The sequence below is a fragment of the Carcharhinus amblyrhynchos genome, chromosome 32 (genome assembly GCF_965287045.1).
Source record: "Carcharhinus amblyrhynchos chromosome 32, sCarAmb.v2.hapA, whole genome shotgun sequence".
Classification (NCBI taxonomy): domain Eukaryota; kingdom Metazoa; phylum Chordata; class Chondrichthyes; order Carcharhiniformes; family Carcharhinidae; genus Carcharhinus; species Carcharhinus amblyrhynchos.
Window position 1 is genome coordinate 15,512,805 of NC_137355.1, and position 72,089 is coordinate 15,584,893.

Sequence of the window (72,089 nt, forward strand, 5' to 3'; positions counted from 1 at the left end):
CTGGCACTGGAGAGGGTGCAGAGGAGATTCTCTAGGTCGATTCCTGAGTTGAGAGGGTTGGCTTATGAGGATAGACTGAGTAGACTATTCTCATTGGAATTCAGAAGAATGAGGGGAGATCTTATAGAAATATATAAGATTATGAAGGGAATAGGTAAGATGGAAGCAGGGAGGTTGTTTCCACTGGTGGGTGAAACTATTTTATAGGGGGCATAGCCTCAAAATAAGGGGGAGCAGATTTAGGACTGAGTTGAAGAGGAACTTCTTCACACAAAGGGTTGTGAATCTGTGGAATTCCCTGCCCAGTGAAACAGTTGAGGCTACCTCATTGAATGTTTTTAAGGCAAGGATAGATAAATTTTTGAATAGTAAAGGAATTAAGGTGATCAGGCAGGTAAGTGGAGCTGAGTGCGCAAAAAGATCAGCCATAATCTTATTGCATGGCGAAGCAGACTCGAGGAGCCAGATGGCCTGCACCAACAACAATCCCACATGGGCCCTATCCCCGTAACCCACATAGTTACCCTGCTAATCTAATACTATGGGGCAAATATTTTAAGCAATGCCAATCCACCTAACTCACACACCTTTGGAGTGCAGGAGGAAACCGGAACATTTACAGATGCTCCATAGAAAGCATTCTTTCTGGTTATATCACAGCTTGGTACGGCTCCTGCTGTGCCCAAGAATGCAAGGAACGTAGCCCAATCCATCACACAAACCAGCCTCCCATCCAGTGACTCTGTCTACACTTCCCACTGCCTCGGCAAAGCAGCCAGCATAATTAAGGACTCCACACACCCCGGACATTCTCTCTTCCACTTCTTCCAGCAGGAAAAAGATACAAAAGTTGAAGGTCACGTACTAACCAACTCAAGAACAGCTTATTCCCGGCTGCTGTCAGATTTTTGAATGGACCTACCTTGCATTAAGTTGGTCTTTCTCTACACCCTAGCTATGACTGTAACACTACATTCTGCACTCTCTCGTTTCCTTCTCTCTGAACGGTGTGCTTCGCCTGTATACTGCACAAGAAACAATACTTTTCACTGTATACTAATACACGTGACAATAATAAATCAAATACACCTGGAGGAAACCCAAACAGATATGGGGAGAATCTGCAAACTCTACATGGAGTGACGTGGAATTGAACTCGGGTCCCTAGCGCTGAGCCAGCAGTGCTAACCATTGTGCCACCCATTCAACGTTGTGATCAAAAGCAACAGGGCAGATCGTAAAGAGACTTAGAATCATTGACGTTTGCAGCATGGAAATAAGCACTTCAGCCCAACTTGTCCATGCCACCATTTTTAAACCCCTAAGTTACTCCCAATTGCCTGCATTTGGCCCATATCGCCCGATACCCATGTAACTATCGAAATGCTTTTTGAAGGACAAAATTGTACCCGCCTCTACTACCACCTCTGGCAGCTTGTTCCAGACACTCACCATCCTCTGTGTGAAAAGAATTGCCCCTCTGAACCCTTATGTATCTCTCCCCTCTCACCTTAAACGCTATGTCCGCTAGTTTCAGACTCCCCTATCTTCGGGAAAAGATATTGACTATCTAGCTGATCTATGCCCCTCATTATTTTATAGACCTCTATAAGATCACCCCTCAGCTTTCTACGCTCCAGAAAAAAAAGTCCCAGTCTATCCAGCTTCTCCTTATAACTCAAACCATCAATTTCTGGTAGCATCCTAGTAAATCTTGTTAAACAGAAATGCAAAGCTTATGAACCAAAATTCAACTGCGGGACACAAGCTCAGAAAAATCAGATGCTGGGACCGAGAGACATATTGACATCTTTCCAACACAAAATGATGAACTCCTCTCCTCCAGTGTTGTGAATGCAACAGTTAGAAAAATAAAAGTTGTCAAAAAAAAGTCAACTACATTTGGAGTCGAATTGCAAAATGTGGTTTCCTGCTCTGAAGCAAGTTTCCACTGCAGCAATCATTTTAACTTCACAGTTTTTGGGTACAAGTGTTTGTGTGTGTGTGTGTTTGGGGGACACATTTTGGTTATCCACATTACATGTAAGGTAATAACTAGGAATGCAATAGGGAGTAACATCACAACGTTGTCATTACATTCAAAACTCAACTGCAAGGTCCCATGACAATATTTAATGTCCCTTCACGTTCTGCGAACATGTAATCATAGAATCCCCCCCAAGTTTAAGAGGCCGCTATTTGGCCCATTAAGTATGCACCAACCCAGGCCCTATCCCCATAACTCCATGTGTTAACCCTAGATAGTCCACCTGTCACTAATTGACAATTCAGCATGGCCAATCCACTAGCCCGCACATCTTCGGATATAAAGGGGCTATTTAGCCTGGCCAATCCACCTAACTTCGACATCTTTGGACACCAGAAGACAATTTAACCTGGCCAATCCACCTAACCTAGACATCGTTGGACACTAAGGGGCAAGTTAGCCTGGCCAATCCACCTAACCTGCATGTCTTTGGACATTAAGGAGCTATTTAGCCTGACCAATCCACCTAACCTAGACACTGTTGTACACTAAGTGGCAATTTAGCACGGCCCATTCACCCAACCTCCATTTTTGGAGCGTGGGAGGAAACCTGAGTACCTACAGTAAATCCAACAGAGACGGGAAGAACATGCAGGCTCCGCACAGTCACCCGAAGCTGGAATTGAACGTCAGTCCCTGGCGCTGAGGCAGCGGTGCTACCATAAATGAAAGTAATTCATGCACAAAATTAAGCTTCAAAGGCTAATTGAGACTAGAAACAATATAAATCAAAGCTTACTTGCAATTACATGATTGAATACAAGAAACATGGCACATGGCTCTTCATTCCAGAGTTTCAAAAGAAATCCAAATGAAGGACCAAGCTGACAAAGCAGCAACTTTAAAGCCAAATTCAATCACAGCTGGAATAGTGCGTCCTTGGCACCAGGTTATAAGTTTTTAAAAAAGTTTTATTTGTTAGTGTCACAAGTAGGCTTATATTAATACTGCAATGAAGTTACAGTGAAAATCCCCCAGTCGCCATACTCTGGCACCTGTTCAGATACACGGAGGGAGAACTTAGCATGGCCGACGCACCTAGCCAGCACATCTTTCAGATTGTGAGGGGAAACCCACATAGACACGGGAGAATGTGCAGACTCCGCACAGTGACCCAAGCCAGGAATCAAACCCGGGTCCCTGGGTCGTGAAGTATCAATGCTAACCACCGCACCAGCCTGTCAAGGCCTTCAGAGAAGAAGGGATTCACCAGGATAGTAGCATAGATGAATGGCTACAATTATCTGGACAGATGAGACTCGCTGTCAGAGCAGAAAAAGCTGAGAGAAGATTTGATGGAATAGAGCCTTAGAGATATACATCAAGGAAGCAGGCCCTTCGGCCCAACTCAATCATGCCGACCAGGTTTCCTAAACTGAACCTTTCCCATTCCCTGTACCTGTCCAAATTTTTGATTTGATTTATTGTCACATGTATTAGTATACAGTGAAAAGTATTGTTTCTTGCACAAAGAATCCCATTCACAAAGGAAAGGAGAGAGCACAGTATGTAGTTGCAGTCATAGCCAGGGTGTAGAGAAAGATCAACTTAATGCGAGGTGGGTCCATTCAAAAATCTGATGGCATAAAGGTGTTCAAGACTTTTGGTGCTGCTTGGAAGAAAGCTTTATTTAACGCACTGACACCAAGGCTCATGTCCAGAGAATAGATTTAGATAGTTGGCGAAAGAGTCGTGGTGATATCAGGAAAAATATTTTTAATTCATCTAGGTTTAATTTGGAATGACTGCTGAGTGATGGAAGATGATTCAATGCCAACATGCAATAAAAAGGGGAACGGGTAATATTTTTAAGAGGAACACTTTGCAGGGCATGCATGGGAGAGGAACTAATTTGAAAGTTCTTCTAAAAAGGTAGACCATAGGCTTGATGGGCCGAATAGCCTATGCTTATGTGGCAACATTCCACGTCAAGACCACTTTGAGCTTCACCAACTTTACCAACCCAACCCAAAAGTCTCCACGCTCCAAATTCATAGAATCTCTACAGCAGAGAGGAAGCTATTCGGCCCATCAAACCTGTATCAACAACAGTTCCACTTGAACCCTATCCCCGTAACCTCATGTATTTACCTCCTGACCCCAAGGGGCAATTTAGCATGGCCAATCCTCCAAACCTGCACACCTTTGGAATGTGGGAGGAAACCAGAGCACCCGGACGAAACCCTCAGACATGGGGAGAACGTGCAAACTCCACACGAGGCCAGAACCGAACCCGGATCCCTGGTGCTGAGGCAGCAGTGCCAACCACTATACTACCCCTGCAAAATATTCCTCTTGGGGTGGCAGGTTGGGGTTCTAGTCTTCGGAAGCTTTCATCAGTTGAAGAAAATAAAAACATCTTTCTTGCTCACCGTCATGCAGCCTCACCAATAATTGAAAAATTAGCCTCACCAGTAATTGAAAAGCTTGGCTCATGCTTTCTCAAGTGTTCAAAGGCAATGTTTAGTTTTGTCCCCTAGCTTTATAAAGTAGCCAATGTTTCTAATAGCTCAGAATAGCTGCAAGCACAATAGCTTGTCTATCCAGCTGGTTAATTGCGCTTAGAGGGGACGACAAATTAAATGGTATTTAAATTTTATTGAAAGCCAATTTAATGATTACCCACAGACTTGGCTCCAATTCCAAATACACCAATCAGCACAATATACTGAAGACTTTCATCTGACTGCATGGAAAGTGCCACTGTCCACGGAGGCCTCGAGCTGCACGTGTGGTGTGGCCCATCTCAGCTTCAAGATTGAAGAGACTGTAGTGACTTAGCCCACTACTGACTCAGTCAAACCTTTACAGAGGAAAATGTGCTACTGGTTAGGAGTTACAGTTGGGAAAATTATTCCAGTTTCATTTTAAAATAAGTCTGAGCGATTTAGGGCTATCACTGTGATAAGCACCTGTGTTGGCATTACTGAGATAGAAATCAGGATCCCTATAGTGCAGAAGAGGCCATTCGACCCGTCTGCATTGACTCTCTGACGGAGCATCTTATCCCGGCCCTTTCCCCTACCCTATCCCTGTAACCCCACACATTTCACATGGCTAATTCTTCTAACCTGCACATCTTTGGACATGAAGTGCTATTTAACATGGCTAATCCATCTAATCTGCACTTCTTTGGACACTAAGGGGCAATTTTGCATGGCCAATCCACCTCACATCAAACACTGAGGTAGAATCCTTACAGTGCAGGAGGCCATTCAATCTAGCAAGTCTGCACCAAAGCTCTGATAAGAGTATCTTACCCTGTCCTACATCCCCATAACCCCACATATTCAGCATAGCCAATCAACCTAACTTGCACACCTTGATTCTGTGGGAGGAAACTGGAGTGGGGCCCACACACAGAGTGACTCAAGGCCTGAATGGAACCCAGGTCCCTAGTATTGAGAGGCAGCAGTGTTAACCACTGTGCTGCCCTGGTGTGAACACAACTGCAAAAAAGCTGGTACTTTAGAGGTCAGAATTACCTGGTACTATAGTCCAAAGGTTAATTCGGAATGATTACACATACACACAATCTGTTCAATAACTGCTGGCACTGAGTGTTTCATCCCATTCTTTATTGGATTTAGTTCACAGGTAGGCATAATACATTAGACAGAACAGACTCCAAAATGTTCAATAAAGTAATATTTTAGGCTGCATCTCACATCATGTACAATCATAATGGACGACGGTCAGAAGACTGCCTGAAAGAAAAAATATTGCACAATGTTAAATTCAGTCCACTGATTTCCTCGCCCCCCCTTTATATACTGAATGCAGCTCAACTCCAAACAAGAACAAGAAAGTCACCATCAACTTACTGGGTGGAGAATGAAGTTGAATCAGATTTTGCATTGATTCGGTGCATATCTTGCATTCATATAGTGCCCCTGGACATGACGAAATGTTCCAAGGTGCATCAGAGGATATTAGGACAAGCTTGGTCAGAGGTAGATCTTAAAGGAAATCTCAAAAGCAGAGAGGTTCAGGACTTTGGGCTTAGAATCCCCACAGTGCAGGAAGCGACCATTCGGCCCAACAAAACAGGATTACCTAATACATAGTTATTGCTTCAACTTTCAAGGGGGAATTGACCATAGAATCCCTACAGTGCGGAAGGAGGCCATTCGGACCATCAGGTCTGCACCAACCACACTGCCACCCAGGCCCTATCCCATGCATTTACCTCTGTTAATCCTTCTGATACCAAGAGGCAATTTTAGCATGGCCTATCTACCAACCTGCACATCTTTGGACTCGGGGTAAACCGGAGCACCTGGAGGAAACCCACGAAGACACGGGGAGAACGTGACCACACGGTGACCCAAGCAGGGAATCGTGTCCCTGGTGCTGAGGGGCAGCAGTGCTAACCACTGTCACCCCTTTTAGGAGGCTGCCGTTTGGCCCATCAAGTCTATAACAACCACAATCCCACCCCGGCCCTTTCCCTGTAACCTCATATTTACCCTACTAATCCCCTGACAGTAGGGTTAATTCAGCAAGGCCAATTAACCTAACTCCACACATCTTTGGACTGTGGGAGGAAACTGGAACATCCGGAGGAAATGCACACCAACATGGGGCTTATGACAGCTAATGGTGCAGAATGAAGAACATGCCCATAACTGATTCTTTCCTTATTCACTAACCTTCAACATAGGGTTGAAGGGAGTGCAGAATGCGGAGGTAGACTTGGGAGGATGTAAAACTGAGATGGGCTTTAGGCCCCACTTGCCAGTCAAAAGAAACTAGCAGCTCATTCATTGTACAGGTGAAGAAATATGGCTCATTCACCCAAACAACTCCAAAAGGATCAGATACCCATGAGTAAAAGATTACCTCATGGCTGTGTAAGAGTATATTGAACACAACTCACTTTCCTTTGATGCAGCTCCACTGAAGCTAGGCCCTTTCCACTACACATTTCTCAAACCTTTGCTTGGGAAACTATTTTTCTTTTTAAAAAAGGGTCATCCAGACTCAAGATGTTAACTCTACTTTCTCTTCACAGATGCGGTCAGACTTTGTTGTTTCAGATTCCAGCATCCGCAGTATTTTCCTCCATTTTCTCTCCACAGGTGAAATCATTGAAGCCCATAGAATGGCTGCAGTGCAGGAGGCCATTCAGTCCATCGAGTCTGCACCGACAACAATCCCACCCAGGCCCTATCCCAGTAACTCCACATATTTACCCCACTACCTACGCATCATGGGACACTAAGGGTCAATTTAGCATGGCCAATCCCCCTAACCTGCACATCTTAGGACTGTGGGAGGAAACCTGAGGGCCTGGAGGAAACCTACGCAGACACAGGGAGAACATGCAGACAGTGATCCACGCCAGGAATTAAACCCAGGTCGCTGGCGCTGTGAGGCAGCAGTGATAACCACTGCGCCATCCAGATGCTGTCAGACCTGCTGAGTTTTTCCAGCATCTCCTGTTTTTATTTCCGATTGCAGCATCTGCAGTAATTTGCCTTGAGCTGCTTCAGTGCTCAGTATCCTGACGTGCAAAAATAAATGCTTCAAGAACAGTGGTGGTTTTAAATTTTAAGCTCAGTAGTTGAGAATTGTAATCAAAATTGAGCCAGGAATTGGCTGACGAGCAAACAGCTGTTTTCTGAACAGCTTTCACAAACCAAGACACCACAGCTTGCCATTCTAAGCGATGGATGAGCAAACAAGATGGTGAACCCAAGGGACTGGGTGCAAAAGAGATGAAGCACCACCTATAAATAGGACAGGCCTGCTGGACGCTGGACACCTTGGGACAATGATGGCAACACCAATGGAAAAGGAGCTGCCGGTAAGATAGCTCCCATCTCAACTACCCAGATTCTAAGAATGGTTGCAGCTACAAGATATAGAGTATGGAATAGTGCGCATGCAGCTAGATCCAATGTATCTAGTTTCCAGCCAAAGTGACATTCCCCACTGGCAGAAGAGATGAGTTACTAGATTCTGTTGCAGTTTCTTGCAATTTTCCCGAGAAAGTGGCCTCCAATTAGTTTACTTTTCGGATCTAATTGAAAAGCAGCCAATGTTTTCATTACAGACGTCACAAAATTTACAAAACAGGACATTTGAGTGATGTTATCGCTACATTATTAATCCAGAAAGTCAGCTAATGTTCTGGGGACCCGGGTTCAAATCCTGCCAAGACAGATGGTGAAATCTGAATTAGAAATAAAAAATATCTGGAATTAAGAATCTACTGATGATCGCGCATTGTTGATTGTTGGAAAAACCCACTTGGTTCCTTTAGGGAAGGAAATCTGCTGTTCTTACCCGGTCTGGCCTACATGTGACTCCAGAGCCACAGCAATGTGGTTGACTCTCAACTCGCCCTCCAAGGGCAACTAGGGATGGACAATAAATACTGGACCCAGCCAGCGACGCTCATGTCCCATGAATTAATTTTAAAAAATTTTAAAACTGAATCAAGCTCAATGACACAAGACAAAAGTGAGGCCCAGAAGTAGTTTGGTAACTATTACTGAACTTATTTTTAAAAACATGATGAGAACTGGCCAGAGCAACAGTGATACACACTCCTTTCAAAAAAAATGAGGTAGGTCAGCTTTGTTCTCTGCCCTTTTTAAAATGACAGAGCTTTCTATGATGGGCCATGCTAAATTGCCCCTTAGTGTTCCAGGATGTGTAGATTAGAGGGATTAGTGAGGCAAATATGTGGGGGTTAGAGGAAATAGAGCCTCGGTGGGATTGTTCTCAGCGCAGACTCGATGGACTGAATCGCCTCCTTCTGCACTGTAGGGTTTTTAAGATTTCTATGAACACAAGTGGAAAAAATGGCCAAGACTAACTCACGTTACAACAATCTTTATCAGTAGTAACAGACAGCAGCTAAACAAGACTAGCTCTGAGGAAGCGTGATCCAGGCTTGGTTAGCTCTATTCTCTCTCCACAGATGATGTTGACGTGCTGAAATTTGTTTCAGATTCCAGCATCCACAGTGATTTGCTTTCATTTAAGCAACTAATCAAGTTGTGCAGTGAAGTCTGACTTTAACACAATTTTAAAAAATTAATTTATGGGATGAGCGCATCACTGGCTGAGCTAGCTTTTATTGCCCACCCCTAACCTCTCTCCATTTCAAAAGATATTTCAGACACACAGACATTGCTGTGGCCCTGGAATCACGTAGGCCAGACCAGGTAAAGGCAGCAGATTTCTTTTTCTAAAAGACATTAGGTTTGCAGCCTGTAACCACAGCAAGGATTCCAGGTCATAAAGTGGCAACACACGTGGAGAAGGTAGTCAAGAAGACATACAGCATGCTTTCCTTCATCAACCAGAGCACCGAGTTTAAAAATTAACAAGTCACGTTGCAGCTTTATAGAACCTTAGTTAGGCCACACTTGGAATATAGTGCTCAATTCTGGTTGCCACACTACCAGAAGGATGTGAAGGTTTTGAAGAGGGTACAGAGAAGATTTACCGGTATGTTGCCTGGTATGGAGGGCATTAGCTATGAGGAGAGATTGGAGAAACTTGGTTTGTTCTCACTGGAACAATGGAGGTGAGGGGACGACCTGATAGAAGTCTACAAGCTTATGAGGGGCATGGACAGAGTGGATAGTCAGAAGTATTTTTTCCAGGGTGGAAGGGTCAATTACTAGGGGGCATAGGTTTAATGTGCGAGGGCAGGGTTTCAAGGAGATGCGCGAGGCCCGTTTTGTTTTTTTTTACAGAGGATGGTGGATGCCTGGAACTCACTACCAGAGGAGGTTGTGGAAGCAGATACGATAGTGACTTTTAAGGGGTATCTTGACAAATACATAAATAGGATGGGAATAGAAAGATATGGTACCCGGAAGGATAAGGGGTTTGGGCAGCATGGTCATGGCTTGGAGGGCCGAAAGGCCTGTTCATGCACTGTAATTTTCTTTGTTCTTTGATGTGTTCCATTTGCTGAAACCAGCCTCTTTTTTTCACTTGAGCAAGAATGAAGAGCACAGTCTGCCTTCCACTATTTTTGCTCGTTTGAAAATGCACTAGGAACACTTAAAACACTTTTTTGCAGGAGCTGCAAACAGCCAATATGCAGTAATTGGATTAGATGATGTTTAGAGATGATTCACTCAGCTGATTTCTACAATGAAGGGGTTATCCTCTGAAGAAAGGTTGAACAGCTTAGGTTAAAAAAAGCAAAAAACTGCAGATGTTGGAATTCTCCAAAATAAATCAGAAAATGCTGGATAAACTCAGCAGATCTGACAGCATCTGTGGACAGAAACAGCCAACATTTGTAAATCTGTAGAAGGGTCACATAGACCTGAAACATTAACTGTTTGTCTCTAGAGTTACAGCCAGATTGTTTTTTTAATGTTCATTCTGGGACCTGGGTGTCACTGGCTGGCCAGCATTTATTGCCCATCCCTAGTTGCCCTTGAGAAGGCGGTGATGAGCTGCCTTCTTGAATTGCTGCAGACCACAATGCCATTAGGGAGGGAATTCTAGGATTTTGACCAAGCGACACTGAAGGAGTAGCTGATATATTTCCAAATCAGGATGGTGGGTGGCTTGGAGGAGAACCTGCAGATAGATGGTGGCGTTCCCACGTATCTGCTGCCTTTGTCCTTCGAGATGGAAGCGATCGTGGGTTTGGAAGGTGCTGTCTAAGGATCTTTGGTGAATTGCTGCACTACATCTTGTAGATACACATTGCTGCTGCTGAGTGTTGGGGTGGAGGGAGTGGATTTTGTGGATGTGTGGCAATCAAGCAGGGTTACTTTGTCTTGGGTGCTGTCAAACTTCTTGGGTGTTGCTGAGTTTATCCAGCATTTTTTGTTTTTATTTTGGACAGGTTGAGCCTGGAACCATTGGAATTTAAAACAATGAAAGGTGATCTTATTGAAATATAACATCCTGAGGGGGCTGGACAGAGTGGATGCTGAAGGGATGCTTGTGCAAGAGACTGGAACTAGCAGACAGCTTAAAAATAAGGGGTTTCCCATTTGAAATGGTGATGAGGTCTTCTTTCTCTCTCTCTACCCCCACCCCAGTCATCAAATCATTTTAAGAATGAACTGAGGTTCTTGATTAACAAGGGTGTCAAAGGAAACGGGAGAAAAATGGAATTGGGGTCACAAGCAGGTCAGCTATGATCTTGTCGAATGGGAGAGTAGGCTCGAGGCGCGAAACGGCCAACTGTTCGTATGTATGCACCCATTCTGACAGTCGTCCCTTTTTCTCGGTAAGTATCATATTATTTTAAAGTTTATTATTTTCACCAGTAGGCTTACATTAACACTGCAATGGAGTTACGGTGAAAATCACACTACGGCACCTTTTTGGGTACAGTGAGGGAGAATTTAGCATGCCCAATGCACCTAACCAGCACGTCTTTCAGACTGTGGGAGGAAACCAGAGCACCCGGAAGAAATCCACACATAGAATCCCTACAGTGTAGAAGGAGGCCATTCAGCCCATCGAGCCTGCACTTACAACAATCCCACCCAGGCCCTATCCCTGCAAACCTATATTTACCTTGCTAATCCCCCTAACACTAAGACACAATTTAGCACGGCCAGTTAAGCAAACCCGCACATCTTTGAACTGTGGGAGGAAAGCAGACCACCTGGAGGAAACCCATGCAGACACGAGAACATGCAGACTCCACACAGACAATGACCCAAGCCCCTAGCGCTGTGAGGCAGAAGCGCGAACTGCTATACTGCCCTGTGCCATGAACTGAAACGCAGATGAAATAGATCAGAAAGACAAAGCCTTGTACTACAGAGCACGTTCCAATAGGTAAAACATCACAAGTGTGAACTTTAACAAAGCCATTAAATGTTTTACCCACTACAAAGGAACAGAATATTCAAAACTGCAGCTTCTTGAAGCAAATCTGTTCCTTCAAAATGCAACTAATCAACAATTCCGCAAACAACATGTATTTACATTTCTGGTTTCAGTCCATCTTACATAACTTACAAGCTTTGGTTCAGTCAGTATCCAATGCGCTAGATTATATTGTTAAGGCTAAATGCAAATACAGAATTTATACTTCACAACACTCCATGAGCCATCTTCCAATTTGTTAACAAGTCAACCTGATCAGATAAATGAAGAAATAAAAGGCCGCACTAAACTCACCAGGTATAATGTTATAATTTGTCTAGACCGATCTCCTCTGGGGTTGGAATACCCAGTTCAGTCAATGTGGGCCTGAGTTCCTGAATAACGTACGGGTAGATTTCTTTGTGAGGGCCAGCTTTCTCCTGAAAAAAGTGCAAAGGAGTTCAAGTTTATTCATTTGCTAGTGTCTTAACTCGGCTTACATTAATACTGCAATGAAGTTACTGTGAAAATTCTCCAGTCACCACACTCTGGCACATTTATATGCAGCTATGTGAAGCATTTGGTTTGATGATGACTGATAAATGCAGGATGGCACTCAACTACTGTTAAAATCAGTACCCTAGAGCCCAGCAGGCTTGAAAAATAACGAGTGAGCTTGCATCAATCTAATCAAACTGGCAACTTCACTGGTTTACATACAGAAGGCACAGCTCATTCTAAATTCCCCCTTACTTGAAAGCCACTCCCCACCACCCAAAAAAGTGAAAGATAAAATCAAAAAGTTTGAAATTATTTTAGTTGAATTAACTTTTCTCCTTCTGGGAAGACTGCATTTACATGGGGCATCATTAACTGTCTGCCGATAGTACAAGGTATCCGCCGGATACACGAGGTGCAAGGATCGACCATATCGTGTGAGGAAGACGACAAATGTAGGTCTGGTCAGGTAAGAGTAGGGCAATTACTCTTCCGAACAAGCGGCACAGTGGTTAGCACCGCTGCCTCTCATCATCAGGGACACGGGTTCAATTCCAGCCTTGGGTGATTATGTGGAGTGTGCATGGTTTTTCTTAATGTTTGTTGGAGATTTTCATATATTTTACAAAGCAAACAGATTTTGTAGCTTTCACTACATTCCTGGCAAGATGAGTGTGCATGTTCTTCCCATGTCAGCGTGGGTTTCATGATGTGGGTATGCCGGCGTTGGACTGGCGTAAACACAGTAAAAAGTCTGACAACACCAGGTTTTAGTCCAACCTATTTATTTGATAATATACTCACAAGCTTTCGAGGGACACCCTCTTCGTCAGGTGATTCACCTGACGAAGAGGGTGTCCCTCGAAAGCTTGTGAGTATATTATCAAATAAATAGGTTGGACTAAAACCTGGTGTTGTCAGACTTTTTAGCGTGGGTTTCCTCAGGGTGCTCCAGTTTTCTCCCCGAACAGTGGTGGATTAGCCGTGGTAAATTCTCCCCCACCCCGATGTCAGGGGATTAGCAGGGTAAATACGTGGGGTTATGGGGATATGTAGTGCTTGGGTGGGATTGTTGTCAGTGCAGACATGATGGGCTGAATGGCCTCATCCTACACTGCAGGAATTCTATGTTCAATGGTGAGCAATATGGTGGGAACACTAAGTGAAAAGATTTTTTTGGGGGATGTTGAATATCATTCTCTGCAGGCAAAGCATATATTGCTGCACCCCATATAATAGACAACAATTCAGGGCCACTAGAACTATAGCTATTGAAGTTAAACTGCATTTTGTCACACAGTACTGATAGCATTTGAGTGGAATCTTAAAGGTCAAATCCTACACTGTTTGTTTGAAAAGAACAAATTAACATCAATTTAAATATGAAAATCATCAGGTTTCTTTCCATTTCAAATGCTCAGGAGACCGAGGAAGATATTCCAGAATACAACTATGATCATAGAATCCTACAGTGCAGGAGGCCATTCAGATCATCAAGTCCGTACCAACCACAATCCCTTACAAACAGCAGGCTAGGGCTAATTATTAGTCTCAGACCTACTTGACATTAAGAAATAGCACTGCTAAATAGCAACTCATTTGAGGAATTCCATATTTCCAGTGCTGGCTTGGGGCTACAAGTTTTCACCCCCATTTTGTCAAAGGAGGAATTCCTCTTGGGTGTTCTCCTGATTGAAGGAATTCTAATAATTTCTGCAGCATGGGTAAAAATTGGCCTGGTTTTGGAGGTGACAACTGGTGTTAACAAAAGAACAATACAGCAGAGGAACAGACCCATTTGGCCCTCCAAGCCTGCACCAATCATATGTTCCTAACTAGACCATCCATTTGTATCCCTCTATTCCCAGTCTGTTTATGTAGCTATCTAGATAAGTCTAGAATGATCCTAGCATGTCTGTCTCAACCACCTTGCTTGATAGTGCATTCCAGGACCCCCTCACTGTGTAAAATACATCCCCCGCATATCTGTAGCGAACATTCCCCTCCCCACCACCTCCCCCCCCGCCCTTGAACTTGTGATCACTTGTGTTTGTCATTTCCGACCTGGGAAAAAGCTTCACCATATCTATGCCCTTCATAGTTTTATAAACTTCTATTAGGTTGCCTCCCAATCTCCATCTTTCCAAGGAGAACGACCATAGTTTACTCAATCTCACCTCATAGCCAAGACCCTCCATACCAGGCAACATTCTGGTAAATCTTTTCTGCACTTTCTCCAAAGCCTCCATGTCCTTCTGGTAGTGTGGTATCCAGAACTGGATGCAGTATTCCAAATGTGGCCTAACCAACATTCTACATAACTGCAACGTCATATGCCAACTTTTATACTCTATGTCCGTCCAATAAAGGCAAGCATGCCATATACCACCTTTTCCACCTGTGTTACCACCTTTAAGGATCTGTGGACTTGCACATCCAGATCCCTCTGTGTGTCTCTAATCCTGATGGTTATGCCATTTATTGTATAGCTCTCCCTGCATTAGATCTATCAAAATGCATCACTTCGCATTTGTCTGGATTAAATTCCATCTGCCATTTCTCCGCCCAATTTTCCAGCCTATATTCTGCTGTATTGCTTAACAATGTTCATCACTATCCGCAACTCCAGCGATCTTTGTGTTGTCCACAAACTTACTAATCAGACCAGCAATCTGGGAGAGGCAAGTGCATTGGGGTTAGGTGCATTGACCCGAATAGGCGCTGAAGTGTCACCACAATTCGGCGCCTGTTCGGGTACACTGAGGGAGAATTTAGCGCAGCCAACCAGTACGTCTTTCGGACTGAGAGGAGAAATTCTGGCACACTGCAGAAACCCACGCAGACACGGAGAGAACGTGCAGACATTGCACACCAGTGACACAAGCTGGGAATCAAACCCGGGTCCCTGGCACTGCGAGGCAGCAGTGCTAACCACTGTACCGCCCATCTGTAGGAGTAACTATCCTTCATGATCAAGTTTACAAAATAGACAAGAATGGTGGATAGCAACATCTCAGTTCCACTGACCTTCACTGCTTCTAGAATGCGGATTGCACTCGCTAGATCGTTTAACCTACGGCATGCTCTCAGGGCAGCATCAAGAATTTTGGGTTCAGGTACAAGATCGTATCCGATGAGGGTGTTCATACCTGTCAAACAAGAGAGACGTGTTAGAGCAGGCTGCTTGGAAAATCAGCCATTTTGTACAACATCAAACCTCAAGTGCAGAATGAATGCAGAAACATTTTACAACCTTTACAAACAAACTCTAGAGTTTAAAAAAGCACATTAGCGACTAAGAGGAGGAAAGCCCACAGTGCAGAAGTGTCAAGATTAGAAAGTGCCCAGATCACAAAGCAGTTGCCAGACGATTCCAAGCTTACCTGAAAAGCCGATAGTCTAAAACGGCAGTGAAAAATTGCTATGCCAAGTTTAAATTTATTTATTAGTGTCACAAGTAGGCTTACACTGCAATGAAGTTATGGTGAAAGTCCCCTAGAGGCCACACTCCGGTGCGTATTTAGGAACACCGAAGAAGTTTAGCATGGCCAAGGCACCTAACCAGCATATCTTTTGGACTGTGGGAGGAAACCTGGGCACCCGGAGGAAACAGGAAGAATGTGCAGACTCCACGCAGACCATGACCCGAGCCGGGAATTGAACCCGGGTCCTTGGTGCTGTGAGGCAGTAGTGCTAACCATTGCTGAAGTACTGAAACAATAATTTTGGCCTGATGATTCCAAGTGACCTATAGACCCTTGCAGAAAAATTACAAGTTCACAACGTGTGAGAAAAATTAAACAGCAATTTGCTGCAAAGGTTGCAAATTGCCACTGGCCCTGCAAAAAAAAGTCAGCTCCTTAAAATTTACATTAGACTTGAACCATCACATTCAAACATTCTTATTTTACAGTCACTAATTCAACAGTGCATTCTTCACACTGATTTACTTTTTACCTTTTCTGAGCTCCCATGCATCAATGTCAGGCTTGTTGAAGTACGTCACCCAGCGAGCATCAAACTCCTCATCAGTTTCCTGTTTGCCATGTGAATACCAACGAGAAGCAAGGGCAGCTGTCAAAGAGATGACAAGTTAAAGCCCGAACACACCACGTCGAACTTCTTACAACTTCACTTCCAGCTTCCAAAACCATCAACCCCAATCATAAACACATTTGAAATTAAGTGGCTTTTTTAAAAAAAAGTTTATTTATCAGTGTCACAAGTCTGCTACATCAACACTGCAATGAAGTTACTCTGAGAATCCCCTAGTTGCCACACTCCAGTGCCTGTTCGGGTACACTGAGGGAGAATTTAGCACGGCCAATGCACCCTAACCAGCACATTTTTCAGACCACGGGAGGAAACCAGAGCACCCGGAGGAAACCCACACAGACATAGGGGGGAAACGTGCAGACTCCAGACAGTGACCTAAGCCGAGAATCGAATCTGGATCCCTGGCGCTGTGAGACAGCAATGCTAACCCACCGTGCTAAGTAAAGTTCCTGGCAGCAAGATGACATGTTTCCTTCCATTCCCTCACTTCAAGTTAATTCATCCTGAGAAGTAAACTGGCCACAATTTGTCCCCCGCCACCCCCCCTCCCAAAGATAGTTCTCAGAATGATGAAGCAATGGCAATACACAGATGTAAAGAGTTACTACAGAATTAAAGTAAAATTAAATTAAGTTAAAAGCAAACTGGTTGATTGCAAATACCGTTGATCAAATCAGGAGTACACACAGTTACTGCGAAACAGGGATAAGCGACAAGTGAGAATTGAGGACAGGTCAAATTATTAAGCGGTGGAACATTTACACTTGCCACACTGGAAGCCTAACTTGTGCTGGCCAGTCACATTAGAGCCAGCATCTGTTGTAAAACAGTCACAAGCACACGAGTTCACAACCTCAACTGAAGACTTCCTCAAGGAAAGCAGAAGTTAACCATGTATGCTATAGTAATGCTGAAAGGCAATATATAATTGAAGTTTACAAACTTAGAGCTGTCAGAACAGCTACAGTACAGAAGGAGGCCATTCAGCCCATTGAGACTGCACTGACCACAATCCCTATTCCCATAACCCCCCAGGTTTCCCTACTAATCCCCCTGACACTAGGGTCAATTTAGCACAGCCAATCAACCTAACCCGCACATCTTTGAAAGTCCAAACTCCACACAGACTTGCGTGCTAAAGAAAAGTTGGGATCTTTCCTTGACTTTTGAATCGAACTTCTATCAATTACAAGGTCAAGATGGTCAATTTTGATCAATAATCTTATGTCAGCACCAAGCTGTGGCAGGAACAACCTTTCTAAAAGGCTAACGAACATTAGCAATAGAAACTGGTTTCTAATCCCTGGTTTTAATCTTCGAAAATAGAACGGGGCAAGTTGTTTTCATGGCAGGGCAAATTCTATTCTCGTGATCAGAAGCACCTGCACATCTGACTAAGAGAATTCGAGATAGGTTTAAAAAAATTCTGGATACAAATGAATATAAGCACAAAGAATGCAACATTTGGAAATTAAGGTGAGCCTATCTAATCCTGCTACACGAAGAAGAAAAATAACTCGACTGCCAAAACACCACCACTCCCCACCCCACATTTCAGCCTTGATGAACTGTTTTACATGAACCATGACCACAAACTGGTTTTCTCCACTTTTCCAACCACAGTAAATACAGTGTGCTAAGTGCGTCTGCAGGGTTAGACAATCATGTCATAACATCAACAAGTAAGTAGTCTCACAACACCAGGTTAAAGTCCAACGGGTTTATTTAGTAGCAAAAGCCACTAGCTTTCAGAGCGCTGCCCCACCTGACGAAGGAGTGGCGCTCTGAAAGCTAGTGGGCTTTTGCTATCAAACAAACTGTTGGACTTTAACCTGGTGTTATGAGACTTCTTACTGTGTTTACACCAGTCCAACGCCAGCATCATAGTATCAACAAGGCCAGAGAATGTAAAAGAAACAAACTGCATATACACAGCACCTTTTACAGTCATAGACGTTTACAACATGGAAACAGGCCTTTCTGCCCAACTTGTCCATTCTGCCCATTTTTTTTTTAAAAACAGCTAAGCTAGTCCCAGTTCACGTTTGGCCCATATCCCTCTATACCCATTTTATTCATGGAACTGTCTAAATGCTTTTTAAAAAACAAAATTGTACCCACCTCTATTACTACCTCTGGCAGCTTGTTCCAGACACTCACCACCCTCTGAAAAAAATCGCCCCTCTGGACCTTATTGTATCTCTTCCCTCTCACCTTAAACCTATGCCTTCTAGTTTTAGACTCCTTCACCTTTGGGAAAAAAGATATTGACAACTAGCTGATCTAAGCCTCTGAATTTTATAGGCCTCAATAAGATCACCCCAAATCCTCCTACGCTCCAGAAAAAAAAAGTTCCAGTCTATCCAGCCTAACTCAAACCCATCAAGTCCTGGTAGCATTCAAGTAAATCTTTTCTGCACTCTTTCTAGTTTAACAATATCCTTTCTATAATAGAGTGACCAGAATTGTATCCAGTATTCCAAGTGTGGCCTTACCAATGTCTTGTACAACTTCAACAGGACACCCCAACTCCTGTATTCAATGGTCTGACCAATGAAATCAACTATGTCGAATTTAACAAAGCTAAACCTCTGAAGTAAAAATGGTCAAGAGCTTTAGGCTTTCAGGTGTCCAGATCACCAACCACCTGTCCTGGTTCCCCCTATGCCAACACTATAATTAAGCAAGCTCACCAATGCCTCTATTTTCGCAGAAGATTAAGGAAATTCGGCATGTCCACTACGACTCTCACCAACTTTTACAGATGCATCATAGAAAGCATACTGATTGTATCATAGCTCAGTATGGCTCCTGCTCTGACCAAGACTGCAAGAAATTAGAGTCATGAATGAAACCCAGTCCATCACTGAGACCAGCCTCCCATCCACTGACAATGTCTATACTTAGCACTGCCTTGGAAAAGCAGCCAGTATAATCAAGAACCCCACACACCCTGCACATACTCTCTCCCATCTTTTTTCTTTGGGAAAAAGATACAAAAGTCTGGAATCCTGTATCAACTGACTCAAGAACAGCTTCTTCCCTGCTGCCAGACTTTTGAATGGACTTACCTCACATTAAGTTGATTTTTCTCTATCTGCACCCTAGCAATGACTGTAACACTACATTCTGCACACTCTCCCTTCCTTCCCTCTGTATAGCACACAAGAAACAATACTTTTCACTGCATACTAATACATGTGACAATAAATCAAATCATAATCAAATCAAATGGACGATAGAAAGCATCTTTCTGGTTGTATCACAGCTTGGTCCGGTTCCTGACATGTCCAAGATTGCAAAAAACTACAAAGAGTCATGAAGAAAGCCCAGTTGATCACTCAAACCAACCTCCCATCTATTGACACTGACTACACTTCCCACCCCCTCAGAAAAGCAGCCATCATAATCAAGGACCCTACACACCGTGGATATACTCTCTTCAACCTTCTCCCATCAGGAAAAAGATACATAACTGAAGACACGATAACTGACTCAAGAACAGCTTCTTCCCTGCTGCCATCAGGCTTTTGGACCTACCTCATGAAAGTCATCTTTCTCTGCACCTTAGCCACGATTGTAACACTACATTCTGCACTGTCCCATTTCCTTCTCTATATACGGTATGCTTTGTCAGTATAGCGCGCAAGAAACAATACTTTTCACTGTATCCTATGACTTGTGACAATAATAAATCAAATCAGCTCCCGTGATGCATCACAGAAACATCAGACAAAATTTGACATCCAATCACACAGATGCTGAGTGTGCAAAGAGACTGATTTGAAGGAAGCTCATATAGGAGGTAAGATAACATATTGGGGCCAATGGGGAAGCGATTAAACGAGGGATGTGCAACAGGCCACCATTGGAGGGGGGCGGGGACCTCCGAAGGCCACAAACTAGAAGAGATCACAGAGATTGGGAGGAGTTTTAAAAACAAGCATGAGTATTTGAAAATCAGCTTCCAGAAGTCAGAAGCCAACAACCTGGGCAATGGAGGGTCAGTCACTTAGCTGAGGGTCAAAAAAAAAGTGTCTCGGCTGCCAAGAATTTCATGGGACACTACAGAGCATCCAACCTTAACAGCACTGTAGGGAAGGGAAAAAATGAGAATGCAATAACATTTTAAAGTTTATTTATTCATTCGTCACAAGTAAAGCTGACATTAACACTGCAATGAAGTTACAGTGAAAATCCCCTAGTCGTCACGCTTCGGCGCCTGCTCGGATATACTGAGGGAGAATTTAGCATGGCCAATGCACCTAACCAGCACATCTTTGGAGTGTGGGAGGAAACCAGAGCACCTAGAGGAAACCCACACAGGCAAGGGGAGAATGTGCAAACACCACACAGACAACGACACAAGCAGGGAATCAAACCTGGGTCCCAGGCGCTGTGAGGCAGCAGTGCTAACCACTGTGCTGCTAGTCATGTGTGTAGTACTGCTTAAAAGGCTTTGCCTATTCCAACATTCATATAGCAAGGGAATAAACAATAGTGTTCTGTTAAAAAGATGAACCAGGAACATCAAAATGTAAATACAGTCAAAACATGGACAAGTAGCAGCAGACTTGGAGGAAATGTGGGCAGAAATCAGTGGCAGGAGGGGAGGGGCGGAGACAAGTATGAGACGGTATATCAAAAACAGGAAGCCATTTGTGCTTTTCATTCTCTGTACTCCCAAGTTCATCAGCTTCAACATCCCATACAGGAGGGTAAAGAGGAACCGCCATATTCTGGTTACCAATGCAGCCTTTATCTAATCGAGGGGCCAGTGATTTATCTTGGAATGACTGAAAAGAAACCAAAGCAAATTGCTAAAGGTGTGCCATTTTAGAAGTAAGAGTGAGGCTCCCAGTCCATACAGTGGACGGTATCAACCAGCGGACTGTCCAAACACAGCCCACCCAAAATGTTGCTTGGAGATGCAGCTACTGGAGTTGTCTCCTTAGCAGCAGGGATTTAGTTTCATTTTGAATGCTATATTACAGGAAACTGTGCAACATTAAACTAACTGTGACCTGCTTTCACAAGATGCCTATTAATCATTGATGGAATCGAGCCCATAAACCGATTCCTAGAATTGAACACCTCACTTCTTCAAAGCAGAACTGAACACAAAAGACAAACAGCCAAAAGGCTCCAACCCTATCGAGTACAGTTTGTCTAAGACTTCAATACCCTGGCCAATTCAGAAGACCATGCAAAAGTAAATTCCCTGTCAAACCATGGTTAGCAGCAAGTTGTGATGCCGATGGACTGTCAGGTACAAAAGTGTACACAATTCTGGTCATAGTGTCAGATGTTTACAGCACTGAAACAGGCCCTTCGGCCCAACTTGTCCATTCCGCCTTTTTTTAAACCCCCTAACCTAGTCCCAGTTGCCCACATTTGGCCCACATCCCTATATACCCATCTTACCCATGTAACTGTCTAAACACTTCTTAAAAGACAAAATTGTACCCACCTCTATTATTACCTCTGGCAGCTTGTTCCAGACATTCACCACCTTCTGTGTGAAATAATTGTCCCTCTGGACACTTGTAGCTCTCCCCCTTTCACCTTAAACCTATGCCCTCTAGTTTTAGACTCCCCTACCTTTGGGAAAAGATATTGACTTTCTAGCTGATCTATGCCCCTTATTATTTTATAGACCTCTATAAGATCACCCCTCAGCCTCCTACGCTCCAGAGGAAAAACAGTCCAGTCTATCAAGCCTCTCCTTATAACTCAATCAACTCACCACACTATCAGAAGGATGTGGATGCTTTGGAGAAGGTACAGAAGAGGTTTACCAGGATGTTGCCTGGTCTGGGGGGTACTGGCTATAAGGAGAAGGGGATAACCTCAGTTGGCTCTCACTGGAATAATGGAGGTTGAGGGGTGATCTGTTAAGAGGTCTACAAGATTATGAGGGGCATGGATAGAGTGATTAGTCAAATGACTTTTCCACCCTAGGAAAGCGCAAGTACTTGGGGACATAGGTTTAAGGTGCTGGGGAAAATTTTAGAGGAGATGTGCGAGGCAAAACTTTTTTTTAATTACACAGAGGGCAGTGAATGTCTGGAACGCACTGCCCGGGGAGGGGGCGGGAGCAAGAACAATAGCGGCATTTAAGGGGCAACTAGACAAATACATGAATAGGACGGGAACGGAAGGATACGGACTTCGTTACTGCATACGGTTTAAGTTTCAGCAGGCATGATTGGCGCAGGCTCGAAGGACCTGTATTGTTCTTTATGAACTTAGAACCGTACTTGCAATAAAACTTGCACATATTATCTTGTTTCTCTAGCCGTCACGATGAGATGCCAAATCCAGGCAAGAGGAACATTTTCTGCGAGAGTACCCAGTTACAGCATCAAGAACAATCTTATAGGATTTTGAATCAGAAGAGTTGATCTCTGCCCTTTTTGATACCACATGCAGTAGGTTACCCTCAGTGTTGCAGTGTTCCAAGATTATGGGAGAAACCAGGTGCTAACATTTTTAGAACTAAACCAAGGTTGGAAACACATAACATACCCATTCGTTCATTTTCATAGATCTACAATCCTCCTGGCGCTCAAGTTTCGTCCCGCAGGCCAAATATATGTAGGTTAGGTTGATTGGTTAAATTGCTCCTTAGTGTCAGGGGGCTATCAAGTTACGTATGACGGATTACAAGATAGGGCCTGGGTGGGATTGTCATCAATGCAGGCTCAATGGGCCAAATGGCCTCTTTCTGCACTATAGGAATTTTCTGATTCAATGTATAATTTCGTCTTTCAAAAAGCATTAAGACAGTTACACGAGCCAAATGCAGGCAACTGGGACTAGCTTAGGAGTTAACAAAAGGGGCAGCAAAGACAAGTTGGGCTGAAAGGTCTGTTTCCATGCTGCAAACCTCGATGACTCTGAACTGTTCATTGCAAAATTGATGGAAACCAACAGACCAAAGCTGCTGTTCGACAAAATTGATTTTTCTCCACAGATGCTTAAGAACTCTGAGGTAGACAACGGTAAAGATCAGCTACCTTGTCGATACCCATCTTAGAAAACCACTCATATTTCCCACATTGAAGGCCGTCTTGCTCAATATTAGAATTAATTATAGCCGTGCACTCCCGTCTCAAACAATCAGGAAATGGATTTGCTTTCCAGAATTTCACTCAGTTTAATTTTAAGTTTCAAAGCCATTGAGGCAGGCAGAAATTCAAATCCATTTCTTAAAGAGGCACAATGCTCTAGCTGATCTTCAAAACAGATGCAAGGACAGTCAAAATAGAAAAACTCCAACAAAAGCAGCAAATTACTGTAGATGCAAAAACAGAAAATGCTAGAAAATCTCAGCCAGTCTGACATTGTCTACGTAGAAAGACAACCTACATTTCGAGTCTGGCTGACTCTTTGTCGGAACTCAATACTCAAATAACTCAAACAAAAACTCAATACTCTATATGTTTAACTAAACTGACCAGCCCAAGATGATTAGTCATATCTGATTCAACTATTTGTTTTAAAAAATTTACTGCATCTTGTAGCTTGCTCCCCTTCAATAAGGCCTGGAAAAACAAACCCTCCAGTCACTTGGTAACCAAGTAAGGGACACAGAACTGTACAAAGTGATCATGCCATCAGATGACTGCGATTGCCCTTGTCAACAAGGCAGCATTTGACTGCGTATGGCATCTCGGAGTTCCAGCAAAACGGGGGGGGAAAGTGGGGAGAGAGAGGAGAATGAAGTCAAACCTCGCACAAAAGAATGATGATTGTGGCTGTTGCAGGTCAATCTTCAGAGTCCTGGGACATTACTACAGGAGTTCCTCAGGTCCACGGCCCAACCATCTTCAGCTAGTTCTTCAAATGACCTTCCTTCCATCATAAAGTCACTGATAACACTACATTCAAGCAACATTCATGAATCCTCAGACATTGAAGCAGTCAGCATTCAAATTCAGCAAAACCTGGACAACATCAAGGCTTGAGCTAACAAGTGGCGAGTAACAAGTGCCGGGTAAGGACCATCTCCAACAAAAGAGAATCTAACCATCATCCCATGATGTTCAATAGCATTACCATCACTGAATCCCCCACAATCAGCATCACTGGTGACCCCTCCTCTCCACTGATCAGAAACTGGACTACCAATATAAATACTGTAGCTACAAGAGCAGGCCAAGGCTAGGAATCCTGCAGTGAATAACTCACATCCTGACCCCCCAAAACCTGGCCACCATCTCTACAAGACAGAGTGTGGCATGCAGGAGTGCAGCCCCAATAACAAAGAAGCTTGACACCAAGACAAAGCAAACCGCTTGATTGGTCCCTCTTCCACAAACACTCACTCCGTCCATGACTGACACACAATGAAAGCTGTGTGTACCAGCCACAAGATACACTGAAGCAAATTTTGACAATTTTATTCTAAAAATCAGTTGCTCCAACATTTGCAAAATGAACTCCCTAACTAGGTACACAATATACAAGTGACCTTGAATTCTCCTTCACTGCACATATGCAATAATTCAACTACTTTAAAAATGCACCAAATACATGTTACTAGAATGGATGTGGGTGGGAGGGATGATGCAATTAATTACTTTAAAAACCTATTTTGTTACAGAAAATAATTCAGACAAGGAGTTTGGGGGCAAATTTCAACTAAATGCACGCAAAAAATGGTAGCCACTTCCACGACCCCTTCAACTTCACCTGCCCCAATACCACCATTCTCCTTCACACAACTTCCTCATCCCCCTCCCTCCCCACCTGGAATCCCCCACACCCATCCTCATTCCGTTCCCTTACCTCTACTCCCCCTCCCACCTCCAACTTCAATTCTCCTCCTTTCTACTGCCCCCTCTCCATTCTCACACCCTTCCTCCACCCTCACTGTCCACTCCCTCCCTCCTTGCCCCAAACTCCACTTCTATTCCCCTACCCTTTACCTCCAGTCCTCCTTCCCTCCCCATTCTCACCCTTCCTCCTCCCTCTTCAATCACCCCCTTCCCCCCTCCTCTCCCCTCACTTCCTTTCCCTCCACACCGCTCACCAATTTGCATTCCCTCCTCCATTCTCACCCCACCCCTTCAATCACTCTGCATTCTCACCCACTTCCTCCCTCATTCCCCACTCCTCACCTTCCATTCTTTCTTGTCCCTCGCTCCCCACTCTCTAATATTTCCCCACTCCCCCTGACCTCCCTCCTTCCCCCTCCATTCCTTCTTCACCCTCACTCCTATTCTCACCCTTTCTTCTTCCCTCATTCTCCACACCCCCTCATCTCCCTCCTCCTCGCCTTCCATTCCTTCCTCTCCTTCTTCACACACACCCACTCCCTCCGCGCTCTCCTCCATTCCCCCTCAATCACTCCCTCTCACCTCACTCTCTCCTCTTCCTCCACCCCTCACCTCACTCTCTCCTCTTCCTCCACCCCTCACCTCACTCTCTCCTCTTCCTCCACCCCTCACCTCACTCTCTCCTCTTCCTCCACCCCTCACCTCACTCTCTCCTCTTCCTCCACCCCTCACCTCACTCTCTCCTCTTCCTCCACCCCTCACCTCACTCTCTCCTCTTCCTCCACCCCTCACCTCACTCTCTCCTCTTCCTCCACCCCTCACCTCACTCTCTCCTCTTCCTCCACCCCTCACCTCACTCTCTCCTCTTCCTCCACCCCTCACCTCACTCTCTCCTCTTCCTCCACCCCTCACCTCACTCTCTCCTCTTCCTCCACCCCTCACCTCACTCTCTCCTCTTCCTCGCCCCCTCACTCCCTCCCCCCAGCCTGGCCAATGTCATTAGGCCCGGAGCCTGTCTGGAGTAGCGCCCGGGTCATTGCAAGGACACGCCGGGACTGCGGAGGGAGGAGAGAGAGAGAGGCGGAGGAGCTGGTGCCGGGGCGGGAGTGAGGGGCTGGGTGAGGAGGAGGAGGAGGAGGCGGGCGACCCCTTCACCCTCACCCTGCCCGGGGAGGAGGGGGTCTCTCTGACATTTGGAGCCGGGCTCCGCACTACCACGCGGCTGGGAGCTTGCGCCTTTTACCCGCTGCCGACTGCCGGGGCTGGCTCGCCGTCCGCCTCCAGGCGCTGAGGCCGGTGCCGCTGTATCGGAGCGCCGCACGGAACATTGCCTGAGGGTGAGGGGAGTCTGAGGGTCAATCCGCTGCCGTTAGGAACCGGGAGAGAAGCTTCAGCTGCCGCCGCCGCCGCCGGGCCACGTAAACTGACGTCCCCAGACGTCACCGCGCAACCGCCCCACGCACACCCACACTGGGCATGCGCACTCCCGTCGCCGCCGGATCACGTAAACCGACGTCCCCTTGATGACAACGCGCAACTGCCCCACGCATACCCACATTGAGCATGCGCACTCCCGCCGCTGTGACCAACCTGGACGCCTCCATCTTTGATACTGGCGCCAATCTCCCGATGATGCGCTCTTTAACTTGTGATTCACCCTCTCCCCACTCCACTCACATTGTCTATACCTGTAAAGACTTGATTAGCTCTTAAGACTCGCATTCTATCCATTATTTTGTAAATTGAGCTTGTGTCTATGCCCTGTTTGTGAACCCGATTCCCTGATGTCCCGAGGCATGGTACATTGGGGAGACTATGCACACGATACGATAACGGATGAATGGATACCACTCGACAATCACCAGGAGTGTTCCCTTCCTGTTGGGGAACACTTCCAAATAAACCTTTAACCTGGTGTTGTGAGATTTCTTATTGGGGGAACACTTCAGCAGTCAAGGGCATTCAGCCTCTGACCTTTGGGTAAGCGTTCTCCAAGGCAGCCTTCAGGACAACACAGAATCACCGAGCAGAAACTGACAGCCCAGGTCTGCACACATGAAGACGGCCTCAACCGGGGTCTTGGGTTCATGTCACACTATCTGTAACCCCCACGATGTGCCTGGGCTTGCAAAATCTCACTAACTGTCCTGGCTAAAGACAATTCACATCTCTTTAACCTGCGCTTAACCCTCTCTCCACTCACATTGTCTGTACTTGTAAAGACTTGATTACTTCTTAAGATTCACATTCCATCCATTATCTTGTAAATTGAGTTTGTATCTATCTCTGCCCTGTTTATGAACCCAATTCCCTGATGTCCTGAGGTGTTCATGGACGCTGCTTGACTATCACCAGGCAGGAGTGTTCCCTTCCTGTCAGGGCACACTTCCAAATAAACCTGTTGGACTTTGACCTGGTGTTGTGAGACTTCTCATTGGGGGAACACTTCAACAGTCAAGGGCATTCAGCCTCTGAGCTTCGGGTAAGTGTTCTCCAAGGCAGCCTTCATGACAATGCAGAATCGCTGAGCAGAGACTGATAACCAAGTTCTGCACACATGAGGATGGCCTCAACCGGGGTCTTAGGTTCATGTCACACTATCTGTAACCCCCACGACTTGCAAAATCTCACTAACTGTCCTGGCTGGAGACAATACACATCTCTTTAACCTGTGCTTAACCTCTCTCCACTCTTATTGTCTACATCTGTAAAGACTTGATTACCTCTTAAGGCGCGCATTCCAACCATTATCTTGTAATTGAGTTTGTGTCCATATATACCGTGTTTGTGAAAAGAATCCTGCACTCACCTAATGAAGGAGCGGCGCTCCGAAAGCTTGTGGCTCATGCTACCAAATAAACCTGTTGGACTTTAACCTGGTGTTGTGAGACTTCTTACTGTGCATTCTCCATATGGGGGAATGTGCGTGTTCGGACTCAATGATGAGCAACCTCATTCATTTCAGATTTAAACCCTCCTTCATCGCAGACTGAAATCAAGGATTTGCACTAACCATGACCCCATGGATAAATCATAGAATCCCTACAGTGCAGAAGGAGACCATTCATCCCATTAAGCCCATACTGACAACAATCCCACCCAGCCCCATCCCATGACCCCATGCATTTACCCTAGCTAGTCCCCCTGACAATAAGGGGCAATTTAGCATGGACAATCCACCTAACCTGCACATCGTAGAATCATTTGCACTTAGCATGTGCAAATTCCACAGTCACCCAAAGTGGGAATTGAACCCGGGTCCCTGGTGCTGTGAGATAGCCGTGCTAACCACTGTTCCACCGTGTTGCCCATACGGAGTGGTGGTGGTGGTGGAGGGGTCTGGGGATATGTGCTGAGATTCAATGATGGCCAACCTTAGCAGACCCACCCTCCTTCACCTCACATTGTAATCGAGCACTTGCACCAGCCACGACCCCATGAACGAGATTAAATGCATCCAATGTACGCTGAATATTTCATCATTGGTTCCAGAAAATGCTTCGTCATTCGTATATCAATAAAACTGATTTGATTTGATTTGGGTTATTATTGTCATGCGTATTGGGATACAGTAAAAAATACTGTTACTTGCACGCTATACAGACAAAGCATACCATTTTTGGAGTACGTAGGGGAGAAGGAAAAAAGTGGGTACAGAATATAGTGTTACAGTCGTACCTAAGGTAGAAAGAAAGATCAGCTTAATATATGATAGGTCCATTCAAAAGTCTGATGGCAGCAGGGAAGAAACTGTTCTTGACTCGGTCGGTACGTGGCCTCAGACTTTTGTACCTTTTCCCCAATGAAAGAAGGTGGAAGAGAGTTTGTCTGGGGTGCGTGGGGTCCTTTATTATTATGCTCCCGAGGCAGAGGGAAGTGTAGATGGAGTCAATGGAAGGGAGGCTGGTTTAAGTGATGGTCTGGGCTATGTTCACAACCCTTTGTAGTTCCTTGCGGTCTGGTCAGAGCAGGAGCCATACCAAACTGTGATACATCTGGAAAGGATGCTTTCTATGGTAATCTCTAAAAATTGATGAGAGTCGTAATGGAGAAAGTAGAAGCATGGTGGACTTTCCTAACTGTAGTGGCGCTTTGGAGGGGCCAGGACAGATTGTTGGGAATCTGAATCCCTAGAAACCTGAAGCATATAGAATCATAGAGGTTTACAGCATGGAAACAGGCCCTTTGAACCAAATTGTCCATGCCACCATTTTTTTTTAACCACTAAACTAGTCTCAGTTGCCTGTGTTTGGCCCATATTCCACTACACCCATCGAACCCAAGTAACTGTTTAAATTATTTTTAAAAGACAAAATTTACCCAATTTCTATTACTACCTCTGGCAGCTTGTTCCAGACACTCACCACCCTCTGTGTGAAAAAATTGCCCCTTTTGTATCTGTCCTCTCTCATCTAAAACCTGTGCCCTCTAGCTTTAGACTCCCCTACCTTTGGAAAAAGATGTTGACTATCGAGCTAATCTATGCCCCTCATTATTTTACAGATTTCTGTAAAGTCACGTCTTAGTCTCCTACTCTCCAGAGGAAAAATGTCCCAGTCTATCCAGCCTGTCTTTATAACTCAAACCATCAAGTCCCAGTGGCATCCTAGTAAATCTTTTCTGAACTTTTTCTAGTTTAATAATATCCTTTCTATAATAGGGCGACCAGAATTGTATTCCAAGTGTGGCCTTACCAATGCCTTGTACAACTTCAACAAGACGCCCCAACTCCTGTATTCAATGTTCTGACCAATGAAACCAAGCATGTTGAATGTCTTCTTCACCACTCTGCCCACCTGTAACTCCACTTTCAAGGCGCTATGAACCTGCAACCCTGGTTTGTTCTATAACTCTCCCCAACACCCTACCATTAACTGAATAACTTCTGCCCTGGTTCGATCTACCAAAATGCATCACTTCGCATTTAATTACATCTACCATTCATCGGCTCACTGGCCCAATTCATAGAATCATAGAATCCCTACAGTACAGAAGGAGGCCATATGATCCATTGAGTCTGCACCGACAACAATCCCACCCAGGCCCTAAGCCATAACCCTACATATTTGCCCCTCTACTGCCTGTAACCAACTGATCAACATCCCATTGCAATCCTAGGTATACATCAAAGAACACACTAAGGTGCTTCAATATAGTCAAAGAAATGCTACAGACAATTCAAAATGGCCATTACCAATGGTGCATTGATATTTAAGTTGTCCATCTAGAACAAGTTGCCCTCTGTGGTGTTTCCATACAATTGTGATACATGTAATATTCTCTGTATACGTTCAATGAGTAAGTTCTGAAATGTCAAACAGCTAGAGGGGGGATTTGTACAATTCCACTCCCATCAATTCACTTACTCTGAAAGATCTTGTGAGTACGTCCATTTTTTTTACTCCATCCTTAAAGTGACAAAGCCAATGCTTAGAGTGGACTGGATAAACCCAAATCCATTCCTTGCTTGCCCCAAATTCAGACTCCAATTGAATCCAATTCAAGGTCCCCTCAGGAGAGGCAAACAAAATCCAAGCTGACAAGACAAGGCATTGCAACCCATCTTGTGCTTGATCTAATGCTTAATCTTAGCCAAAAGGCCGAGAAGTGAAGGTCTTGTGGATACAGGTCCAGTCTCTCCTCATATGATATTCCTGCCATCCCAGAAATCAGTCTGGTGAACTTTCAGTGCACTCTCTCTATGACAAGTATATCCTTTCTCAGATAGATTATCCTGACCCTCTAAGTACTACTAGCCTTGTGACATTACTACACCACTATCTCATAGAACCATTGAAACCCTACAGTGCAGAAAAGGCCCATCGAGTCTGCACTGATCACAATCCCATTCAGGTCCTATCCCTGTAACCCCATGTCTTTGCCCTTACTAGTTTCCCTGAAGTAAAGGTGCAATTTAGCATGGCCAATCAACCTAGGCCATACGTTTTTGGGATGTGGAAGGAAACTGGAGCACCCAGAGGAAACCCACGCAGATATGGAGAGAATGTGCAAATTCAGCCAGTCACCCAAGGCCAGAGTTGAACCCAGATCCGTGGTGCTGTGAGGCAGCAGTGCTAACCACTATGCCACCATGTCTCCTCCTATGAATTTAATAAGATTAGAGCTTGCCATGTTTTTCCTCATGAGAAAGGTTGTTGAATGATGTAATTTGCAAGTGTAAGATGCACATTTTCAAACATAGCTACCTTGGATATACAAATGATGACTAGCTATGCACTATATCAGAACAATCACTGCTGTTGTAAATTGCAAGGAATAGTTTTCCTGCGTAAACTCCGGGGAAGGTTAGTGACTAGGCCTCAAATTGACAAGAAGCACATTAAAACTACCCACGCACATCAAACAGAAATTTGTTTTTATAGAGTAGCTTAATCATGACTCTTAAAAACAGCTGAAAGTGCTTCACATGCAATAACATACTTTGACTGTTATTAGTACATGTGCATAAAAGACTTCTATTTATATTATACACGCAAGGCATTCCAAAATGCAACGCAGGGTGATGATTAGCTTTTGATGTACAGGGCCTGTAGCTTATCTTTTGGCAGATCAATTGCCAAGTAGAGCAAAGATTTGCATTTTTCAAGCTCCTCTCGCACCTAGCAGATGTCTCAAAGTGTTTAACAGCCAATGAAGTACTCTTTGAAGTGTGATGACTGTAGGAACATAACAGCATAAAATTAGGAGTGGAAGTTGGCAAATTCAGCCCTTTGAGCCTGCTCCGCCATTCAGTCAGATCATGGCTGATCCCTCCCTGGTCTCAAAGCCACCTCCCCACCTGTTCCACATATCTCCTTATCCCTTTTTTTCAAATTAGAAATGTATCTACTTCCTTCTTGAAACCACTCAATGATTCAGAGTCCACTGTGCTGTGGAGCAGCGAGTTCCACAAATTCACCCCTCTCTTCAAGAAGTAGTTCCTCCTCATCTCAGTGTTAAATCTACCGCCTCTCAACCTATACCCGTGACCTCTTGTTCAAGGCTGCCCCACAAGGGGAAACATTTGGTCTAATTTATTTTATCAGTCCCTATTAGAATTTAATATATCTCGATCAGATACCCCTCCCTCATCCTTCTAAACTCCAGTGAGTACAAGCCCGAACTGTTTAATCATTAAAAACCCTGCAGTGCAGAAAGAGGCCATTCAGCCCATCGAGTCTGCACCAACCACAGTCCCACCCAGGCCCTAGCCCCCTAGCCCTACACATTTATCCGCTAATCGCTCTAACCTACGCATCTCAGGTCACAAAGGGACAATTTTAACATGGCCAATCAACCTAACCCGCACATCTTTCGGACTGTGGGAGGAAACCGAGCACCCAGAGGAAACCCAAGCAGACATGGGGAGAATGTGTAAACTCCACACTGACAGTGACCCAAGCTGGGAATCGAACCCAGGTCGCTGGAGCTGTGAAGCAGCAGTGCTAACCACTGTACCACCTTGCCACCCTCTTATGTCAACCCTAATTGCTCCTGTTACGTCAATCCTTTCATCCCTGGAATCAGTCTGGTTTACCTCTTATTTAGTGAATGGAATGTTTTGTCTACACAACTTGCAAGAAGCAATACTTTTCACTGTATCCCAATAAGTGGGACAAATATAAATCAAGTGAAATCTGGGTCTGTGGTGACTTTACCAAGAAGCATCATGTGCATTCACCTACGCTCGTTACCTGCCACTTTATTGCACACATAGTTTCATTGCTTATCATCCAACTGCCCACATTCACAGACAGATAGCCTGAGACATCTGCTCTCTCACAAGGACCTTACCTGTTAACAACAGGGAATTTGGAAGCGACCAGAGGATAGAGGAGTGACCTACTGGTATTATCACTAGGCTATTAATCCAGAAACTCAGCTAATGTTCTGGGGACCCGGGTTTGAATCCCACTGCGGCAGATGGTGACGTTTGAATTCAGTTAAAAAATATCTGGAATTAAGAATCTGCTGATGATTATGAAACCATTGTCGATTGTCGTAAAAACCCATCTGGTTCACTAATGTCCTTTAGGGAAGGAAATCTGCCATCCTTACTTGGTCTGGCCTACGTGTGACTCCAGGACAACAGCAATGTGGTTGACTCCCAAATGCCCTCCAAGGCAACAAGAGAATGGCAATAAATATTGGCCAACCAGTGATGCTCATATCCCATGAATTAATTTTTAAAAACTCAGCTAATCTATACATCTTTGGACACTAAGGGGCAATTTAGCATAGCTAACCTACCTGAGAAGGTGGTGAACCACTTTCTTGATGTGCCGCAGTTCCTGAGGTGTAGGTACACCCACAGTGCTATTAGGGAGGGATTCCAAGATTTTGACCCAGTGACAATGAAAGAATGGTGATATATTTCCAAGCCAGGATGGTATGTGGCTTTGTGGTGGTGTTCCCAGGTATCAGCTTCTCTTGTCCTTCTTGGTGGTCACAGGAAGAAACCTCACAGCACCAGTTTAAGGTCCAACAGGTTTATTTGGTATCACTAGCTTTCGGAGCACTGCTCCTTCATCAGGTGAGTAGAGAAGTAGGTTCACAAACATGGCATATACAGACAAAGGACAATTACCAGATAATGATTGGAATGCGAGTCTTTACAGGTAATCAACTCTCTACAGGTGTAGAAAATGTGAGTGAAGAGAGAGATAAGCACAGGCTAAGGAGGTGTGAGTTGTCTCAAGCCAGGATGGTTAGTGAGATTTTGCAAACCCAGGCCAAATGGTGGGGATTACAAATAGTGTGACATGAATCCAAGGTCCCGGTTGAGGCCATCCTCGTGCACGTGGAACTTGGCTCGGCAATTTTGCGTTGTCTTGTGTCTTGAAGGCCATGGTAGAGGTCATGAGATTTAGAAGACACTGCCGTAAGGAGCCTTGGTGAGTTGTAGCCTTCCATTCTCAGGTGAGCCCAAGGCTGCAGTGTCAACTGGTGAACAAAGTTGGGGACGGTACTGAGAAACTTTTGCTGCTACAGACATCCTTCACTTCAGTGAAAGCAAAATTCGCCAAGCGTTGCAAGCGAGCAAAGCAAATGTACAAACTGAATACTGGGAAAGGTCCCACAGGATGATGTAGTTGTTGTCACTTTGAACATCTAAGCTGTTGGTAAAACCAAGAACTCATCTGGAAGTTAATTGAGGTTAGCAGAGATGTTCTGTAACTATTGCCAGAACAGCTGACAACATCTGTAAGCAGTTTCAACAACGCATTGCAAATATTGGCATGTAACAAAGGCGAAAGGAACTGTTAAGACACTAATATACTTGTAAAATTACAGCACAGGGTGTGTCCCCAAAATGTACTGTTTATTAGTGGTAAATGAACATTACACTATCTTTCTAAGTCCACGAGGAAAAGTACTTCGAACATGAAGTTAAAGTAAAGTAAACTTTATTTATTAGTCCCAAGTGGGCTTACATTCACACTGCAATGAAGTTATTGTGAAAATCCTCCTAGTCGCCACATTCTGGTGCCTGGTTGGGTACACTGAGGGAGAATTTAGCATTGCCAACTCACCCAACCAGCACATCTTTCGGACTGTGGGAGGGAACCGGAGCACCCGGAGAAACCCACGTAGACACGGGGAGGACATGCAGACTCCACACAGTTACCCAAGCCGGGAATCGAACCTGTGTCCCTGGTGCTGTGAGGTCACAATGCTAACCACCATGCCACCCCCAAATTTAAGGAAGTGGTTAGTTCTGCTGTCTCATGGCATCAGGGACCCAAGTTTAATTCCAGCCCCGGGTCACTGCCTGTGCCAAGTTTGCAATTTCCTCACCACGTCTTCATGAGTTTCCTCCGGATGCTCTGGTTTCCTCTCACACTCCAAAGATGTCTATGTTAGGTGGATTGGCCATGTTAAATTGCCCATTAGTGTCTAAAGGTCATAGAATCATAGATTCCCTACAGTACAGAAAGTGGCCATTCAGCCCATAGAGCCTGCACTGACAACAATCCCACCCAGGCCCTATCCCTGTAATCCTATACATTTACAATGTAACACCCTGACACTAAGGGGCAATTTAACATGGCCAGTTAACCTAACCCACACGTCTTTGGACTGTGGGAGAAAACTGGAGCATCCAGATAAAACCCATGCAGACATGAGAAGAATGTGCAAATTCTACAAAGACGGTCACCAGAGGCTGGAATCGAACCCAGGTCCCTGGTGCTGTGAGGCAGCGGTGCTAACCACTGTGCCACCATGTATTCTGGGCTTTTTAAAGAGGGATATAGACCATAGCCATAAGATATAAGAGCAGAATTAGGCCATTCAGCCCACTGTGTCTGTCCCACCAATCGGCTATGGATTAATAGAATTTCCATGGAATTCCTACAGTGCAGAAGGAGGCCATTCAGCCCATCATGAGCGCACCGACCACAATCCCACCCAAGCCCTATTCCTATAACCCCACATATTTACCCTGCTAATCTCTGACACTCGGGTTAATTTAGCATGCCAATGCTAAATTTGGACTGTGGGAGGAAACCAGAGCATCTGGAGGAAACCCATGCAGACACGGGGAGAATGTGCAGACTCCACACAGACAGTGACCCGAAGCTGGAATTGAATCTGGGTCCCTGGCGCAGTGAGGTAGCAGCGCTAACCACTGTGACACTGTGATATGTTTCTCAAACCCATTCTCTCGCCTTTTCCCCATAACCTTACCAATCAAGAACCCGACTCTTTCAAATTTATCACTTCAATTGGCGGAACAGATGGAGAGAGCAGTTAACAAAATATATAGTACTATGGGCTTTATTAATAGGTGAAAGTTCAACAGGTTTATTTGATGGCACGAGCTTTCGGAGCGCTGCTCCTTCATCGGTTGAGTGGACAGTTATCAGCTCTCCACTCACCTGACGAAGGAACAGCGCTCCGAAAGCACATGCTACCAAATAAACCCGTTGGACTTTAACCCAGCGTTGTGAGACTTCTTACTGTGCGTTCCCCAGTCCAACGCCGGCATCTCCACATCTTCATTAATGGGGACATAGCGCACAAGAGCAAGAGGGTTGTGCTGAACTTATACAAGACGCTAGTTAGACCTCAGCTGGCATATTATGTACGGTTCTGGGCACCACACGATAGAAAGGATGTGTACACATTGGAGAGAGCGCAGAAGAGGTTTACCAGGGATGAGAAACTTCAGTTGTGAGGGTAGATTGGAGAGGTTGGGACTGTTCTGCTTGGAGAGAAAACAATACAACTGAGGCACTGCCCCTACCGAGGGACGGGAACTGCTGTCAACGCACTTGGAGTTTAATGCACTCTTGGAGAAATTCAGTCAAAAGCTTCTGAAATCTGAAATTCAAAGCAGTCTTTCGGGGAGCAATTTGGTTGAACATTCTACAGGGGGCGCAAGTGATCCATTTTGCACAGATGCAACGTACTAGACCAAAGCAGAGAGGTATTCTCAAGTTGTACCTCTGTCTCATTTCCTGGCAGTTTTTTTCTCCAAACCTAACCTATTCTGAATGAAACAAATTTAAATTGACAAACATGTGTTCCAAAGATTATTTCTGAATACAAAAGGATGTCCCAAAGCATGGTACATTGGGGAGACCACGTTACGTCAACGGAAGAACGAACATTGCTCGACAATCACCAGGCAAGACTGTTCCCTCCCTGTTGGCGAACACTTCAGCAGTCACGGGCATTTGGTCTCTGATCTTCGGGTAAGCGTTCTCCAAGGTGGCCTTCACGACACACGACAGTGCAGAGTCGCTGAGCAGAAACTGATAGCCAAGTTCCGCACACATGAGGATGGCCTCAACCGGGATCTGGGGTTCATGTCGCACTCTCTGTAACCCCCATGACTTGCCTGGGCTTCTTCTTAGGGAAATTTCACAGCCTGATATCTAGCAGATGGACACAAGTGCAGCGCTCCCTTGTTACTATAAGGGGTGCATTAATCTATTTTCAGTAGACAGGTCGGAACCTCAGTAGGTGCTAATGCAAATGCGATGTTGTATCAGAGAATCCCCATGTGCAGAAAGAGGCCATTCGGCCCATCGAGTCTGCACCGACCACAATCCCACCCAAAACCTCATGCATTTACTTTAGCCAGCAGCCGCCGCCCCCCCCTCCCCGGACACTAAGTGTCAATTTAGCGTGGCCAATCCACCTGACTCACACAACTTTGGAGTGTGGGGAGGAAACCGGAGCACTCGGAGGAAACCCACGCAGACACGGGGAGAATGTGCAAACTCCATACAAAAAGTTACCCAAGCCGGGGAATCGAATCCGGGTCCCTGGCGCTATGAGGCAGCAGTGCTAACCGCTGTGTCACCCGAGCTGCATCCATCGTGCTACTTCTGCTGGTGTTTTGATGCAACATTCAAATTCTAAACTACAATCCATTTCCCTAGTTCCAAATTCACAGTTTAAATTAGAATCACTACAGTGCAGAAAGAGGCCATCTGGGCCATCGACCCTGCACCAACAACAATCCCACTCAGGCCCTACCCCATGAACCCATGTATTTACCCTGCCAAACCCCCGACACTAAGGGGCAATTTAGCATGGCCGATCCACCTAACCCGCACACTTTTGGAGTCAGATTTCTTTTTAAAATTGGAGGTATATTTCAATTTAATCTGTTATTTCCTTGCTATGCGCTTGAACAGTTCAGACATGTTCCATTTTACCAGTGAGTTTCAGAACTAAGCTGCAAACTGACGTGATTAATTACGGATGGAAAACTGCCTTTTAATAAAAGGCTGGAGAGTGTCTGTTTTCATTCTGAGATACTGTCAGATGTTGCATGTTTAGGAGTTAGATGTTTTCATGCTTTCATTCGCTGAGCTTTCGGTCACGGAATTTTATTCTCCTGCGCTCTATCCCGGAGAACTTGAGAAAGTTCATAGAATCACGCGATTGTTACGGAGCAGAAGGAGGTCGTTCGGCCCATCGTGTCTGCACCGGCTCTCCAAACAGGCATCATGGGTGGAATTTTACAACCTGGCTTGCCCTGAAACTGTAAACTCCCATCTGAAGTCAACGGGGCACAGGCTTAAGGTGCGAGGGGCAAGGTTTAAAGGAGGTGTACGAGGTAAGTTTTTTTACACAGAGGGTGGTGGGTGCCTGGAACTCGCTGCCGGGGGAGATAGTGGAAGCAGAGACGATAGTGACTTTTAAGGGGTGTCTTGACAAATACATGAATAGGATGGGACTGGAGGGATATGGTCCCGGAAGGGTAGGGGGTTTCAGTTCAGTCAGGCAGCATAGTCATACATAAGAACATAAGAACATAAGAAATAGGAGCAGGAGTAGGCCATCTAGCCCTTCGAGCCTGCCCCGCCATTCAATAAGATCATGGCTGATCTGTCGTGGCTCAGTTCCAGTGCAGGCTTTGTTCTTTAAAGTTAAACTGAGCGTAGGGTGAGCTTATATTTCCCCAGGAAGGATATGGAATGAAAGGTGTCCCCCCGGCAATGAGTTCCAGGCACCCACCACCCTCTGTGTAAAAAATCTGCCTCGTACACCTTTAAACCTTGCCCCTCGCACCTTAAACCTGTGCCCGCTAATAATTGACTCTTCCACCCTGGGGAAAAGCTTCTGACTATCCACTCTGTCCATACCCCTCATATTCTTGTAGACTTCTGTCAGCTAGCCCCTCAACCTCTGTCATTCCAGTGAGACCTAACTGAAGTCGCATCATTAATTCATGTCTTTATTCTGGCTCAGATCTCAGGGCTCAAAGTGATGATATACAATATTGCGGAATGCCTCCAGTGCAGAAGAGGCCATTTGACCCATCAAGTCTGCACCATGGAGGAATGTAAGTCACATACCTCCCTCCCAATGAAGGGATTAAGGTGCCCCTGTCTCTGATAAACAACCCGGTTTGACCAGAAAGTGTCATTTGTCCTTGAGATGGTCCATTTTCTGTGTACTTGGTTGTCTGAGCTGCAGCCTGTTTTATCTCTGGGTTTCTCTACTTGGCCAATTGTCCCAGCATGCTTCTGTAAATCGCCATCTTAGGTGGCCCGTCTGACCACAATTATTAGCCCAGAAACTCAGCCAATGCTCCAGGTACCTGAGTTCGAATCCTGCCATGTCAGATGTGAAATTTGAAATCAATATTTTAAAAAAATCTGGAATTAAGAATCTACTGGTAACCATGAAACCATTGTCAGAAAAAACCCATCTGGTTCATGAATGCCCTTTAGGGAAGGAAATCTGCCATCCCTACCTAGTCTGGCCTACATGTGCCTCCAGGGTCACAGCAATGCAGGTGACTCTCAACTGCCCTCCAAGGGCAACTAGGGATGGGCAATAAATGCATGCAACCAGACTGTGGGGGGAAGCCAGAGGACCAGCGACACCCACATTCCATGAATGAATTGAAAATAAAATTGATATACTAAAGTAAAGTCTATTTATTAGTCACAAGTAAGGCTTACATTAACACTGCAGTGAAGTTACTGTGAAGTTCCCCTAGTCGCCACACTCCGGGGCCTGTTTGGGTCAATGCACCTAACCATATACTGGATAACTCATGGCACAATGGGTACTACTCCTTCCTCTCGGCCTGAGTTCAGGTTGCACCCCGGGGTGTGATGGCCAAGGAAGGTTCAACAACACGGCCAAACAGGTTGAAGAATATGCACATCATTCCCATGCATGTCAACGGCAGGAGGTAAGAGTGGGAGAGATACCCGGTCAGCTGAGCGATGGAAAGAACTTCTGCCATCCCCCTCCATAACTCCAGACTACATTGTGCATGTAAGAGTATGTATTGCCACAGCAACCCTAACCCTAGCCCTGTCCCTGCCGTAACCACAACCATCTGATGTACTGAGCTGGGCTAACTGGGTGTGACAGCCATGCATCGCTTTGAAACACGGTGCACACAACGTTAACCAGCCGCTTATGACTGAGTCTCTGTGGGTTCAGCAACTGAGAGACATAGGAAGTAGAGAAGTGCTTCGAAAGCTGTACCCAATTCTGACTCAGCATCTCAGCGGCTGGACCAAACGTAGTCAACAATCGAGTCAGCCTGGTGAAGATTAGTTGCCTCATACCAGAAAATGATTACAAGACAGGATTCCAATCAATAAATTGGGATCATAAATTTCCAGAGTCAACTTAAGGCAGTTTTCAGTCATTATCTGGACTCTGAGATGAGATTACAGATCAGCATCACTGCTATTATCTGCTCTTATTTATAATAGGCACAAATCTGTAGGTGTTTAGTCATGACCTTCTTTTGTGGGCCCATTTTAATAGATTTCAGGTGGGTGTGGGGGAGGGGGGGGCGGGGGTACAGGTCACGAGGTGGCATGGATTAGCATGGATGGGACACGTGTGTGTGGAAGGTATATGTGTGTGAGTGTGTGTGGCAGGTATGTGTGTGTGTGGCAAGTTTGTGTGTGTGTGTGTGTGTGTGGCAGGTATGTGTGTGTACGGCAGGTATGTGTGTGTGCGTGGCAAGTTTGTCTATGTGTGTGTGGCAGGTAGGTGTGTGTGTGTCTGGAAGGTGTGTGCATGTGTGGCAGGTGTGTGTGCGTATGCGTGTGGCAGGTAAGTGTGTGCGTTTGGCAGGTATGTACGTATGTGTGCATGTGTGTATGGCAGGTACGTGTTTGTGGCAGGTGTGCGTGCGTATGTGTGTATGTGTGGTAGGTGTGTGTGTGTGTGCGTGTGTTATAGGTATATCTGAATGTGTATGTGAGTGTGTGATTGTTGCGTGTGTGTATGTGTGTGTGTATGTGTGAGTGTGTGTGTATATGTGTGTGAGTGTGTGTATGTGTGAGTGTGTGTGTGTATGTGTGTGTGTGTGTGTGTGTGTGTGTGTGTGGTAGGCATGTGTGTGTGTGTGTGTGTGTGTGTTATATCAGTATAACAACTCCCAACTCTGGAAGAGTGACCTATTGATGTTATAGTGCAATATTGTGTATTTGTTTAGTTAATGGATGAAGGAATTTTATTTGAGCACAGCAATGTGTTTCTACATACAATAAGGTCCAATTTCAATCTCTCCATGCGGAAATGTCTAACACTGAACTATAGTCCAAGGTCATAGAGATGGACGGATGCCAATTCCTAATTCCAGTTTAATCTCAGAGAGTGCAAATATAGACTTACTACTGCCAACACACTGGTAAATATATGGAGATAACATATTAAAGTGACTGCATTCATTTAGCTGGTATACATAAGGCTAATTTAAAATGCATAGAAGTTCAAAGCATGGAATTAGAACCATGTGATGACATTTCTTCAGAGCACAGATTCTCATAGTAAGCAAAATTGCAGTTCTGTTGGTTATACCTTGAACAAAGGAACATGAGGCTACTCAGCCCTTTGAACCTGTTCCATAAATCAATTGGATCTCAAATACCATTGTGAAACCAACATCTCTCAATCTCAGTTTTGAAACACAAAGTCTCTTTTGCATTGGTGAAAAAAGATACATGCTGTCAAAGCTTTTCATCTTGCACTCATCAGAATTGCTCACAAGAAATTAACAACAGTGACAGCTGAACAATCATTCAAACCGCACTAGAAGAGAGTGCTGACTGGTCAGCAACTAGACTTTGAATGGTGGAGGAGTTGTCATGGAGAATGCAGTGTGGACCAGTTAACTGCCCAGCTTCTGTCAAAGTCAAATCATGCAGGTCAACTCTGATTGGTCAGGGCATTTCACTGGGGAATGAAGCAAGGAAGGAGTCTCATTGATCAAGAGGCCCAGGCTAATATCCTGGGGACAAGGGTCCAAATCTCACCATAGCAGAGGGTGAAATTCAATTAATAATGCTAACGTTCGGGGGACCCAGGTTCGAATCCCACCAGGTAGAGTTTGAATTCAATAAAAAATATCTGGAACTAAGAATCTACTGATGACCATGAAACCATTGTTGATTTTTGGAAAAACCCATCTGGTTCACTAATATTCTTTAGGGAAGGAAATCTGCTGTCCTTACCTGGTCTGGCCTACTTGTGACTCCAGAGCCTCAGCAATGTGGTTGACTCTCAACTGCCCTCAGACAGCTAGGGATGGGCAATAAATGCTGGCCAACCAGAAACATCCATGTCCCACGAATGAATAATAAATAAATAAATAGATAAGTAGATGAATAAATAAATTGAAAAGCTGGTCTCAGTAATGGTGACCATGGAACCATTTTCGCGATGACCTTTTGGGAAGGAAATCAGCTATCCTTAGCTGGTCTGGCCTACATGTGACTCCAGAGACAGAGCAATGTGGTTGACTCTTAAATGGCCTAGCAAACCAATCGATTCACGAGCAAAGAAGGGTGGGTACAAAATGGAGATTAGGATGGGGAACAGGTGTGGTCTTGCTCACATCTGTGAAAGAATTCTTAATAAGCTAACAAAGCATAGCCATTGTTGTAATGCAGATAACTTGGCAAACAATTTGCACACAGCAATCTTCTCCAAACAGCAATGTGATAGTGACCAGATAATCTGTTTCTTTGTGAGCTTGATTGAGAGGTAAATATTGGCCATAACACCAGTGATTTGATTTGATTTGATTTGCTTTATTATTGTCACGTGTATTTGGATACAGTGAAAAGTATTGTTTCTTGTGCGCTATAGATGAAGCATACCATTCATAGAGAAGAAAACAGGAGAGTGCAGAATGTAGTGTTACAGTCATAGCATAGGTTAGGAGAAAGATCAACTTAATGCACGATAAGTCCATTCAAATGTCTGATAGCAGCAGGGAAGAAGCTGTTCTCAAGTCAGTTGGTACATGACCTCAGGCGTTTGCATCTTTTTTTCCTGATGGGAGAAGGTGGAAGGGAGAATGTGCGGGGTGCGTGGGGTCCTTAATTATGCTGGCTGCTTTGCTGAAGCAGCGAAATGTGTATCCAGTGTCAATGATAACACTTTGAAAAAGCAGCATCATATCTTTTATATCAACCGCTATGCGCTGCTGAAACTGAGGTTGAGCATCCCACTCCCTCAGTACTATATTGTCAGCCTTGATTTCAAGAGCTGGAGTGGGACTTGAACTCAATACCTTGTCATTCAGAGTGTTACCAACTGAGCCACAGCAGACACCCATCCTAGGCAAAAATAATGGCCTCTGCTTGCTGCGCTCTGAGCTTTCTTAGTTTGCTTACTCTTTTTGAATATAATTCGCCACATTATTCATTACCTCTCTCCCTTTTCATACTCTCCCTGCCTCCTTCATGCTATCTGTACTGCAGTCATTCACAAAATTATAGAATCCCTACGGCACGGTGGCACAGTGGTTAGCACTGCTGCCTCACAGCGCCAGGGACCTGGGTTCGACTCCCAGCTTGGGTGACTGTTTGTGTGGAGTCTGCATGTTCTCCCTGTGTCTGTGTGGTTTCTTCTGCTCTCTGGTTTCGTCCCACAGTCCATTGGCCATGCTAAATTCTCCCTCAGCGTTCCCAAACAGGCACCGGAGCGTGGCCACTAGGGGATTTTCACAGTAACTTCATTGCAATGTTAATGTGACACTAATAAGTAAATTTTAAAACTTTAAAGATCTGTAAGGTGTTATGCATATATTTACACGAATGCAAAAAATGATACAAAAGATCAAAATGTATGTGGCACAGTGGTTAGTACTACTGCCTCACAGCGCCGGGGACCCAAGTTCGGTTCCTAGCTCGAGTCACTGTCTGTGTGGAGTTTGCACATTCTCCCTGTATCTGTGTGGGTTTCCTCCGGTTGCTCCAGTTTCCTCCAAAGACGTGCGGGCTAGATGGCTTGGCCATGCTAAATTGCCCCTTAGTGTCAGAGGAATCAGCTAGGATAAATGCATAGGGTCAAAAGAGAAATTTGCTGGAATCTCAGTGGGTCTGGCAGCATCTGTAAGGAGAGGAAAAAGCTGATGTTTCGAATCCAGGGGACCCTTTGTCAAAGCTCAAATGCATGGGGTTACGCGGATAGGGCCTGGGTGGGATTGTGGATGGTACAGACTCGCTCTGCTGAATGGCCTCCTTCTGCACAGTAAGGATTCTATGATTCTATAAGAATATAAGACATAGGAGCAAAATTAGGCCACTCGGCCCATCGAGTCTGCTCTGCTATTCAATCATGGCTGATATTTTTCTCATCCCCATTTTCTTGCCTTTTCCCCATAACCCCTCGTCTCCTTATTAATCACGAACCTATCTATCCTTGTCTTAAAGACACTCAATGACCTGACCTCCACAGCCTTCTGTGGCAAAGAGTTCCACAGATTCACCACTCTGGCTGAAGAAACTCCTCCTTATCTCTGTTTTAAAGAATCGTCCCTTTAGTCTGAGGTCGTGCCCTCTGGTTCTAGTGTTTCCTACTAGTGGAAACATCCTCTCCACGTCCACTCTATCCAGGCCTCGCAGTATCCTATAAGTTTAAATAAGGTTCCCCCTCATCCTTCTAAACTCTGATGAGTACAGACCCAGAGTCCTCAATCATTCCTTATATGACAAGCTCTTCACTCCAGGGATCTTCATTCTTGTGAATCTCCTCTGGACTCTTTCCAAGGCCAGCACACCCTTCCTTAGATATGGGGCCCAGAACTGCTCACAATACTCCAAATGGGGTCTGACCAGAGCCTCAGAAGTATATCCCTGCTCTTGTATTCTGGACCTCTTGACGTGAATGCCAACATTGCATTTACCTTCCCAACTGCTGACTGAACCTACACGTTAACTGGAAGAGAACTTTGAACAATGATTCCCAAGTCCTCTTGCGTTTCTGATTTCCTGAGCATTTTCCCATTTCGAAATTAGTCTTTGCCTCCAATCCTCCTTCCAAAGTGCATAACCCCACACTTTTCCACATTGTATTCCATCTGCCACTTCTTTGTCCACTCTCCTAACCTGTCCAGCTCCTTCTGAGAGCCCCCTCCACTTCCTCAATACTCCCTGTCCCTCTACATATCTTCGTATCATCTGCAAACTTAGCAACAGTGCCGTCAGTTCCTTCCTCCAAATTGTTAATGTATATTGTGAAAAGTTGTGGTCCAGCACCAACCCCTGAGGCACACCACTAGTCACCGGCAGCCACCCTGAGAAAGACACCTTTATCCTTTCTGCTCTATCTATGCCAGGATCTTACCCTTAACACCACGGGCACTTAACTTACTTAACAGTCTCCTGTGCGGCATCTTACCAAAGACCTTCTGGAAATCTAAATAAGTTAAATTCACCTTGGCAGAGTTCAAGGTTTGGAAAACAGGGGAAAAAAATTGTAATTTTTCAGCCAAATAATGTATTCTGAATGCTAATTTACCCAGTGCAGACGCTTTCTCCTTTTCTACTACAGGTTCACGGATGGCTGTTTCAGCATTTCGAGGTAACACACATTCGCACACACACAGAGTGCTATTCAATTGTAAATGCACAGATTAGCCACTGACATCTGTTAAGAAAAACCTGGCATGCGGAGTTTAAACTCTTGACTGCAGCGAGATTAAGTAACGTACCATGAGCCACTGTTTAATGCAAGGAGGATAATCAGTAATCCTTGGTCCCGCTTCAGTTAAAAAAAAAGCATTCTGCAAAAAAAGTGCTGCTTGCAGATTGTTGGAGACACGGTGAGTTTACGAGAATTAGTGCTTTGCCATGAGGTTCCAAGGCAGTTCCATCATATCCCTGATTGTAACTGCACTGATGATAACATCAGGAAATTCTACACACGATTGTTAGTAAATTTCAACCTTTCATCAATCTTTATATTCGACTGTTCAGAGCTTCCGAATGAATAATTCCTAAATTTAATATTATTTTTTCTCTCTGAGCCTGAAGAATAATTATTCCTCCCTCCCATCACCACTTCTCCAGCTCCCAAAGCTTGAAACACTGTGGAAACACTGCAGAGAAATGGAAAGAATATTTATTAGTGACCTCTGCAGTGATCATTCTATCTTGCAGTGTGTTCTTGAATATTCTGCCCATTCATGCGAACGATGCTAATCCCTGGGGACAGGACACCTTCCATCTCAGATGCCCATTGGCAGCATTAACCAGTCCCAGATCATGCATAGCATCCTTAAGTCCAGAGTCAAGCTCTCTCTCTCTTCCTTTCAACCAAGCCTCAGATGTGCAGTGAGCCTACAGTTTGCAGTGGCTGTGGTGAATGTAGATAACAGAAGACGACTCATGGTGTAAGGGCTCTCTCCTAAAAGAAAGTTTTAAGGTTTACTTATTAGTGTCACGAGTAGCCTTACATTAACACTGCATTGATATTACTGTGAAATTCCCCTAGTCTCCATGCTCCTGTTCAGGTACACTGAGGGGGAATTTAACACGGCTAATGCACCTAACCAGCACGTCTTTCAGACTGTGGGAGGAAACCGGAGCACCCGGAGGAAACTCATGTAGACATAGTGAGAATTTGCAAACTCCACACTGACGGTGGTCCAAGCCAGGAATCAAACCCGGATCCCTGGCGCTGTGAGGCAGCAGTGCTAACCACTGTGGCACCGTGTCGCCAAATTTAGCATGGCCAATCCACCTAACTTGCACATCTTTGGACATTATGGGGCATTTTTAGCATGGCTAATCCACCTAATCTGCATATCTTTGGACAATAAGAGGCAATTTAGCACAGCCAATCCATCTAACCTGCACATCTTTGGACTGTGGGAGGAAACAGCTCTTCACACCCTACATCCTGTAACAACTCCATCTCTTTCGCTCAGCTCAACTTTGACAAGGGGTCAACAGGACTTGGAAAGTCAGCTGTTTTCTCCCCTTACGGATGCTGCCAGACCTGCTGAGATTTTCCAGCATTTTCTCTTTTGCTGTACCTCCGTGCCTCTTTTCAGTGACTAATGCATGGGGACACCAAGGTCGAGCTGAGTATCCACCTCTCTCAATTTACACCCATTCAAATAATAATCCATCTTCCTATTGTAGCTACCCAAGTGGATAACCTCATATTTGTCCACAATATATGCTGTATCTGCCAGGCATATGCCCACTCAACTCATCCTGTCCAGATCACACTGAAGCATCTCTGTATCCTCCTCACAGCTCACCCTCCCAACCAACATTGTATCATCTGCAAATTTGGAGTATGGAGTTCCCTCTTCCAAATCATGAATGCATGATGAGAATACTTGGAGTTCTGGCACACATACCTGCTGGGGATGCTATTGTATAAATGTTCATTGAATTTATATCTAATTTATTGAAAGGATTTAATAGTAGGTGCAGGGCTGACAGTGATTTGAAGGGCGTAAGAGGTGCATTTCTTCCTTTTCACTTTAGGTTCAGTCGTGGCAGCAGACTCAGGTACCAGCCAGTACAAGCTAATTTCAGTTCAAATGATCAGGATTTTGAATTTATCAATCAGCTATGATCATGATGAATGCATAGCAGGGTCAAAAGGCCAAACGGCCTATTCTGGCTTCAGTTTCTACGTCTGGAGATTCTTCTTGCAAAGTCCAGTGTAGTTCATACAGTGGAGAAAGCACCCTTTCCAGATGTGTCACAGCTTGGTATGGCTCCCATTCTGATCAAGCGTGGGCGGTACGGTGGCACAATGGTTAGCACTGCTCTCTCACAGCACCAGGGACCCAGGTTTGATTCCTGGCTTGGGTCACTGTCTATGTGGAGTTTGCATGTTCTCCCCGTGTCTGCATGGGTTTCCTCCAGGTGCTCTGGTTTCCTCCCACAGTCCCAAAAGATATGCTGGTTTGGTGCATTGGCCGTGCTAAATTCTCCCTCAGTGTACCCCAACAGGTGCTGGAGTGTGGCGACCAGGAGATTTTCACAGTGACTTCATTGCAGTGTTAATGTAAGCCTACTTGTGACAATAAGAATTAAAAAAGAAACTACAAAGAGTTGTGAACGTAGCCCAATCCATCAGGCAAACCAGCTTCCCATCCATTCACTCAGTCAACACTTCCCGCTGCCTTGGGAAAAGCAACCAGCACAATTAAGGACCCCATGCAATCCGGACATTCCCTCTTCCATTGGGAAAAGATACAAAAGTCTGAGGTCATGTACAACGGACTCAAGAACAACTTCTTCCCTGTTGCCATCAGACTTTGAAGGGACCTGTGTGGAGTTTGCTCGTGCTCCCTGTCTCTGCCCTGTGGGTTTTTCTCTGGGTGCTCCGGTTTCCTGATATTAAGTTGATCTTTCTCTGCACCCTAGTTATGACTGTAACACTACATTCTGCACTCTCTCCTTTCCTTCTCCCCTATGCACCCTATGAACAGTACACTTTGTCTATAGATAGCGTGCAAGAAACAATACTTTTCATTGCACCCGGATACATGTGACAATAATAAATCAAATCATGCCACATCTTAGTACGTACAGGGTTTATAACTGTACCAAATGTGAATGCACAAAAGAGGCACCTGATGCCCCCTAGATATTTTTGCTGCCAAGGTTGTGGCATGCTTTGCAAATGTGTACAGTTTGTCAAAAGCTCAGCACTTCACTGAAGCCAGCGGCAGCTGAGTCCATTGTCAAACATCACACAATGGAGCAGCTTGCTTCTTGACCCTGTCTATATTTCCATTCCAGCTGAATCAAAACCTCGCCCGTGGGGCAGCCAAATCTCAAAAAAAAAATCCCTTAGCTTCAATGCACCATTCCATGATTAAATACTGAGTGTGCAGCCTGGCTCCTGTCAGTACCAACCACTCGAGTGGAAATGTCTCCCTGACCCCAATTAATGCAGCATCTCCTACAGCCTCTCTCTCTCCTGCCTCCTTTAAGACCATAAAATATAGGAGCAGAATTTGCCATTTGGCCCATCAAGTGTACTCTGCCGTTCGATCATGGCTGTTTCTCAACCCCATCCTCCTGTCTTTTCCCTATAATCTTTGATCCCCTTATCAATCAAGAACCTGTCTATCTCTGTCTTATATATACTCAACGATCTCCACAGCCTTCTGTGGCAATGAATGCCACAGATTCACCACCCTCTGGCTGAAGAAATTCCTCCTCGTCTCGGTTTAAAGCGTCGTCCCTTTAATCTGAGGCTGTGCCCTCGGATCCCAGTCTCTCTGACTAATGGACACATCTTTGGGCAGCGGCACGGTGGCACAATGGTTAGCACTGCTGCCTCACAGCTCCAGGGACCCGGGTTCGATTCCCGGCTTGGGTCACTGTCTATGCAGAGACTGCACGTTCTCCCCGTGTTTGCGTGGGTTTCTTCCGGGTACTCCGGTTTCCTCCCACAGTCCAAAGATGTGCAGGTTAGGTTGATTGGACATGCTAAATTAACCCCTACTGTCCTGAGAAGTGATAGGTTAGAGAGATTAACAGGGTGGCTAAGCGGGATAGGACTTGGGTGGGATTGGTGTCGGTGCAGACTCAATGGGCCGAATGGCCTCATTTTGCACTGTAGGGATTCTATGATCTTCCCCACGCCCACCCTATCCAGGCCTTTCAGTATTCTGTAAGTTTCAATGAGATTTCCTCCTTCAGCCTTCCAAACTCCATCGAGTTCAGACACGGGAGGGGAGGGGAGGTTTCCCATTCTATCCGCCACAAGAATCGTAGTGGGTGGGACACGGACCATACAGAGATCACTGACCTTGTGTGGGATTTGCCGCATTTGGGCAAGCTCGGCTAGAAAATTCTGACCCCCATTGTTGTCAAATCTCCTCATATGTCAAGATTTTCAATCCCGGGATCATTCTCATGAACCCTCTCCAAGGACGGCATGTCCTTCCTTAGATACAGGGCCCCAAACTGCTCACAATACTCCAAATATGGTCTGACCAGAGCCTTATACAGCCTCAGCAGGACATCCCTGCTTTTGTATTCGAGTCCTTTCGAAATGAATGCTAACACTGTATTTGTCTTCCTAACTGTCAATTCAACTCATACTGCACAGAGAAGAGCAGTACCCCTGTCTACATCAATGGAGATAAAGTAGAAATGGTTGAGGGCTTCAAGTTTTCAGGTGTCCAGATCACCAACAACCTGTTCTGGTCCCTCCATTCAGACTCAATAGTTAACAAAGCCCACCAATGCCTCTACTTTCTCAGGTGGCTAAGGAAATTTGGTATGAGTGCTACGACTCTCACCAACTTTTTCACGTGCGCCATAGAAAGCATTCTTTCTGGTTCTATCACAGCTTGGTATGGCTCCTGCTCTGACCAAGATAGCAAGAAACTAAAAAGTGTCGCGAATTAAACCCAGTCCATCACGCAAACCAATCTCCCATCCATTGACTCTGTCTTCACTTCCCACAGCCTTGAGAAAGCAGCCAGCACAATCACGGACCTCACACGTCCCGGACATTCTCTCTTCCACTTTCTTCTGTTGGGGGAAAGGATCTTGTATACCACCCAACTCAAGAACATCTTCTTCCCTGCTGCCTGCTTTGAGTGGACCTACCTTTCTCTACACCCTAGCTATGACTGCAACACTACATTTTCACAATACTTTCATTGCAGTGTTGATGTAAGCTGACTAATAAATAAACTTTAACTTTAACTACATTCTGCAGCCTCTTCTTCCCTTCTCCCCTATGTACTCTATGAACTGTATGTTTTGACTGTATGACGCTCAAGAAATAATACTTTTCACTGTATCCCAATACATGTGACAATAATAAACCAAATCATGAAGAAATTGACCATGGAGTTACAAGGCCTACAGAAAGAGAGGCATGCATTTCTATAGCACCTTTCATGGCTTCAGTGCATCACAAATTATGTTAAAGCCAACAGCATACTTTTGGAATACAGTCGCTGTTTGTAATAAAGGATGTGTTAGTCCATTCTTGTAATGTGTGTTGCAGTTCACACAGGGAGTCTGAGTTGCCTTGGCAAAAACATGTACCAAAACACGAAAAATGCTGGAAAGTCTCAGCTGGTCTGACTGCATCTGTGGAGAGAGAATAGAGCCAACGTTTCCAGCCTGGATGCAGAAAATAGTTCTCTTTTCCACTTTCTTTTGTCGGGAAAAAGATACAAAAGCCTGAGGTCAAGTACCAACCAACTCAAGAACAGCTTCTTCCTTGCTGCTGTCAGACTTTTGAATGTACCTACCTCGCACTAAGTTGATCTTTCTCTACACGAACTGCCATGATTCAAGAAAGCAGCTACCACCACCTTCTCAAGGGCAATTAGGGATGCGCAATAAATGCTGGCCTTGAAATGAAGGGTGTTCATTGGGTTCACCCCCTTGGGTGAGGGGGGGTGAGGGGGCAGGGAAGGAGGAGGGAGGACGGGTGGTGGGGGAATGATTGACAGAGATGTCAAGACCAAAAGACAAAGGGAATGTAAATGGTGGTGATCGTGGCTAAGAAGTGTGCAGCCATTGAGACATCAGAATTGGTAAATACCAGAACGAAGGTAGGCAGTGTGTCAAAGAACATTAACAGCATAAGCAAAACCAGACAGTGCTGGAAAGTCTCAGCAGGTCTGACAGTATCTGTGGGAAGAGAATAAAGCCAACGTTTCGAGTACGCATGACCCTTCATTGGCTCTATTCTCTCCCTACAACTGGTTTATTTGGAATCACGAGCTTTCAGAGTGTTGCCCCTTCATCACTCACCTGATGAAGGAACAGCAGTCTGAAAGCTCATGATTCCAAATAAACCTGTTGGATTCTAACCTGGTGTTATGAGACTTCTTACTGTGAACACCCCCAGTGTTCATCATTCACCTGATGAAGGTGCAACGCTCCAAAAGCTCGTGATTCCAAACAAACCTGTTGGACTTTAATCTGGTGTTGCGAGACTTCTTGAGATGTATGTAATGTTCTTGTTGCCACGCAGACACTGGGAGAATGTACAAACTCCCCACAGACAGTGACCCAAGCCTGGAATCGAATCCGGGTCCCTGGTGCTGTGAGGCAGCAATGCTAACCACTGTGCCACTGTGCTGCTTACACTTATATGGTTAGACAAAAGGGGTGGGAACAAGTGAAGCATAAACGCTGGTATAGACCAGATGGGCTGAATGGCCTATTTTTATAAATTCCCTGTAATTCTCTGCAAATGAGGATAAGTGAAGCTCGAATCAAAATGTTCATGTTGTGCAAATGCCAGATACATTTGTGATTTATAAAATTATCCTCTGCCCTTGATTGGGTAAATTCTTTGTAATCCATCAGTATTCATTTGCTAAATAATGGTGTTAAATGAAGTAAAATGTCTCCAAAATAGAGATCCTGCACAACATTTAAATAACCTTCACCAGAAAAAGCACCCCATTTGTTTTCATTAGGATCTCACAATGGGAGTTACAAAATGCTCCACAACGTTTGTTTATGTGGCATTTAGCAGCAGATTATTTTTCTGTGTTATTTTTAATGGAGAATTAAGACCATTATCTTGCAATTGTGCCTCTGTCTTTATACGTGCTGTGTTTGTGAAACCTACCTCTCCACTCACCTGATGAAGGAGCAGTGCTCCGAAAGCTCGTGATTCTAAATAAACCTGTTGGACTTTAACCTGGTGTTGTGAGACTTCTTATTCTGCCCACCTCAGTCCAACCTCAGCATCTCCACCTCATTTTTAATGGACTCAGCTGTCTGGAGGAAGATTCCATCTGTCAAAGCACAGGCAAGCAAAAGGGTCCATTTTCCTCTTGTGATGGAACTAACCCTTATTGACCAATTATTAACAGCAGCTTTGGATCAAGGTGAGGTGATGCTAGAATAAAATAAGTTTTCGGGAACCGTTTTGCTTGCACAAAGCAAGTGAAGGAAAATGCATGATGGACTATAAGATACAGGAACAGAATGAGACCATTCAGCCCATCGAGTCTGCTCCACCGTTCAATCATAACTGATAAGTTTCTCAATCCCATTCTCCCGTCTTTTCCCCATAACCTTTGATCCCCTTACCAATCAAGAACCTGTCTAAGATAAAAGCAAAATACTACAGATATCAGAATCTGAAACAAAAACAGAAATTGCTGCAAAATCTCAGGAGGTCTGACAGTATCTGTGGGGAGAGAATAGAGCCAATGTTTCATATCTCGATGACCCTTTGTCAGAGCTCTGATGAAGTCATCTAGACTTGAAACATTGGCAAGAACTTATCTACATCTGTCTTAAAGACACTCAATGACCCGGCCTCCACTGCCTTCTGTGCAATGAATTCCACAGATTCACCGCCCTCTGGCTGTAGAAATTCCTCCTCATCTCGGTTCTAAAGGGTTGTCCCTTTACTCTGAGGTTGTGCCCTCGGATCCTAGTCTCTCCCACTAATGGAAACATCTTCCCCAAGTTCACTCTATCCAGGCCTTTTAGTATTCTGTAAGTTTCAATGAGATCCTCCCCCCACCCCCTCCCCAGTACGTTCTACACCCCATCGAGTTCAACCCCAGAGTCCTCAACTGTTCCTCATACGACAAGCTCTTCATTCCAGGAATCATTCTTGTGAACCTCCGCTGGACCCTCCATCAGGAGTCAAAGCCAAATTTCTATCAGTGTGAGAACTGGGTAGATTTTCTTTAATCACTCAAGGCCAGCATTTATTGTCCATTCCTAACTGCCCTTGAGAAGATGGTGGTAGCTTTCTTGAATCACTGCAGTGCGTGTGGTGTAGGTACAGTCTCTTAGGGAAGGGGTTCCAGGATTGTGACCCAGTGACAATGAAGGAATGGCTGATATAATTCCAAGTCAGGATGGTGAGTGGCTTGGAGGGGAACTAGCAGGTGGTGGTGTTCCCATGTATCCGCTGCCCTTTATCCTTCTCGATGGTAGTAGTTTGTGTGTTTGGAAGGCGCTGTCTAAAGAGCCTTGGTGAGTCCCTGCAGTGCATCTTTGTAAATGGTACAGCAGTGGAAGGGGTGAATGTTTGAGGATGTGGTGCCAATCAGCGAGCTGCTTTGTCCTGGATGGTGTCAAACTTCTTGAGTGTTGTTGGAGCTGCGCCAGCAAGGCAATGGGGAGTATTCCATCACACTCCTGACTTGTGCCTTGCAGATGGTGGACATGCTTTGGAGAGTCAGGAGGTAAGTTGCTCACCTAAGGATTTCTGGCCTCTGACCTGCTCTTGTAGCCAAAGTATTTATGTGACTCCAGTTCAGTTTCTGGCCAGTGGTAACCCCCAGGATGTTGATGGTGGGGGATTCAGTGATAGTAATGCCTTTAAATATCAAAGGACAATAGTTAGATTCTCTCTTATTGGAGACGGCAATTGCCTGGCACTTGTGTAACATGAATATTACTCGCCACTTGTCAACCCAAGCCTGGATATTGTCCAGATCTTGCTGCATTTAGACCTGGACTGCTTCAGTATCTGTAAAGTCACAGGGGCGGCACGGCAGTGATTAGTACTGCTACCTCACAGCGCCAGGGACCCAGGTTCAATTCCGGCCTCGCGTCACTGTCTGAGCAGAGTTTGCACATTCACCCCGTTTCTGCATGGGTTTCCTCCGGGTGCTCCGGTTTCCTCCCACAGTCAAAAGATGTGCTGGTTAGGTGGACTGGCTGTGCAAAATTATCCATAGTGTCAGGGAGATTAGCAGGGTGAATATGAGAGGTTACGGAAATAGGGCCTGGGTGGGATTGTGATATGTGTAGACTTGATGGGTTGAATGGCCTCCTTCTGCACTGTAGGGATTCTATGATTAAATGGTCAATTACACAGCCCTCCCCCCTCACCCTTACAATATAAATCTCATTCTATTTTCTTTAGCCCTGACACAGGGTCATCCAGAAGCGTTGGCCCTATTCTCTCTCCACAGATGCAGTCAGACCTGCTGAGATTTTGTAGCACTTTCTATTTTTTGTTTCAGATTCCAGCATCTGCAGTATTTTACTTTTATCCATTATGACTTCCTTGCTCAATGCCTCACTTAATAAAGGCAACTATCCCATATAAACCATCTAAATTATCTTATCTACCTGTCCTGCTGCCTTTAGGGATCTATGACATGTAGCCCAATGTCCCTCTGGTCCTCTATACTTCCTGGCACCCTACCGTTCATTAAGTAATCCCTCGCCTTGTTAGCCCTCCCAAAATGCATATCACACGGAGTTAATCAAATTGGATGGAGACTGGCATCAGTGATGCTGGGGAATGAAAACAGAAAGAAGTCTCACAACACCAGCTTAAAGTCCAACAGGTTTATTTGTAGCAAATTTGCTACAGATAAACCTGTTGGACTTTAAGCTGGTGTTGTGAGACTTCTTTCTGTTTGTACCACACTCCAACGCTGGTATCTCCACATCACACTGGGGACCACTAGAGGAGGCCAAGATGGATCATCCCACTTCTGGCTAAAGATTGTTGCAAACCTGCTTTTGCAGAGATGTGCTGGACAAATAAAGAGATAAAGGATATTGGCGGGGAGGTGGATTTGAGACCAGGGAGAGATCGGCCATGATCTGATTGAATGGCGGAGCAGGCTCGAAGGGCTGAATTTGTCTACTTCTGCTCCTAATTCCGATGTTCCTCCCCAATCATTGAGGATTAGGATATTGAGATGTACGAAGCAAGTGTTTTTACACAGAGGGTGGTGGGTGCCTGGAACTCGGGGGAGGCAGTGGAAGCAGATACAATAGTGACTTTTATGGGGCGTCTGGACCAAATATGTGAATAGGATGGGGAATGGAGGGATACGATCCTGGGAAGGATAGAGGGCTTTGGTTCAGATGAGCAGCATGGTTGGTGCAGGCTTGGAGGGCCGAAGGGCCTGTCTCTGTGCTGTAATTTTCTTTGCTCTGTGTTCTCCTTTATTTATGGAGCCTCTGCCTCCAGTGAGATGTTCAATTCTCCACAAACAAAGCACTGTTGGCTTTTATAAGTGGGGCTGAGTGGCAGGTAGGGAGGGGGCAGGAGAGGCAACGCAAGGTCTGTTGTGTACTCTTAATAAGCACATTTATATTCTTTCTCCTCTCTTACGCAAATACACTTTGACATTTATTTGTGAATCTGAGTCATTGCTGGCTGGTTCTTTGTCTGTCGAACTAAAGCAGGTTAATTCAAGAACCAGTCATTTTGTCTGCCCACCGCTAAATTAAATCGAGTCTAAATTTATCATTTTTAAATTTGCAGCATCAGGAAATCCAGCGGGCAAGGGAGCAGATTTAAATTTGCCCTGTGAGACAAAGTTAAAATGGAATGTGTAATGCCATCTGCGATTGGATTCTTCCCTTCAATACGAATGCTAGTGAGAGCCATTTGGCCAAGAAATGTTTTTCACCCTGAGTGGGGAGCAATTGTGACCACAATGTTGTGAATGAAATGATGGATGGGCGGACGGAGGGGGTGGGCGGGGGTTTGGGGGGGGGGGGGGGGGGTGGGTGGGGAGGCGAATGCATTACAGCGATGCACTTGGGTGAGCCTCTCTCACACTGCACTGCAGTCACCCTTCTGACTCAGATTAAAGGGAGCTGTGGTTATATCATTGGACCCATTACCATGACCACGTCAAGGGCTTTCTCAGCGCCGTGTCCACACTGGCATCTCACTCAAACAGCAGCGATTGGCCCTGATCTTCACCTGATCACGGGTGGCAGAGTGTGGGCTCCTTGTCCCGCTCCACCCACAGCCCCCCCCACGAGCAGAAAATGCAAACATCCACGTTACAGATCGGGAGAGGCAACCCTGGCTCATTTCACTCTCTCAGGGGGCTGCTGGGGAGGGTTATCTTTTTTTTTTGCCCTGCGGAAAATCGAATGAATTTAATTCAATTTAAAGTTTATTTATTAGTCACAAGTGAGGCTTACATTAACACTGCAGTGAAGTTATTGTGAAATCCCCCCAGTTGTCGCACTCCGGCGCCTGTTCGGGTCAACTAACCAACACATCATTCAGCCTATTGAATATTAAAGGGGAGTTAAGTATCATACAATTCCTGCAGTACAGAAGGAGGCCATTCGGCCCCTCGAGTCTGTACTGACCACAACCCCACCCAGGCCCTATTCCCATAACCCCACACGTTTACCCTGCTAATCCCCTTGATACCAGTGTCAATTTAGCATGGCCAATCAACCTAACCTGCACGTCTTTGGACCGTGGGAGGAAACCAGCACAGGGCACAGGGAGAATGTGCGGACTCCACGCAGACAATGACCCCGAAGCTGGGAATTGAACCTGGGTTCCTGGAGCTTTGAGGCAGCAGTGCCGAACACTGCGCCGCTGTGTCGCCCTGGCTTGTCGCTGCTTGCTCTGCACCCTGTGGCGAAATACTCTCCTGATGTCAGTGGTAATGAAGGACTTTGCTAACACGAACAGGGACGGTGATTTAAATATTACAGCTAGCAGAACTACCTCACCTGCACCTTCCCCCCCCCCGAGAAATCCCATTGAGCATTTATTCACGAACCTTCGCTGAGAGTTAATGAAACTTTCAAACAATTGAATAGTTTTATTTCAGATCTGACACTCTGTGGAGAGCTTATTCCACTTTTAAAAGTGTCAGACGATCCCCAAGTGACTCCAAATGTGGTTGTCCTCCCCGCCAGCCCCAGCAAACCTGAGTCAACCACACCCCCTCCCCCTCCATCCCCTGCAAAAAAATTAATTTTCTTATCAGTAGCCCAGGGGCTGGCAAGAGGTGGCGGTAATCCCTGACACAGGCAAAGGCGGATTAGAAGCAGCTTAATGACTGGCGCTGCTTTGAAATGGTTTTTAAGCTTCTTGTTCGCAGTTGCCAAGAAAGCTCTCCCCCCAGGGGTTTGGGAAAGGACATTGTCACGTCAGCAATGGCAATGCAATCATTCTCCAGCCAGTCGCAGCTTGGTATCACTCCCTTCCTTATCTCCTCAATTCCAAGGGCAGCCCAGAGGAACGCTTTGTGGGGGTGGAACATTCAAGTTGCAAAGAGAGGTTGGATGGGCTTGGGTTGTTTTCTCTGGAGCAGAGAAGGCTGAGGAGGGGGGTGACCAGATGGTGGTGTTTAAGATTATGAGGGGCATGGACAAAGTGGATAGGGAGCAGCTTAGTCGAAGGGTCACTTATGAAGGGACACAAGTTAAAAGTGAGGGGTTTAGGGCAGATTTAAGGAAAAACTTTTTTACCAGAGGGTAGTGACGGTTTGGAATGCGCTGTCTAGAAGGGTGGTGGAGGCGGAATGTCTCATATCCTATAAGAAGTACCTGGATGAGCACTTGGCATGCCATAACATTCAAGGCTATGGGCCAAGTGTTGACACGTGGGATTGGGTGGGCAGATAAGGGCCTTTCATGCAGACTCGATGGGCCGAAGGGTCCCTTCTACACTCTCTGATTCTGGGAACTCTGTATGGTTTGCTGTGCCCACCCCTGTCCAACACCGATATCTCCACATCACTTCTTTGAAATAGGCAGAGGGAAAAGATTTCAATGCACTGAGGGGACTTTGTTTCACCAACTCATCAGAGGAGCATCTCTGACAGCACTGGCAAATCAATGATTTTGTCATTGGTAGGAGTCTACTTAACATTTTAATACGTATGGTTGGTCCACTCTTTTCACTAAGGTGAGATACATTGTAAGAGAAAGGATTATTTTGGTTGGGAAAAGGATTTCATACATTTTGAGTCAACATCCAAGATATAATTTGTTCAACTCAACACTTCGATGATTTTTATTTCCCTCAAGCCGACTGTACCCAGTTCCCTCAGCTTCCATTCTCTCTCATGTTCTTATATCGAGCTGCCACTTGAATACATTTTTGTCATTCGCCTCAGCTATTCCATATCGCAGCAAAGATCCCATTCATCCCCTCTCTGGGTAGTTTTCTTTTCAGCTTAACTTCACACACACACACACACACACACACACACACACACACACACACACACACACACACACACACACACACACACACACACACACACACACACACACTCTCATACACACTCCCACAGACACACACACACACACACACACACACACTCATGTACACACTCCCACAGACACACACACACACACACACACACTCACACACACTCATGTACACACTCCCACAGACACACACACACTCACACTCACTCTCACTCACACACACACTCGCACTCAAATACATACTCACACACAAATACATACTCACACACATATACATATGCACACACATATACATACTCACACACACACTCACACACACACTCACTCATACAGTCACTCACACAGTCACTCACACTCATACACACACACACTCACACTCTCACAAACTGTCACACTCACTCACACTCTCACAAACTCTCACTCACTCGCACACACACTGTCACTCTCACTCACACTCACGCTCACACTCACTCACACTCACTCACACACACTCTCACACAAACACTCACACACATTCACTCAGTCACTCACTCACAGTGACTCAGTCACTCAGACTCATACACATACACACTCACTCACAGTCTCACACACTGTCACTCACACTCACACACACTCACACTCACTCAGTCACTCACTCACAGTCACTCAGATTCATACACATACACGTTCACTCACACTCTCACACACTGTCACTCACACTCACACTCATTGATCCGTTCTCAGTTATAATGCTTCAGGGCATTGGTCAATATGTGTTTAGAAGACAAACTCACTTTGCACATATGAGTTTCATGCCTCTCATTCATGGATCCCAGAGACGTGTAAGTCTTTTACAAGTTGCATTATCCAGCTCTACTGTTTAAAGGAAACACAACAGCCCTGAGGAAAGAGACTGTTTAAACTTTGTGATTTAAAACAACGAAAGGATCTACAAACCAGTACATATATTATTCATATTATCAGTTTCTGCTCTACAATGTGAAATAGAATCGAAAATAATTCTCCACAAACCAAGTTTGTTTAAGCAATAATCCTTGTAATGTGGAGTATTGTGACCAGCTTTGGTCTCTTTATTTGAGGAAGGATGTGGTGGCATTGGAGGCAGTTCAGAGAAGAGTCACCAGATTGATTCCGGAGATGAAAGGGATTGACGTACAAGGAGAGATTAAACAGTTGGGGCTTCTACTTGCTGGAGTTTAGAAGGATGAGGGGGATCTGATCGAGGTATGTAAAATACTAAAAGGGATTGATAGAGTAAATGTGGACCAAATGTTTCCCCTTGTGGGACAATCTCGAACTAGAGCTCACAGGTACAGGTTGAGAGGCGGTAGATTTAACACTGAGATGGGGAGGAACTACTTCTCGCAGAGGGTGGGTGAATTTGTGGAACTCGTTGTCCCATAGCGCGGTGGACTCTGAATCGTTGAATGGTTTCACGAGGGAGATAGATATATTTCTAACTTTTAAAAACAGGTTAAAGGGGATATGGGGAACAGGTGGGGAGGTGGATTTGAGACCAGGGAGAGATCAGCTATGATCTGACTGAATGGCGGAATGGGCTCAAAGAGTTGAGTTGCCTATTTCTGCTCTTAATTCCCATGTTTCTAAGAAGGCTGGACATTTTTAGACCCTTATTGTACTGGAAGGATATAACCTCAGTCAAACTAATATATAGGACAGCACTTGTTAGCATCATAGAAACCCGACAGTGCAGAAAGAGGCCATTTGGCCCATTGGGCCTGCACCAACAGTAATCCCATCTAGGTCCTATCCCCATAACCCCACATATTTATCCTGCTTATCCCTTTAACCTACACACCCTGGAACACTAAACAGCAATTTAGCATGCACAATGCACCTAACCCATAAATCTTTGGACTAAGGTTGGGGGGAAACTGGAGGAAACACAAAGAGCTTTGCTGTTTGATTAATGCACCTCTCTTATTCATGAATCAGAAGTTTTTAAAATTGAGTTTTAAAATAATTCATATCATCGACTTTAGAAGGTTACATAACATCAAACTCTGGCGCCATTTACCATTCTCATCAGAAAATAAATAGATAATAAATGTGCATTGAGGACATCTGTTAGCAGGAGCTGGGAGCTGGAAATGTTCTAATGTTTCCAAGCAGATGTGATTAATGTTTCTTCCTCTTATGACTACGGCTTTGCAAAGTGAGCACGCTCACGCATGCATATTTACACACATCTTGCACACACGTACAAACACGTGCCCAACTACATACACTGCACACTCAAACTCACTCACACTCACTCACTCATTCACACTAACTCACTCACACTCTCTCACACACACTCACACTCTCACACACACTCACACATACACTCACACACACTCACACTCACACACTCACACATTCTCACACACACACTCCCTCACACACACACTCTCACACATACGCTTTCACACACACACTCACACATTCTCACACACTCTCCCTCACACACACACACAGACACATTCTCACACACATGCTCACACACAAACGCACTCTCACACATGCTCTCACACACACTCACACGAACACACTCAGACGTGTGCTCATACACACGTTCACACACATACACACAAACACACTCTCACACATGCTCTCACACACATGCTCACGCAAATACAGTCAGAGGTGTGCTCACACACACGCTCACACATGCACTCACACACGCACTCACACATACACACTCACACAAACTCCGGTGCCTGTTCTGGCACTCTGAGGGAGAATTTAGCATCGCCAATGCACCTAAGAGCCTTTGGACTGTGGGAGGAAACCAGAGCACCTGGACGAAACCCACGCAGACATGGGGAGGACATGCAAACTCCACACAGACAGTGACCCAAGCCCAGGAATCAAACCCGGGTCCCTGACACTGTGAGGCGGCAGTGTTGGATTGAGGGGAGAAGTAAGTGCTGGCTGTCAAGCGTGCAGCCTCCTGGGAGAAGCTCCCAGACGTGAGTTTATAAATGGGCAATGGAGCCTGGGACATTGCGGCTTCACAGATGACTGAGGGTGAGCCTATCCACACAGCTTGAGGAGTCAGTTCCCTGGGGCATCTGTATCTGCAACAAAAAGAGCCTTGTTTCCATGTCATTGGCTGCACTTAATACCTTCCAGCCGAGATGCTTTGGGAGATCAGTTCTGTGGAGATCACAATAATCATTAAGACACTGCAGTTAATCAAACAACAGCAAGAGGAAAATGTTTCCCTTAGAAGTGACTGAATCTTACAAGAGAGAAGGAGCTTATCATAGAATCCTTACAGTGCAGAAGGAAGCCATTCGGCCCATCGAGTCTGCACTGACTCTTGCCCAGGCTTATCCCGTAACCCCACATAATTACTCTGCTAATCCCCCTAATCTATATATCTTGGGACATTAAGGGACAATTTAGAATGGCCAATCCAACTAACCTGCACATCTTGGGAATCATAGAATCCCTACAGTGCAGAAGGAGGCCATTCAGCCCATCAAGTCTGCATTGACCACAATCCCACCCAGGCCCCATTTCCATAATCCCACATATTTATTAATCCCTTTACACTAGGGGCAATTTAGCACGGCCAATCCACCTAACCTGCACATCTTTTCACATCAAGGGGCAACTTAGAATGGTCAAACCACCTAATCTGTACATTTTGTACATTAAAGGGTAATTTAGCATGGACAATCCACCCCCCCAAATCCCCCCTGCCCCCCCCACCCCCACCCCCCACCCCCCACCCCTTCCAACCTGCACACCTTGGGACACTAAAAGGCAATTCAGCATGGTCAATTCACCTAACCTGCACATCTTTGGACATGGGAGAAAACTGGAGCACCTGGAGGAAACTCACGCAGACACAGGGAGAATGTGCAAACTCCACACAGTGACCTGAGGTTAGAATCGAACCCATGTCCCTGGTGCTGTAAGGCAGCAGTGCTGGGCACTGTGCCACTGTGCCGCTTATGACAATGATGGAAATAAACAGCCAGGTTATTCTGTGAATATAACTTGTGCACCACGCACAACAGCTATTCATTGTATCATTGCATCTGCATGGTTGACTGATATCAATACATGGCACTCCTAGCTATCTCTGAGTATTTGTACAGTGTATCAACCATGCTGCTAAATACTTCAATGCACATGCCTGCCGAACACAATCCAGGTGGAAACAGCACACATGGGGGCCATTTGGCCCATTGCATTTCTGCTAGCTCTTTGAAATAGCTATCCCATTTAGTCCTATCTTTGTCTTTCCCCATCCAGAACCTCTCAATTTTCCCTCAAATACCCTGTCCAACTCACACAGGGGAATGTAATCCACCGCTCTTTATATTATAGAAAAGAATCCTCGCTTAAAAGCCCCAAATTCATTGGAACTTCTCAATACACTTTGCCACACGCAGAACAAAGGCTAATCCCAATGGCAGCCTTCCTCTGAAGGAAGTATTTCACTCAGCTCATTCTTATTCTAAAGATTTAATTCGGGAGAGCTCTGTTGTAACGCAAGAGGCTTAAATTGTGATCAGTTCATCGAATCTACAGTGCGGAAGGAGGCCATTTGGTCCATCGAGCCTGCACCAACAATCCCACCCAGTTCCTATCCCCATAATCCCACATATTTACCCTCCTAGTCCATCCCAGACAATTAAGCATGGCCAATCCACCTAAGCTGCGAGTCTTTGGAGCGTGGGAGGAAACCGGAGCACCTGGAGGAAACCCACGCAGACACGGGGAGAACATGCAAACTCTACAGACAGTCACCCGAGGCCGAAATCGAACCCGCGTCCCTTGCGCTATGAGGCTGACCACAGTGCCACCGCGCTGGCACGGCGAATTTCGCCCCCACCGTCTAGATTTCAGTGACTGTGGATCGTTCTGGGGGCTTTGCTGCAAAAAGAAATACAGCATTTAAAACAAGAATCAAGCATCCTTATGGGACCCAATGTGTAAATGATGCAAGGTTTGGCGCTGTAGTTTTGACAAGCTGTCTTTCACCATGCTATGAATTCTCAATGAACCGTGCACCTTTACATTATTCGAACAGGCAATCTTTTTGGTGTTAGGAATGGGACCTAAGGATCCCAGAATTATGCAGCTAATTTGAGGAGTGCAACCTCTTTAAACTGTCGGTCAGAAAGGGACATCAGTGAAAAGGGGGCAGATTTTAGTTAAAGGGACATCACAGAGAAATGGGGCAGATTTTCATTAAATCCCTACAGCGCAGAAGGAGGCCATTCAGCCCATCGAGTCTGCACTGACCACAATCCCACCCAGGCCCTATCTCCCTAATCCCACGTACTTACCCTAGCTAGTCCCCCTGACATTCTGGAACTATTTAGCATGGCCAATTAACCTAACCCGCACATCTTTGGACTGTGGGAGGAAACCGGAGCATCCGGAGGAAACCCACACAGACACAGGGAGAAGGTGCAAACTCCACACAGACAGTGACCCAAGGCCGGAATTGAACTTGGGTCCCCGGTGCTGTGCCGGAGCAGTGCTACCCACTGTGCCACCATGCACCCAACACAGTAAAAAAGGGGGCAGATTTTACTTAAAGAGACATTACATTAAAAAGGGGACAGATTTTACTTAAAGAGACATCACAGTGAAAAGGAGGCAGATTTTATTTAAAGAGACATCACATTTAAAAAGGGGGCAGATTTTACTTAAAGAGACATTACATTAAAAAGGGAAGATTTTATTTAAAGAGACATCACAGTGAAAAGAGGCAGATTTTACTTAAAGGGACATTACAGAGAAAAGGAAGCAAATTTTATTTAAAGGGACATCATATTAAAAAGGGGGCAGATTTTACTTAAAGGGACATCAATCTGGGAGTTCTATGACATAAAAATCTGCCTGATTTGAGTTTGCAAAATTTACAGAAAGGAGGGTTTTAGCCAGATACACATAGAGTGAGACAGAATAATGGGGCTATCAAATCTGGGGTTCAATGAGATTTTTGTGGGATGTTGCCCTCCCCCCAGCACCCCCCCTCCCACATCTGAGACTGTGGGCACTGGCCTCCATGACTGTAACACATTGCAAAAAGTAAATACCATCCCCAACAACCTCAATATTGACATTTCCCAATCATTCTCCGTTCCGAGAGCGATGGTTCACGTTCCCCAGGAATCTTTCTGTCCAAATAAAAAGGGCAATGGGACGTCAACACTTTAAACACAAGAGGCACAAACATACACACACACACATAAAGATCACCCACCTTTCTTGCTAACATGTCTCCCCCTCCATCTTCGAGACTGGCTCCCAGCTTTACCCGAAGATGAGTTCAAAGTTAGAATGAAGTTTTCCAGTTCTTATTAAGAGGTTCTGTTTGCATACTCCCCAAGCTAAAATGTAGCCAGCACAACACACACAAGCGATGTTTTTTTGTGATCCACATTTTAATGTTTACAAACAGCTCTATAAATGTATATATTTCTATATATATATAATATAGGATATATTGTGCTTACAGGATGTTACTGCTGATAGTTCAATAGGTTGGGTAAGGGAGGAGGTTGGATGTCTTCTCTGGTGACCTTCTTCACCAGTTCGGCACCCCCGCAGCACAGAGTGCGTTTGACACCCCTGGGTGATGGGTTAGGGTCTTCCTCGTCTCCCAATGGTACCTCCACCTCCTCCTCCTCCTCCAGCCATAGGTTGCCTCCAGTGTCTGGGGGTTGGTAGCCAGCCTCATTGGGGTCCAGGGGTTCCTTGGAGAGCAGGATGCAGATGGAGGGGACATTCTTGAGCAGGGTGAGGTTGGGGGTGCCCTCCCTGGGCTCCCGGGGCTCCCAGGTCTCTTGCAGAGCCTTGTAACGCAGCTTGGTGATCTGATGGAGACCCCTGATCCTTCTCTTCATAATCTCCACGCAGGTGATGGTCTTGGTGACCGCTCTCCCGGAGCCGCTGAACACAATCTGCCGGGTCCCCTGCAACTCCATCCTGCCCATAGCGAAGCCCATCAGGTTCCTGATCTTGCTGCCTTCCTTCACTCTCATCTCCACCGTGTCCGGAGGCAGGTCGGCGAAAGGAAGGGGGCTGTCCTCTTCCGTGCGCCGGATTTTCCGATAATTGTCCATCTGGCTGCCTCTGACACAGCTCTGCATCTTTCCACCGGCAAACTCACACCCCAGACCCTGGCATCCCCCTCTTCCACTGCTCCCCCACCAAGAATCAGAAAAGTTGCCCAACTTTTCCCCCTGCTGCTCTTGGGGACACACTAGCCTTCAGTAGACCCTGGGGAAACTCACAGTCCATCTCCCACTGCCTGGAAGGAAGGGAAAGGGGCAATCTGTTAGGAATCAGATTCCGCTCTCTCTCTCTCTCTGTGAAAGAAGAGAAATTTTAGCCCAACAGAAGCAGAAAAATGCTGGAAAATCTCAGCAGTTTTGATAGTATCTGTGGAGATAGGATAAAGCCAACGTTTCTAGTCTGGATGACCCTTCCTCAGGCAAAATTAACAATTGGATTAAGAAGACTTTTCTTTAGGAATCAGATTCTTCTCTTTCTCTCTCTGAAAGGGACAAATATTAACAATTCGATTAAGATTCTCTTAGGAATCAGATTCCTTTCTCTCTCTCTATGAATTAAGATAACTCACAAAGCCCCCTCCTCAGCAAGACATCCCGTCCAGATACACTGCGGATATTGGAGAATCTGCAGTTGGGGATTTTGCAATCTCTACTGAAAAACAGGAGTGAAAATAAATAAATAAATGCTGGATAAACTCAGCCCCAGATTCGAAACGTCAACCCTCTGTCTCCTGTGGCTGCTTTTTTTGTGGGGTGGGGGGGTGTGCTCCCAGATCTGGGCCAGCGTTCCTCACCAACACCCCTCTCCTCTTCCAGAAAGGGGGACCAGTCGCCCCCTTCCCCTCCTGGAGCCCTGCTTCCCTGGGTGGGAGAGGGCACCTTTCATCTTAAGCATGCTCCCAGCTCCTTCACCATCTGCAAATTGCATCACACTGCTCCCCAGAGCCCAAGCTTGCTGAGCTTTTATTAACACAGCGCAGTTGCTCAGGACATAGTCGTATCTGTGTGTGTGTGTGTGTGTGTGTCTCTCAATCCCTCTGCCTGATTTTTCACAGCTCCCTGATTCCCTGTGAATGAGCCTGCCCAGCACTTTAACCCCTCCCGTCCCAAACTCCCTCCTCCTGAGGCGTCTCTGCAAAGCAACAAAGAATAAAATTTCTTGAAGTTGAACACGCACGGGAATATTTGACATCCAGGCAGGGGAGGACCCTTCGGCCCTTTATTATTGACAGCCAATAAAGAACAGTCCAGCTCAATTTAAAGCCAATTATATAGAATTATATAGTATCCCTACAGTGCAGCAGGAGGCCATTCGGCCCATCGAGTCTGTACCCGACCACAATCCCACCCAGGTCCTATTCCTACAACCCCAGGCATTTACACTGCTAATCCCCTTGACACTAGGGTCAATTTAGTATGGCTAATCAACCAGATGCTGGAATCTGAAGCAAAGACAGAAGATGCAGGAAATTCTCAGCACATCTGACGGGCATCTGTGGAGCAAACTCATCCTGACTTAGGATCCAATGCTTACAGCAGAGAATGAGGCCATTTTGGCCCATCTAGTCTGCACTGACTCTCCCAGAGAGCGTCTTATCCCCGTAACCTCACTTATTTAATCCCACTAATCCCCCTAACCTACCCATCTTGGAGTAATTTAGCATGGCCCGTCAACCTCGCATCTCTGAAGTGCGGGAGGAAACCCATGCAGACATGGGGAGAACATGCAAACATCACACAGAAAGTCGCCCGAGGCCAGAATAGAACCCAGGTCCCTGTCACTGTGAGACAGCAGTGCTAAACATTGTGCCATTGTGCTGCCCTTGAAACTTGAAACCTTGGTTCTATTCTCTCTCCACTGATGCTGTCAGACCTGCTGAGATTTCCCAGCATGTTCTGAAGAATTGTCCAATGCTATCCCCACTTTCCAGCTTTTGGTCCCATGGATTACAGCAATTCCAAAGCAGTGGTTAATGGGATTATCACTGGGTCAGTAATCCAGAGCCCCAGAGAGCTCTGGGGATCTGCGTTCAAAAATTTGAATCTGTTTATCCTTCACACAATCCATTTGGTCAACATTTGGATTTGCAGAACTGGAGAATATCCAACATATTTCACTTAACATCATGGGGAGTGGCGTAGTGATATTGTCATTAACCTAGCAATCCAGAGACCCAATGGGGACCTGGCTTCGAATCCCATCATGGTAGATGGGGAGATTTGGATTTATAGAATCATAGAAACACTACAGAGCTGAAGGAGGCCATTCGGCCCATCTGCACTGACAGCAATCCCCCCCAGGCTATGCCCGAAGCCACACGTATTTCCCCTGCCAATCCCTCTAGCATACACATCCCGGGACATCAAGGGGCAATTTAGCATGGCCAATCAACCTAACACACATACACACACCTTTGGAATGTAGGAGGAAACCGGACCATCCGGCAGAAACTCATGCAGACACGGTGAGAAGGTGCAGACTCCACAGAGACAGTGATCCAAGCCAGGAATCGAACCCAGGTCCCTGGTGCTCTGAGTCAGCAGTGCTAACCATTGTGCCAGCCGCCAGTAAAAAAAATCTTAAACTAAAATGATGACCATGAAACTGCTGTTGTAAAAACCCACCTGGTTCACTAATGTCCTTTAGGAAAAGAAATCTACTGTCCTTACCTGGTCTGGCCGACATGTGACTCCAGACCCACAGCAATGTGGTTGACTCTTAGTAGCAATAAATGCCAACGATACCCATATCCCATGGACGAATAAAGTAAAAGTGCATACCTGAACATCTATTTAATTTGAGCTTAGTGAGTTCAACATCCTCACCTTCCTTCTACAAATTATTTTCAATCTGTGAACATTATCCACAGGCACTATATGTGTACATAAAATGTGGTTGAGGTCTTGAATGCACCTTCTGGAAGTCTGGTGGAGGCAGGTAATATTGAAGCAGTCAAGAGATTATTAGATGAGTGTTTGAATAGAAACAGGGTGAAAAGGCAGGGGAATGACATAGCCACGACGATCGTTTGGAGAGCCAGTACAGACAGGATGGGCCAAATGGCCTCCTTCTGCACTGTAACAATTCTGTGACTCATTTTTGAAGTTCATTTATTAGTGTCACAGGTAGGCTTAACGCTGCAATGAAGTTACTGTGAAAATCCTCTAGTCGCCACACTCCGGCGCCTGCTCGGGTACACTAAGGGAGGATTTAGCATGGCCGATGCAACTAACCAGCACATCTTTTGTATTGTGGGAGGAAAATGGAGCATCTGCAGGAAACCCACGCAGACATGGGGAGAATGTGCAGACTCCACTCCAGACAGTGACTCAAGCCGGGAATCGAACCTAGCTCCCTGGCGCCGTGAGGCAGCAGTGCTAACCATTACACCATTGTACCACCCCTCATAGTCTGACATTAGCACTGCAATGAAGTTACTGTGAAAATCCCCTAGTTGCCACGCTCCGGTGCCTGTTCGGGTACACTGAGGGAGAATTTAGCACTTAACCAGCACGCCTTTCGGACTGTGGGAGTAAACCGGAGCACCCGGGGGGAACCCATGCAGACACGGGGAGAACGTGCAAACTCCACACAGACAGGGACCCAAGCCGGGAATCGAACCTGCGTCCCTGGCACTGTGAGGCAGCGGTGCTAACCACTGTGCCACCGTGCCGCCCTCAGTGAGGATAGTCACAGCTCCAAAACAGGAGAATGAGACAGAAGGACAGAGGGTAGGTGTGTAGGAGAGTGTTATACATGGGGACTGCTGGAAATGGGCCCTGCTTGATTTTCTGCTACATTTAGTTCAATGTGAATGTATCTCCAGCAGATAATTCAATAAATTTGGAAGTGACTGGGATTGATCCGAACTGCTTTTGTATATCTTAAACTTCAGTTCAGAGCAATCCCAGTCATTTGCAGACTTTACCTGGATTTTTGCACAGTGTTAAGTACTGTAAAACAGAATCCGTTGAATCCCTCCCACGCGGAAGGAGGTAATTTGGCCCATGGAGTCAGCACCGACTCTCTGAAAGAGTATCTTACCCAGCCCAACCCCTATCCCCATAAACCTGTACATTTACCATGGCCAATCCACCTAACCTGTACATCTCTGGACACTAAGTGGGAATTTATCATGGTGAATCCACCTCACCTACACATTTTTGGACACTAAGGGGCAACTTATCATGGCCAATCCCCCTAACCTGCACAACTTTGGACACTAAGGGACAATTTAGCATGGCCATTCTCCCTAACCTGCACATCTTTGGACATAAGGGGCAACTTAGCATGGCCGATCCACCTGACCTGCACATCTTTGTACGTTAAGGGACAATTTAGCATGGCCAATCCACCTAACCCACACATTTTTGGACACTAAGGGGCAATTTAGCATGGCCATTCTCCCTAAACTGCACATCTTTGGACACTAAGGGACATTTTAGCATGGCCAATCCACCTAACCCACACATTTTTGGACACTAAAGGACAATTTAACATGGCCAATCCACTTAACTGCAATGCCTTTGGATACTAAGGGGCAATTTAGCATGGCCAATCAGTAAGAAAGGAAATCTGCCCACTCCATTATGCCCCAAACAGTAAAAGAAATATATGGAGTATGATGATTCACTGACAAGAATATCTTAATAGAACAAATGATAACTCTGATTGGCACTGGAAAGATATAGTGTGAGTGTGAGCCTGTGAGAATTTATTGAGGGTTGGACAAATGCGTTACACGGGTTATCTCCCCGGTAATGAATCAAAGGGACAGGATAGAAACGACACAGAGGATGAAATTCAGAGTAAAGCAGTTAAAGGAAATGAGAAATGAGAGTAAGAATTTCAGCCAAGGCGATGGATTGAAACGAGGGTGATACAATATCAAAAGTGACAGAGACGGAATTAAAACGACAGCCATAAAACATAAGGCTGACCGCAGGTAAAACCTAGGACATCAGTCTCATCAGACAGGATTTGTGCTGAGTCTGTCCAGGTCTCCCAACCTTCTGTATTTGGAAAGTGTATTTTTGTAATGTAATTTGGATTGAAAATGGACTGGATTCTAAGATGTAGGAGCCATTTAGCCCATTGAGCCTATTCCACCATCCAGCCATCCAATGAGATCATGATTGTCCTGTTGTGATGATCCTCAGCTCCACTTTCCCGCTTTATCCCCATAACCCTTAATCCCCCACAATTTGAGCAAGGCTTCCCTGTTTTCACATTCCATTCCCTTTGAAATAAAGGCCAATATTCTATTTGCCTTCACAACGAGCTGCTGAACTTGCATGTTTCGCCTGTTGTGATTTATGCACGAGAACCCCAAACGCCCCCCCATGCTGCAGCTTTCTGCAGTCTTTCTCCATTTATTTTCCTTGCGATCTTTGTGAGCTGTGAGAAAACGTCTGAATATTTTCAAGCTGGTTTTTGTGGATGTGGAGGATTTTGACCTTACGTAATTGGAAATGAGTAAATCATTTTGTTTTCTGTAGTTTCATTTCAGTGACAAATGGGCACAGTGATTTTGATTTGATTTATTACTGGTATACAATGAAAAGTATTATTTCTTGTATATTTTACAGACAAAACATACCATTCATAGAGTACACAGGGGAGGAGGAAAGGAGAGGGTGCAGAATAAAATGTTGCAGTTGTAGCTAGGGTGAAGAGAAAGATCAACTTAATGTATAGTAGGATCATTCAAAAATCTGATGGCAGCAGGGAAGAAGCTACTCTTGAATTGGTAGATATGTGTTTTCAAAATTTTGTATCTTTTTCCTGATGGAAGAATGCGTCCAGGGTGCATGGCGTCATTGATTATGCTGGCTGCTTTCCCTATGCAGCAGGAAGTATACAGAGTCAATGGATGGGAGGCTGGTTTGAGTGATGGACTGGGCTACGCTCACGACCCTTTGCAAGTTTCTTGCAGCCTTGGTCAGAGCAGGAGTCAAACCAAGCTGTGATACATCGGGAAAGGATGGTGCATCTGTAAAAATTGGTGAGAGTCATAGCGGACATGCCGAATTTCCTTCGCCTTCTGAGAAAGTAGAGGCGTTGGTGGGCTTTCTTAACTATAGCATCAGCATGGAGGGACTGGGGCAGATTGTTGGTGAACTGAACACCTAGAAACTTGAACCTCTTGACCATCTCCACCTCATCACCGCTGATGTAGACAGG

The 72,089-nt window shown here is 45.4% G+C and overlaps 2 protein-coding genes across 2 annotated transcripts; both read right to left on the bottom strand.

The window, feature by feature from the left end:
* Positions 1-5,586: 5,586 nt before the first annotated feature.
* LOC145360626 (cytochrome c oxidase subunit 5A, mitochondrial-like) lies at positions 5,587-26,624 on the bottom strand. Its single transcript, XM_080215975.1, has 5 exons — positions 26,438-26,624; positions 16,313-16,429; positions 15,383-15,504; positions 12,173-12,297; positions 5,587-5,754 (listed from the first exon to the last, which is right to left on the bottom strand). The coding sequence occupies exons 1-4, from the start codon at positions 26,520-26,522 to the stop codon at positions 12,184-12,186; spliced, it is 438 nt and encodes a 145-aa protein (XP_080072101.1). The 5' UTR covers positions 26,523-26,624; the 3' UTR covers positions 5,587-5,754; positions 12,173-12,183.
* Positions 26,625-65,315: 38,691 nt separating this feature from the next.
* Positions 65,316-66,887, bottom strand: LOC145360711 (ribonuclease P protein subunit p25-like protein). The gene has a single exon (XM_080216083.1). The coding sequence runs from the start codon at positions 65,978-65,980 to the stop codon at positions 65,351-65,353; it is 630 nt and encodes a 209-aa protein (XP_080072209.1). The 5' UTR covers positions 65,981-66,887; the 3' UTR covers positions 65,316-65,350.
* Positions 66,888-72,089: the final 5,202 nt, after the last annotated feature.

Coding starts and splice junctions, on each gene's coding strand:
- LOC145360626 (XM_080215975.1), bottom strand. CDS start 26,522: ATGTTCCGTGCGGCGCTCCGATACAGCGGCACCGGCCTCAGCGCCTGG. Junction 16,430..26,437: donor GCCCCGGCAGTCGGCAGCGG/GTAAAAGGCGCA, acceptor TCTCTTTGACAG/CTGCCCTTGCTTCTCGTTGG. Junction 12,298..15,382: donor GCATTCTAGAAGCAGTGAAG/GTCAGTGGAACT, acceptor CACTTTTTTCAG/GAGAAAGCTGGCCCTCACAA.
- LOC145360711 (XM_080216083.1), bottom strand. CDS start 65,980: ATGCAGAGCTGTGTCAGAGGCAGCCAGATGGACAATTATCGGAAAATC.